We start from the raw sequence: 68239 nt of genomic DNA, 5'->3' as shown, positions 1-68239 counted from the left end.
ATAATCAATTGAGCACACAAAGAATGATAATTGGCATAATGTTATCAAGTAAAGAACAATGGTCAGTTTAAGTACTAGATGGCATGGTTAAGGATTAATTATCATATACTTCAAAAGAATAACTTTTGAAGAACATGTCCTTTAATAAAGAACAAGTATGATAATTAGGTTGGTGGAGTTCTATAATTTATTATGGTGCCAAGTAGTTTTTGGAGTAAGTGTTAGATGGATCCTAACAAGGTTGGGTTCATTAATAACTAGTGGTTTGTAAGATTAAGATAAGCCTAGGCATCCTAAGAAATTCATTATACATGGTTGTTGTCAAGATTGGTTTATCTTGCTAGTGATAGCTGGCTAGGGTTTATAGGTCCTTATAAGCAGGGTTGATGATGGTTCTCTGTTTACTTCAAAAGAATAACTTTTGAAGAACATACTTCTTAAATAATAAGAAGTATATCAATTAGGTTGAGGTTGTTTAGGTTTGCTATTTAATTCACTAAATAAGGAATGGTGGTTTCCTAAATAGGATGTTTAATAATTACCTCACACTAATAGGGTTTAGTGTGTATGGGATATGATGTCAATATTAGCATGGTTGCTAATGGAGTTCATCACAATGATGTGATGCCAAACATGGATAATTAAGGTTGTTGCCTCTAAGGATAGGAACTATGGTTGGTTCTATTTGATCATCTAGGTTTGATTAAGATGAATACATGGGATACTAATTTAGTAATGCTGGTTGCTACATTTTATGTGATCAAGGTAAACATTTAGAAGCTACTATGGTTCTATGAATGAAATCAAAATGTCATGATCACATGCTCTAACCTAGGGTTTAGGTTAGAAGCAAACTGGAATTCATATGAATTACTTGAGCTAGGATTTGGTGCATAATCGAATTAGGGTTTTAGTATCCCACATAAAATTATGGGTTTGTGTTCTTATTCAATATGGAACTTAGGGTTTCCTAATTGTCAATTAGTTCTTGGATTAATAACTTCATTTGAAAAGTTGAAGTTATTAAAAACTTTGAAATAAGAATAATATTGAATTTGGCATTTTTAATATTTTTAAATAATTAATAATTAAGATAATTATTAATTAGGGTTTAATTTTCCACTAATAAAGATTTAACAAAATAACAAATAAGGAAAATTAGCTTTAATGTTTTCTTTATTTTTCTTACTGGTTTTTATTTATTTTAGAAGGTTTTCCTAATTATTGAATTTTATTTCAATTAGGAATAAAAGAAAAGGTTTAATTATTAAGTATAAAACAATCAAATTTTTATTAAAAATAAAAATTCCATATTATATTTTTATTGGATAGGGTTTATCTTTATAAAAATTTTGATATCTTATTTACATTTTTCTGACTTAAATTGAATTTTCTAGATTTATTTGAAGTTGCAGTAATTTTCTGGTATTTGAAATGAAACGGAATTTACTAACTACACCGTGCCTGTGCTACTCACAGCCACAGACAGGTGGGCCAGAGCCACGCTGGCTGCCATGGTGGCAGTGATGTGGCCACCATGTGTGTCACCGGCGGCCAGTGACGGTGATCGCCGGCGCTACGGTATTCGCGCGGGCAAACTATCCATACAGCGAGGTTCAGCGCGCCGAGGTGAACACGCAGGTACTAGCGCCGCCCCTATTTGGTCGCCGGAGCAAGCTTGCCGGCGATGCCGAGCAGCAGAGCTCACGGACCAACGGTGCTGGGCATGTTACGGGATGCAATCGAGCGATTTAAGCAGGCTAGGGGAATCAGTGGCTCACCAGGGGCACGACGCGCTTGATGGCGTGGCCGGAGGTGACTTGAGTCGCCGAAATTCATGGCGACGGCTGCCAGGGGTTGAGCTTGGTGACGGCGCTATGGGCTGCTTCAGTTCAATTCCTTCTGTAGGAGGAGCAAGTCGACCACGGCGGTGCTAATGGCGGTTACGGCTTGGTCTGGGGAGGTTCCTACCGGCGGCGAGGAAGATGGCCGGGCGAGCTAGGGTTTGCTTAATTGGGGCAAATGGGGAAGAAAACGAGCCTGGGGTTCGCCGTGGGGTATTTATAGGGTTCCAGAGGCGAGCCTCGTCACAGAGTGGAGCAAGGAGAAGCTGCCAGCGAGAGGGGGAAGATCATCACGGCGTCGTGCTGCTCTCCAGCTCACGGAGAGGATGAGGACGAGCTCGTCCTCGATATTTTTTTAGACGAAGGGGTATTGGGCTGGCTTGGGCCATGGTTTGGAGATGGACCATGGGCTGCTCCTGGGCTGCCACGGCCAGGCTGCTGCTGGGCTCCTTCGGCTGGCCAGGTCCAGGTAAGCTTCTCTCTTTTCTCTTATTTATTTTCTGTTTTTCTTTTTCTTCTTATTTTCTGTTTTGTATTTGCCAATTTGAATTCGTATTTGAATTCTGTTATTTTTGCAGGTGTCTCAATTATGTTAATTCCATTTGGATGTTGTGAAGTGACTATTACACCCATAATCCATTTGAAACAAGTATTTTATAAAGCATTATATTACATACTTGTGTTTTATTCAAAATAGCAAATGAGCATGATTTTATATCCTCATTTTATTTTTATGTTTTTCTTGTGGATCAATCTATTTGAAGTATTAGAGTTGGTAAGTCCAGCTCAAGGTATTTTAGAGTTTATCATTAGGACTTGTTATTTTATTTAAGAAGTTGGTTGTATACATATGATTTTATGTGAGTATCAATCTGTTAGGGTTTTTATGATGTCTATTACAACCCCCTTATAAGGTTAACACTATCATTATCTTTGAAAGCATCTAAGGTAGGTGTTGTTTCATCATGGTTGATCTTGGTTACAAAGATAAATAGTTGATCACTACACATATGGGTTTAACCATATAATGTAACACAAGGTTTTTCTTATCTTCAAGAATTGAAACATAAGATTTATTTGATGTGCAAATCTAGGGTTCAAATGCTATTTACCTAATGTCACATGGGTTGAATCTTAATTGGGGTTTAGGTTTTATTTGTGATCACCCAAGTGATACACAAACTAGGGTTAAGATTTAATTCTAAGTTGTAGAGATGAGATAACACCATAATGCATGTGCTAGGGTTTAATCTCCCCTAACCATGATAATGTGGTTACTTGCTTAATATTTCATGTGCTTCTCTAATTACTAAGGATTTGGGAGTTGATTTTATCTTCTACCAATTAACTTCTATTATTATTCTCAATTGATCATTAAAGTAACCACAGTGGTTGTAGTTCTTTTTATAGTTAACTTTGGATTCCATGTGGAAATGGAATATACTTATCCTAGTAGGGTTTAACTTATCCTCACATACCTCAAGTTCTTAGGGTTTATGATCATTACTCAATTTATAATGTTCAAGGTTGGGCTTCCTAAAATATTTCTAATGGAATAGTTTTTACTTCCATGATCAAGCATTGTCTTGATCAGTTAAGGTATAGCTCTTCTAAATTTACCTTCTTGAATGGGTTTACTATGGTTGCCTCTAAAGTATATATCCCAGGAGAATGTCTGAGATATTATGTTAGGGTTCTACTTAATCAATGATGATATAGTCATCTAGTATATGGATAGTTCTCTCCCTCATATTCAACTGTTGCCTCAACTACTTAAGTGTAATACCATAGCTTGGGCTCTCTTATAAAGGAATGGTTTATTCTAGGGTTTATGGTGTACTCCTAATATTTATTTAGGTAGCTAAGCTAAGGATTCAATTGTCTAACTTAGTTGGATTAGTCCTATCCTTATTTCATTAATTCATGGATATAGTCTCATTCCATTTGGTATTTGGTTATCTCACCACTTCAAGATGAAATGGTTAATCTCTTAATACTTTAGTTCAAAGGTTGTCCTTTATTCTTAAATAGGTAAAGCTTGGATTGGTATGCATGGTCTCTCTCATTTGGGAAGGTCTTTAATACTAACTTAAGTTTGGGCTCCATAGAGAATGATGTGATCATCAATATCTATGTTTATCATAATTGGGTTCTCTCTCTAGGGATGGTCTGGATAATATCCTAGGGTTTCTCTTAGAGATGATGATTTGAATACTTGGATGTATATCCAAGGTTTAGCTCAAGGTTTGTTATTGCTTCTCTAATAATTATAATAGAACTCTCACCTCTCTAGGTTTGATGCTTAATAATTTGGAATAGAGAAGAATATATATTTCTAGAGTTGATCTCCATGTCATGTTTCTAAAAATGAAGTAAAATGAATACCATGAGGTTCATGGTAAGGTCAAGGATTAGTTTAAGGCATGGAAAAGATTAGTCAAGAATGGTTTCTCCAATTATTGTTGCTTGATTTCCAATTAAATGGATGTTCATATGTTATGGCAAGGATTACCATGTTGTGATCTTTTGTATGATCAAGCAATTGATCATTGATTAATTAGTTCTTGTGTTGATTTTAATTCCATTTGATCTAATCCCTTAGATCACTTTATCTCTACCCAAAACAAAGTTTTAGCAAAGTCACATTGAGGTTTATAGCGCTTGACTTGATGAGCTACTTCAATTCCACCAAGGTCAAGTGAAACTTCGCATTCGTGATTGTTTTACTTTAAAGCGCGAAAATTCCCCAGATTTTCTATGCATGAATGCAATGCACACAACTGTTTCCTCTATTTTTGTAACCCCATTACCTGGGATATTACATTTTCGTATCGAGGTTTTAGGTCCAGGGGCTTTATATAGGCGAAGAGGCGGCGTCAGAAGGTCGAAGGGGCGCCGACACTATAGGGGGGCGCGGCCCCCCCTTGGCCGTGCCGGCCTAGGGTTTGGTGGGCCTGTGCCCCCTCTCTGGCGGTTCTCGTGTGTTCTGGATGCTTCCGGGCAAAATAGGAACCTGGGCGTTGATTTCGTCCAATTCCGAGAATATTTCGTTACTAGGATTTCGAAACCAAAAACAGCGAGAAAACAAGAATCGGCACTTCGGCATCTTGTTAATAGGTTAGTTCCAGAAAATGCACGAATATGACATAAAATGTGCATATAACATGTAGATATCATCAATAATGTGGCATGGAACATAAGAAATTATCGATACGTCGGAGACGTATCGGCATCCCCAAGCTTAGTTCCTGCTCGTCCCGAGCGAGTAAACGATAACAAAGATAATTTCTGGAGTGACATGCCATCATAACCTTGATCATACTATTGTAAGCATATGTAATGAATGCAGCGATCAAAACAATGGTAATGACATGAGTAAACAAATGAATCATAAAGAAAAGACTTTTCATGAATGGTACTTAAAGACAAGCATCAATAAGTCTTGCATAAGAGTTAACTCATAAAGCAATAAATCAAAGTAAAGGTATTGAAGCAACACAAAGGAAGATTAAGTTTCAGCGGTTGCTTTCAACTTATAACATGTATATCTCATGGATAATTGTCAACATAGAGTAATATAACAAGTGCAATATGCAAGTATGTAGGAATCAATGCACAGTTCACACAAGTGTTTGCTTCTTGAGGTGGAGAGAGATAGGTGAACTGACTCAACATAAAAGTAAAAGAAAGGTCCTTCGCAGAGGAAAGCATCGATTGCTATATTTGTGCTAGAGCTTTGGTTTTGAAAACATAAAGAGAGCATAAAAGTAAAATTTTGGGAGGTGTTTGTTGTTGTCAACGAATGGTAGTGGGCACTCTAACTACCTTATCAACCAGACTTTCAAGAGCGGCTCCCATGAAGGACGTTATCTCTACCAGCAAGGTAGATCATCCCTCTTCTCTTTTGTTTACACATGTACTTTAGTTTCATTATTTATGGATGACACTCCTCCCAACCTTTTGCTTACACAAGCCATGGCTAACCGAATCCTCGGGTGCCTTCCAACAATCACATACCATGAAGGAGTGTCTATTTGCAAAATTAAGTTGCTTACTCGATGAATCAGAGCAAAACATGTGAAGAGAATTATTAATGCAAGTTAATTAATCGGGCTGGGAACCCCATTGCCAGCTCTTTTTGCAAAATTATTGGATAAGCGGATGAAGCCACTAGTCCATTGTGAAAGTCTGTCAGAAGTAAATGACAAGATCGAAAGATAAACACCACATACTTCCTCATGAGCTATAAAATATTGACACAAGCAAAATTATTGGATAAGCGGATGAAGCCACTAGTCCATTTTGAATTATTTAAAGGTAGCACTCAAGCAATTTTACTTTGGAATGGCGGAGAAATACCATGTAGTAGGTAGGTATGGTGGACACAAATGGCATAGTGGTTGGCTCAAGGATTTTGGATGCATGAGAAGTATTCCCTCTCGATACAAGTTTTAGGCTAGCAAGGTTATTTGAAACAAACACAAGGATGAACCGGTGCAGCAAAACTCACATAAAAGACATATTGTAAACATTATAAGACTCTACACCGTCTTCCTTGTTGTTCAAAACTCAATACTAGAAATTATCTAGACTTTAGAGAGACCAAATATGCAAACCAAATTTAGCAAGCTCTAGGTGTTTCTTCATTAATAGGTGCAAAGTATATGATGCAAGAGCTTAAACATGAGCACAACAATTGCCAAGTATCACATTATCCAAGACATTTTACCAATTACTACATGTAGCATTTCCCGTTTCCAACCATATAACAATTAACGAAGCAGTTCAACCTTCGCCATGAACATTATGTGCTAAGAACACACGTGTTCATATGAACCAGCGGAGCGTGTCTCTCTCCCACACAAGCATTTATTCAAACAAAAACAAAAATAAAAGCACACAGACGCTCCAAGTAAAGTACTTAAGATGTGACCGAATAAAAATATAGTTTCAAGAGAAGAAACCTGATAAGTTGTCGATGAAGAAGGGGATGCCTTGGGCATCCCCAAGCTTAGACGCTTGAGTCTTCTTAAAATATGCAGGGGTGAACCACCGGGGCATCCCCAAGCTTAGACTCTTCACTCTTCTTGATCATAGTATATCATCCTCCTCTCTTGACCCTTGAAAACTTCCTCCACACCAAACTCGAAACAACTCATTAGAGGGTTAGTGTACAATAAAAATTAACATGTTCAGAGGTGACACAATCATTCTTAACACTTCTGGACATTGAATAAAGCTACTTAACATTAATGGATCAAAGAAATTCATCCAACATAGCAAAAGAGGCAATGCGAAATAAAAGGCAGAATCTGTCAAAACAGAACAGTCCGTAAAGATGGATTTTATTGAGGCACCAGACTTTCTCAAATGAAAATGCCCAAATTGAATGAAAGTTGCGTACATATCTGAGGATCACGCACGTAAATTGGCATAATTTTCTGAGCTACCTACGAGAGAGGCAGATCGGAATTCGTGACAAGCAAAGAAATCTGTTACTGCGCAGCAATCCAAATCTAGTATTCACTTTACTATCAAAGACTTTACTTGGCACAACAAAACACAAAACTAAGATAAGGAGAGGTTGCTACAGTAGTAAACAACTTCCAAGACACAAATATAAAATAAAGGTACTGTAGCAAAATAAACACATGGGTTATCTCCCAAGAAGTTCTTTCTTTATAGCCATTAAGATGGGCTCAGCAGTTTTAATGATGCACTCGCAAGAGATAGTATTTGAAGCAAAAGAGAGCATCAAGAGGCAAATTCAAAACACATTTAAGTCTAACATGCTTCCTATGCATAGGAATCTTGTAAATAAACAAGTTCATGAAGAGCAAAGTGACAAGCATAGGAAGATAAAACAAGTGTAGCTTCAAAAATTTCAGCACATAGAGAGGCATTTTAGTAACATGAAAATTTCTACAACCATATTTTCCTCTCTCATAATAACTTTCAGTAGCAACATGAGCAAACTCAACAATATAACTATCACATAAAGCATTCTTATCATGAGTCTCATGCATAAAATTATTTCTCTCCACATAGGCATAATCAATTTTATTAGTTGTAGTGGGAGCAAATTCAACAAAGTAGCTATCATTATTATTCTCATCATCAAATATAGGAGGCATATTGTAATCATAATCAAATTTATCCTCCATAACAGAGCGGTAACAAAAGACTACTATCATTATAATCATCATATATGGGAGGCAAAGTATCATCAAAGTAAATTTTCTCCTCAATGCTTGGGGGACTAAAAATATCATGCTCATCAAAACCAGCTTCCCCAAGCTTAGAATTTTCCATATCATTAGCAACAATGGTATTCAAAGTATTCATGCTAATATGTTCCATGGGTTTTTTAATTTTCGCATCAAACCATCCATGTCTTAAATCGGGAAATAGAATAAGAAGCTCATTGTTGTCCATTATGCCAAACTAGTGTAAACAAGAAACAAAAAGATGCAATTGCAGGATCTAAAGGAAATAGATTTGAGTACTTACAACGGCGAAAATAGCTTAGTAGCCGAGATCCGGAGTGTGAGTACCTTTTACCTTTCCTCCCCGGCAACGGCGCCAGAAAATAGCTTGATGTCTACGGGTGCTTCTATTCTTGTAGACAGTGTTGGGCCTCCAAGAGCAGAGGTTTATAGAACAGCAGAGCAAGTTTCCCTTAAGTGGATCACCCAAGGTTTATCGAACTCGGGGAGGAAGAGGTCAAAGATATCCCTCTCATGCAACCCCGCAACCACAAAGCAAGAAGTCTCTTGTGTCCCCAACACACCTAATAGGTGCACTAGTTCGGCGAAGAGATAGTGAAATACAGGTGGTATGAATAAATATAAGCGTAGTAACGCAGCGAGTAGTAACGCAAGAAAACGATAAACAAGCAACGATAGCGATATTTAGGAACAAGGCCTAGGGATTAGACTTTCACTAGTGGACACTCTCAACTTTGATCACATAACAGAATAGATAAATGCATACTCTACACTCTTGTTGGATGATGAACACCATTGCGTAGGATTACACGAACCCTCAATGCCGGAGTTAACAAGCTCCACAATTCAATGTTCATATTTAAATAACCTTAGAGTGCATGAAAGATCAACACGACTAAACCAAGTACTAACATAGCATGCACACTGTCACCTTCACACTATGTAGGAGGAATAGATCACATCAATACCATCATAGCAATAGTTAACTTCATAATCTACAAGAGATCATAATCATAGCCTACGCCAAGTACTAACACGGATGCACACACTGTCACCATTACACCGTGCAGGAGGAATAAACTACTTTAATAACATCACTAGAGTAGAACATGGATAAATTGTGATACAAAACACATAGCAATCATAAAGAGATATAAATAAGCACTTCACTATGCCATTCATAACAGTGAATAAGTACCTCGTGAAATATAGCCTAAGAGACCCACACGGTGCACACACTGTCACCTTTACACACGTGGGACAAGGAGTCTCCGGAGATCACATAAGTAAAACCCACTTGACTAGCATAATGACATCTAGATTACAAGCATCATCATATGAATCTCAATCATGTAAGGCAACTCATGAGATTATTGTATTGAAGTACATAGGAGAGAGATGAACCACATAGCTACGGTACAGCCCCGAGCCTCGATGGAGAACTACTCCCTCCTCATGGGAGACAAGCAGCGTTGATGGAGATGGCGGTGGTGTCGATGGAGGAGCCTTCGGGGACACTTCCCCGTCCCGGCGGCGTGCCGGAACGGAGACTCCTGTCCCCCGGATCTTGGCTTCGCGATGGCGGCGGCTCCGGAAGGTTTCTCGTACCGTGGCTTTTTCGTATCGAGGTTTTAGGTCCAGGGGCTTTATATAGGTGAAGAGGCGGCGTCAGAAGGTCGAAGGGGCGCCGACACTATAGGGGGCGCGGGCCCCCCCTTGGCCGCGCCGGCCTAGGGTTTGGTGGGCATGTGCCCCCTCTCTGGCGGTTCTCGTGTGTTCTGGATGCTTCCGGGCAAAATAGGAACCTGGGCGTTGATTTCGTCCAATTCCGAGAATATTTCGTTACTAGGATTTCTGAAACCAAAACAGCGAAAACAGACAATCGGCACTTCGGCATCTTGTTAATAGGTTAGTTCCAGAAAATGCACGAATATGACATAAAATGTGCATATAACATGTAGATATCATCAATAATGTGGCATGGAACATAAGAAATTATCGATACGTCGGAGACGTATCAGCATGCCAATTTATTGGTAGGTCCTTGGTGTGTTGGTCTTCTAAGAAGAAAAAAAGTATATCTCTCTCCACCGCCGAAGCCGAATATGTTGCCGCCGGAAGTGGATGCACTCAATTGTTATGGATGAAGCAAACTTTAAAGGAATATGGTGTCACTTGTGACAAAGTGCTTCTTTTATGTGACAATGAAAGTGCCATCAAGATTGCCTATAATCCGGTGCAACATTCAAGAACGAAGCATATTGAGATCCAGAATCATTTCATAAGGGATCATGTTGCCTGTGGTGATATTGAGCTATGCTATGTTTCAACCAAAGACCAACTCGCCGATATATTCACGAAGCCTCTTGATGAAGCAAGGTTTTGCTATTTGAGGAATGAGCCAAATATCACTGATTCGAGGAGTATATCTTGACCATCTTACAAACACACATTCTTCTCAAAACTCTATTTGGTTTAGATGTGGGCATGAAGATAGGGGGAGTGCGGTTTAAATTATTGAGCTATACCTCCCCCATAATGCCAATGTAACAAATCATTCTATTTGTATCATGTGTTGATATATGAGCTTCAATGACGAGTATTGGTTTTGGACCCAAAATATATCTTCGCGGAGCCATACCATACCACCATACATGCTGGCCTAGGCCATCGCCCTCTCCTTTGGGAAGAGTTGGTGTAATTTGGATTTCATCGGGCTTTCTTTGCCATCTTTGTGTTCTTATGGAAAATCACTCATGTTTGACCTTTATTTGCTAAATCTTGCAAACTTGAGTGATCATGTACCATCTATAGTTTGAGCCCTCTAAACCCGAGCATATCCTCATCTATAACCATTTCCATATTGCACACAAGTCATTTTTGCTAAAACTTGGTTCGAAAGGCGTTGGATGGAAATTGTTGGCTTCCCCATCTAGTTAGTCAAGTTACCACTCATACATGACATGATACACATTGTATAATCTCATATATGGGTGCGTGCAATAACTAATCTGATGGGTCAGATATTTCGACTTTCTGAAATTCTTCAAAAACCGGAATATCCGGCCCTGCTGGAGGCCGGAATTTCCGGCCTGGGCGTGTTGCGTGGGATGACTTAAGGAACGCGGGGTGGGCAGTTTCCCAACAACCAGTTACCCACCCCCACGCCTCTATGTGCCTCTCATAGCCGCCGACACCATCCCAACCTCGCCGAAGCATCTCTGCCTGCCCCCTTCCGTGTTTGTTGGATGGGGCACCTTCTCTTCATCTCTAGGAACGTTTTCCTCCAAGCCATTTCGTCAATGGACTCCGGTAAAGATTGCAATCTCTCCTTTTAGGTGTTTCAATTTTTGGTGCCTTTTTGCTTGGAGAAATTGGTTCTCTAGTGGCTGTAAATTGTTGTCATAGATAGTAGCATCAATTTAGTGTGCCGATCTGTTGGTTAGACGTAGTTTTGCTAAACTCAGTGTTGTTCGTCAGGGCGGAATTTTCGTGCCCGACACAGACCGGAATTTTCGGGCCCGACACAGACCAGAATTTACGACTAGGGCAGAATTTTCGGCCTTGGATACTACCGGAATTTTCGGCCTGGGAACAATGTTTGTTGCACCACCTTTGACCAACTATGTCCACAATATTCTCGAAACTAGATTGGTATTACTGTATATTACATGTCTATGTTTTGACTTGTGTGCTTACTCTTCTTATGCTATCCATCTATCTCTTATCACATGTAGTTCGCGTCCGAGATGTCGTGCTTGCAAAGACCGTTCTAGTGAGGCCGTTAGCCAGTCTGCTCCAAGAAAGTCCACCACCATGCGGCGGAAAGGCAAGGATACTAGGATCAACTACAAGGATATGTATTCTATTGACTATGCTGCTCTCTGGCAGAAGAACTGGTACAAGGATGAGGAACGAGATTTGGTGTATGGAGCAGATGTTCATCTTCAAAGACATTTTAGAAAAGATGGAGAAAGTGAAACCCATTAATCCTATATATTTGTATACTCTTGCTAGGAAGGATCACTTCCAGGATGCTGTTTTGGTGACAAAACATATGGGGTTGCACAAGCTTATGCGGCTCAAGCACGACTACAGTATTCCGCTCATTCAACAGTTTTATTCCACACTTGCCTTCAAGAAGGATGAATCCCACACTATGATGTGGATGACTGGCTCTACTCATTGTGAAGCCAACTTCCACAGGTTTGCTGAGCTGCTTGGGTACCCTTTCAGTGGTGGTCACCTGTCCATCATCCAAACCGCTCCGATAAGGATTTTCTTTATGATCTCTACACACATGACAGAGTGGTTAGCACTACGCATCTCTCGCGCCTCTCCTCCAGCCGGAGAGGACAGTGCAGGTGACTATGAGTCTTAGTCAGGCTTGTAGTAATTCCCTTGGGGCGTGTAGCATCACTCTTTTCCCTTTTTGGCATTTCGATGCCAAAGAGGGAGACTTAGTTCTATGTAGGGATTCTCCGGGATTTGCATGGGCAGGCACAAGCATATGTGTTTACCACTCTTTGAGAGCTTGTGTCCTTTTATTTGTTGAACATTTGTGCTTTCATTATGTTGGTTATGTTGAACTATGTTATTTGGGCTTGTAGTATGGTCATGGGAGACATGAATTTCGGTATTCGATCTATATGATGAGACTATGCATTATTATATGGTGTGTGATTTATGGTATTCGGTATTCTATTCACCATATTGGTATGATCTCTATCTCAATGTCTCAACTATACGTGATATTATGTCAGGGGTTGTTGTTGTTTTCATGTTGCCTATTTTATGTTTCGAGGCCACTCAAACCTATGTGTGTTGCATTTGTATTGAAATGCAAATTACTTATATGCACACATCTAGGGGGAGTGCCTCTATCTCTTTGGCAGATGTTGTTTATGCTAGTGATTTATTGCAAATCTGTATGTTGTCATCAAACACCAAAAAGGGGGAGATTGAAAGAACATCTCTCCACCATTATGGTTTTGTGTGTTTGATGACAACATGTGTGATACTCTAATGCGTTTAAGTGGTGCAGATGCTATCTAGTTTGTTTACATGATGAGAAGAAAGAAAAAGGAAGGTTCAATTCTTGAAAAGGAAGAAACGGAAAAATGGCAGGCCAGAAATTCCGGGCCCCAAAAAACGGCTAAGGACTTAAGGGTCCGGAGCCACTGGATGGCCCCTGGAAATTTGGCCGAAAATTTCAGTCGAGGCCGGAAATTCCTGGGGAGAGGGGGAGGTGGGGGGGGGGGACATTCAGGCCCCAACCTACATCGAAATTTCCGCCCCCATTTCTTCTCCAACGGCTCGATTTCGAGGGGCGTATAAAACCACCATTCTTCCCCAAGCTGAGGTTCCTCGACCTATTCATGTTCTTCACCTCGAGCCGAGCCACCAAAATCAATTGATCTCCTCCCTCAACCACCCAAAGCTCTTGATCTTTGGAGCATTGAAGGAGAATACCCTTATCTACATCTTCACCGAAGCGATTTACATTTCCCCCTCATTTGCTTGAGGGCACCATTGCTAGTGTTTATTTTGGAAACCCTAGTTGTTGTGACTTGATTTGATCTTGTTGTTGTTCTGTTGTTACAGCTATTGGGAGCCTCCAATTCAAGTGTGGATGTGTGCCCCAAGAACCTTATAAAGGGCCGATTTCCGCCTCAAGGAAGTTCTTTGTAGACAAGTGAGCTAGGCTTTTGTGGCATTGCTCACCGGAGAATAGGGTGAGGCCTTTGTGGCGACCAAACCCCTCTAACGCAGACATACTTCCCCTCAAAAGGAAAGAACTACGAGAATCATCACTTGTGTCTCCGCGTGCTCCACACTCAGTTACCTCTATCTTTTATTGCATTACTATATCTTGCTTAGTTGTGTATATTGTCATCTAGGTAAATTCACATAGTTGCATATCTAGAGAATTTACCTTTGTGTCAAGCCTTAATTTAAAAAGAACTAAAAATTGGGTAGCGCCTATTTACCCCCCTCTTGGTACGGCATACGATCCTTTTATTTTCAGGCTCAAATTAGTTGTGTTTGGCCACGGCAAGATCATTGATAGTTATTTTAGATTTCTTATTTACCATTTTTTGTCAGGATTATTAACTTATTGAACACAGCTGAGGCTAGTGTCTTCCAATACATGAGGCAATTCTTCCCTGCACACAATAACAATTTTTGGGTGAACTTCCTATAGCTTGTTGGCATATATAGCAGTGGTAGGGAGCACAACATACTTGGGTAGGTTTGTGAAAATGGGAGGCTACACAATCAGTCAATCATGAAGTAGAACATTTACTCCTGACATATCGCATCGATTACTATGGGTGCCGGTGGAGGTGGGTATGTCATAGTGGTTCCGCTCAAAAGGGCAGAGAATTAGCTCAATGGCATGAGTTCGAAACCACTAAGTGATGGCAAAAGTGGGGAATGGACGATGGAAGCAAAAGATGAAGAGAAGATGATACTTCATACACTAGTACAGATCAGGCCGTCACGCACGGCTAAAATGGCATGTCACACATGATAAACCTAACCGCCACTATGCAAGGGTAGGTAATACGCCAAAAGAGTTTCGTACGGTCACAAACATTTTGTGTTTCTAGTCGTATCTGTTCATCTTATTTCGCACATCAACCAGTAGTACCCACACCAGATGTGTGTTTAGCTTAACACTCATGGAGGTATGGTACCCAATCTCAATTATATTTCAATACACGTCTAATACATCATGTCTATAGGTAGCATTACATATAGTAGAGATAGATAAAAAAAAAAGAGAATCTGTGGTTTTTCTTGGTTACGTCTTCGTCTCTGCGATGATGATGTACCTTGCAAGAATATCGGTAGCATCACCATCGACTTGGAGCATATTGAAGGACACAATCTAATCATGATACTGCTATTGCAGTAGTGTTCCTAATATTGCGAGTCCCTAATTACTTGGTTTGCTTTTTTGTTTTTGGTTGTGTGCATCGTTGTTGTCTCGACCTGTTCTCAACATTATATTGTTGCAGAACCTAAACGTAATTGGTTTCTTCTTGATATTAATATATGTCCTTTATTAAAAAATATTTGAAACCGTAGGTAGTAACTTTTTGGAGGCTAGTAAAAGCTATTCCACATACAGCTAAATGGCCCAGCTTAGGGCGAACATACCATTTAAAGAGAGCCAACAAATCTGGTATGATCATCCACCTAGAACATCTCTAGGAGATCCCGTATTTCGCAATCCGTAAAAAAAGGTAGTACAAGGTACCAAAAATTCTAATTCAGTCTTGTTTCGTGCTCGCGTAGATCAGATCCCGTAAAAGGGAACCATAAAACAATATCTTTGAAGATTAGAGCTGAGTTTGAAACAGATGGACAAATGCTTGTCATGTCGTTGAGTAGCAGGAAAGCAGACTTCTCAAAAGAGGCAGCGATCATTGAAGATCTAAAGATTAAGAGTAGAACGTGGTTTTCTTTGTGCTTAGTAAGGTATAGCAATCCCGTTACAAATAAAGCTGCCCATGATTTAGCTCAATATGGCCTACAATGCAATGTAAATTCCACTTTGTCGCGGGAATATGTGGTGCCTGAGTGTGCCAGTAGTGATGCGTTATGAGATCTGGCTAAGGTGGGAAAACATTCCGATGCTTTGTCGGCGAGATTGTAATTCCATGGTTTAATTAATATATATCTCTTTCACAAAAAAAGAGGTTCACATGTCAGTTTTTTTCCCACCTTCTTCTTCCCAGGACGCAACCACCCTTCGCCCCGCATGAGTCGCCAGCCGGCCTGCCACTTGTCGATTGAGAGTTATTTTAAAGCATCGCGAATTATAAACCATGACCATTTTAATTGGTCGTAATTAGTTAAAGATAAGAACATAGACCGTGTTATTTTCTTTAAGACCTTTTCGTGTAAGGAAATTACGAACTTTCTATTTAAAATGGTTGCAATGTTTTAGGGTTTGGACCCTCCCAAACGACTTAGGACCATTTTTTGCGAAACGGCCATACAATTATGACCAATTTATCCGTGGTCACCGTAAGAAGGTCACTACTTAACATATTTCTTGTAGTGGGGTGCGTGCTGCTCGTGCCTGGGCCCTCCTGGCCGTGCATGGCTGCTCCCCCTGCCGCCCGTCGCCCACTGATACATCTCAAATATATCTACTCTTTCTAAGCACTCCGCTCAATGATTTGCTTCGGAATCTCACCGAACTTGGGTAAAGCTGCTGAATCTGACACTGTTTTTAGCAAAAAAATAAATTCAGTCTGCTTTCGCAGGAAATAAAATCGAGGAAAATACCATGGAAGTTTCTCGCCAAAACAAGGGACCTAGAGCTTTGAAATCACACGAGAGGGGCCACGAGACCCAAAAGAGGATCAGTGGCGCACCCCACTGCATAGGGTGTACCACATGGGTAAGAGGATCAGTGGCCCAAAAGAGCAGGACCAATCTAACCCTCGAGTGTCGCCTCACCTCCTTCTTTCACGTACCCCCATATATACCCTACAAATCTACCTGGCCAAGAGCACGGAGCTTTTTGCAAAACAGAGCGCCGCCACATCCATGATCTTTGTTTCGTGGGTTAGATTGGTACTGCTCTCTACGCTGAAGAGGGGGATTTCGAGGTCTTCTTCACCATCACCTCCACCAACGTCATCACCAACAACCATGTACTCACTCTCCATCACCATGTGTGAGTAGTTCTCTGTAGGCATGTGAGGTGAATGGGGATTTGATGAGTATCAAGATTTGGCATATTTGTCTTGAGGATATTCATGTATGAGTGTTGGTATACCTTTGCTATATTTAATTCTTGTTGCTAGGGCTCCGGTGACAAGATTTTAGTACAAAACTTTTATTTCCCCATCATATGTATGAGTCTGGTATTATCTGCATAGTGTATTGCTTATTATTATGTTGAACCTGCGAACCCTAAAGTGTCAGTTAGGAAAATATAATGGAAATATGTGATAGTTTGAGGATATTGTGTGTTCATGAAGTGTTGGTGCTTTGTTCTAGGCTATTTGAAATGATAATACCTTAATTGCATGTAGTTCCAAATTGGCCCCGATGAAATGGGAAGACAGGACAATTGTTATGCAAATTCTCTTGGTTATTATGCATAACTATATTATATCACCACTTGCTTTGTGAGTTTATTGATATACAGGTGTGGTTGAGAATGGCATCTCAATTGCTAAAATCTTATTGATATTCTTGTGTTCCACTTGAGTCGAATTATTTGGGTAATGCTTTCCATCAAAGATTTCAACGATCCCCTATATATTCCCTATAATTATGGACATCACCCGCACATAGTGCCACGCCGCACGCACTAGGGGGGCATGCTGCCCGTGCTTGGGGCCCTCCTAGATGCGCCGCCCGCGCCTGGCCGGTGGCCTCGCCACACATGGTGGCTTGCCTCACCGGAGCTCACCTGAATGATCAGTATCGACGCAACTCGCCAGATATTGGCCAGGAATTTGCCGGAATTGGAATTTGATGGTGAAATCTTACACGGTAGATGATTTTGCCGAAGCCGCGAGGAATCGACGGTTGGAGGCGGTTGAACGTACGGCGGCGCGGGAGTATAGATGAAAATTCTGGCCAGTTTTGGGCCTATACACTACCCTTTGATCTGTATATATATAATGGTGGGAGGCTCGCATTTTCAGTGGTCTCTAAAACATTTACAGGTCCATGACTATTTTACAGGATCTGATCGATATTCAAAATCGAGCCAAAACTATACACTCACTGAAATTTTACAGTTTTAGCTGTTTTATGGGATCTGTTAGAGTTGCTCTTATAAACTATCTTATAAACTAGTAATTGTTATAACACCACTAGATTTATGCACCGATCGTCCCGGTGACATGAGCCTTGCGCCTTTCGTAAGTTATTATGTTGTCATGCTAGCACTTTATTATCTAAATAGGGGATCGTAATTGTTAGAGGGCCTACGCCGTATCCCAAAATCATCAATTTCATTAGTATAATATAAGTTTTACAATATAAAAATTATACCATTAGAAAGTACTCCCTCCGTCCCAAAATGTAAGGCGTCTAAGAATTAGTCAAAAGTCAATGTTTTTTAAGTTTGACCAAGTTTATACACAAAAATATAAATATTTACAATACTGTATCAACATGAATAGATTCACCATAAAGTATATTTTATTAATATGTTCATTCGATATTGTAGATGTAAATATATTTTTCTAAGTATTTGGTCAAAGTTAGCAGACTTTTGACCAATCCTTAGATGCCTTACATTTTGGGATGGAGGGAGTATAACATATAAATTTCATTATGCACTGATCGTCCGGTGACATGGTGTTTTGGTTCATAGGTCTAGATGCACCTATTATAAAAAATAAAAAATAAATTTATTTAAAAATATTTATATTTTTTGCAATAAACTTCCTCACATTCTATGTTAGCTCACAAAAGTATGGCAGGAAAAAACATTGTGTGTGCACTATGTAAAAAGGATAAAAAAAAGGTCTCGTTAAAAGCTATTTTGGAGTCCCGGAAATTGTTTTTTTACATTGGCCACAACAAATAATATTTTTCCGCCAAACATCGTGTGCGAACATAGAATGTGTGGATGTACACCCTGATATTTTTTTTCAGAAATTAGACATTTTGAAATATGATTTTGAATTGTAGGTGCATTTGCACCTATGAGCCAAAGTAGATTTCCTGTATATTTGGTAGTATATATATATCTTGTATTATGTTAGGTAAATTAGTGATCTAGGGATGTTGTTTGATTTCTAATTTCTATGACTAGATTAGATTTGTTATAGGTATAGCCAACTAGCCTTGGAAAAATAGATAGTGGTTGATTTCTATTTTGGGATGACCGAACTAGTTGTAGTATAGACAAGATCTCGAGGTGTGACAGTTAAAGTGATATGAGAGCTCTAGGTTTAGTTCTCGGAGCGTGACAGTTAAAATGGTATCAGAGCTCTAGGTTAGGATATACGGGAAAAATGGGTATATCCTAATTTTGTGAATAGTCATCGGTAGAAATATATTTTTGTAAGTATGCTTGTTGTTTGATTTCTAAATTTCTATGACTAGATTAGATTGTTATAGGTATAGCCAACTAGCCATGGAAAAATAGATAGTGGTTGGTTGATTTCTATTTTGACATGACCGAACTAGTTGTAGTATAGGCAAGGTCTCGGGACGTGACAGTTAAAGTTCGCAAGACCTATAAACATGGATTGAGGTAGTAGTTGATCACTAGGTAGAACATTGACGTTAACCGATTGAAATCTATACATTGACCCTTCTCCCGTTGGCTTGTCACAGAACCTTACCTGAAGCCCGTTGGCATAAAAGTGGGCGCAGGCGTGCAGCCTACCAATCACGTCGTCAATATTCGCCACCCGCTAGTTTCGAGAATGGACTATTCAATGGGCCTGCAGGGTCGCACGTGCACGTACGATCCAGGCACAAAGTTATGTGCAGCCCCTGTGCTCAACGTGCTGAACTGGTCCGGGAAATCCTAGGACGTGATCATCCTGTAGCGCGGCACATAACATGAGCACTTTTTAATTTTTTTTTCTAGCAACCTAACATGTGGTTGAGTGGTTAGAGGGCAGTGACACCAGAATTCAAACCTCAAGTTTGATACTTTAGTCGTCGTGCTAAGGTTTCAAAGGACTAGCGCACCAGACAAACGAGAAATCGCCGTGCTAAGGTTCCAAAGGACTAGCGCACCAGACAACAACCGTTGACAAAGATGAAAACTGTAGACTGGAAAAGATTGACCTGAAACCACACCAACAAACACGACAACCGATCGGATCCTAGGAGATCTACCAGGAACACAACTCTATGCGTACTCCGTCGATGCTAGACGCACCATTAAAGTGAGGATAGGGGGGAGAACCTTTTTCTAACTTCAAGATGTACCTCACCATTCCGAAAAAGACATTGAAAACAATCTAACAAAGGACAAAACCCTCCCACCGACGAGAGACCGTGGTTCTCCTACGATAAGAACACTTTAAGTCTCTTAAGTGCGGGAGAGCAACCGCCGCTCTCTTCGTCGAGAGACCTACATATACGATTTCCGACGGCCGACGCCATTCATCTATTCTCTCCTCTGTCAACCATGAGCGATCTCTCTTGGCCATCGGACACCGACAACGAGGGGAAGCCGCCTGGATGGCGCCATTGGTGGGATCAAGCTGCATCGTCCAGCAGCGACGATTTCCCCCCGCCGGCCAGCGAGGACGATGGGATGACGACGAGGAGGAGGACGAAGAGGCCGAGGAGCAGGCCGAGGAAGAGGCCGAGGAGGATGAGGAGTAGGAGGAGGAAGAGGCTGAGGACGCTGACGGCGAGGAGGACTCAACTTCCTCCGACGAGGAGGTAACGAGCCGGAAGCGTCGCCTCCACGACGATGAGGCGGGGCCATCTAGGAAGAAGAAGTAGTTTAAGTTATTTTTAGAGTTTTTATATGTAATTTTTATGTTTATTTGAATTATATATAATTTGTCTATGTTGCACCACTTGAGAGTTCAAAACTTTCGTTCGACGAGGGTATTGCTGTAGATCGGGAAGACAAGGGTATTGCTGTAGAAACCCAGGCCATTGTCGCCGACAGGTCGGGGCCACCAGACGGTTTCCGCGCTTTTCTCTCGTCCGGAGTCCCCGAGCGCTCCCCGGGGGGGGGGCGGGGATGACCTGGGCTCTCCGGACGCATGAAAGGCCTAATCCGGACGAAATCGAGGAGCCGGGGATGCGACTGGGCCGTTGTCGTCCATCCGGATGAAAAAAGGCGTCCTGGAGGCCTCGTCGGGGAGACGGCTGGAGATGCTCTAACATCTGGTTGTGGTTAGAAGGGCAGTGACACCCCCAGCCTACTAGAGCTCAAATCCCAAGTTTGACACTTTGATGTCTCATTAAAGGTGGAATATTTTCCAGTGGGAGGCGACGTTCCCATCGATAGCGAGACGCCTGTAGTGACTTCGTCAATCTCAAGACCCGTCGAATGAAGTTTCTTGGACGCAATCTTTCGGCGTGCGTTCATAGGGGTGAGTGTATGCGTGTATATGTGAGCGTCTAGGTATGTACCGTGTTTCACAATTTTTTTAATAATCATTAATAGTAGTATAAAAAACTACAAATAGATTTCTGGACAATGTAGCGACGACTACAGACCCTGAGTGAGCTGAAGGCGAGTCGCCGTCCTCGTCCCTCCATCATTGGAGCCAGACACATCTTATCATAGTAGAACTTGTTGTAATAGACAAACGAGAAAATCGCCGTGCTAAGGTTCCAAAGAACTAGCACACCAGACAAACGAGAAAATCGCCGTGCTAAGGTTTCAAAGGACTAACGCACCAGACAACAACCGTTGTTAAAGATGAAAACTGTAGACTGGAAAAGAACCACACCAACGAACACGACAACCGACCGGATCCTAGGAGATCTACCAGGAACACAACTCCATGCGCACTCCCTCGATGCTAGACGCACCATAAAAGTGAGGATAGGGCGGGAAGAACTTTTTCTAACTTCAAGATGTACCTCACCATCCCGAAAAAGACATTGAAAACAATTTAACAAAGGACAAAACCCTACCACCGACGAGAGACTGTGGTCCGTCACACCTCCAAAACCAAGATCATCGGAGACGAAGCAGACCCTACATGGGTTTTCCTGGCCGCCTCCGGCTTCTCCTATGATAAGAACACTTTAAGTCTCTTAACTGCGGAATTACTACAGATCAACTTCTAGACTGCCAGTAGACTCGTGTTGTTGACTTTTTTTTTCTTCCGATGAACGTGTTGTTGATTTGATTGACTTGTTGTTCGAGCCCCCGGGAGTAGTTCAGACTGCTCATAGTGGGAGTAACATAGCTAGTAACATCACACATCTCAAGGCATTTTGGTGACATGGCATGCAAATAAATGAAGAAAGAAAGTGTGGTGGTAACTAGCTATGTTACCATAACATCACACACCCCAAGGCAAAATGAGTCTACAACATAATAAATAACACAATGCATGACACCACATATAAGTTACTACCCACTATGAAAGTAGTAACCTAGACTAGTAACATGACATATGTTACTAGTCTAAGTTACTCCTCACTCAGGCTACTCATAGTGGGGAATAACTTAGACTAGTAACATATGACATGTTACTAGTCTAGGTTACTACCTTCATAGTGTGTAGTAACTTATATGTGGTGTCATGCATTGCGTCATTTATTATGTTGTAGATTCATTTTGTCTTGGGGTGTGTGATGTTATGGTAACATAGCTAGTTACCACCTCACTCTCTTTCTTCATTTATTCGCATGCCATGTCACCAAAATATCTTGAGATGTGCAGGCCAGGTCCTAAGGTTTTGAGGGCCCGGGGCGAAAGCAGAATTCTGGGCCCTTAAAAAAACATTATAATAATATGTTTCACGTATATACTCATTACCAGTAAATACTTAAAGTGTATTTAAACATATTATTTATATAAAATAATTTAGAGATATTAACTTAAATTATCGATAAATATCTATGTTTTTTATTGTCGTGCATAACTTTCAGATGAAACAACTATTTAAGACTATTGCTAGATGAATGTTAGTGAGATGAAGAAACTTTTGAAGGGAGACAAGTAGATGGCGTACACAATTGATGAGTTGTTGTTTTCAATTATTCTAGGAAGTGAAAAAATGAAATTAGCAACCTTATCCTTCTTCGTCTAGGTTGTTTAAAATAAGCATAAAGTATATATACATAGGGAATTTTACCATTAATTAAACACTTATATTGCATACAGATGCAACATTGATAAACTACACATTTTATATTAACTATTTCTAACCATGGCTTTGCAGTTGCACTTTGCCAACTATGCGAGAAAATCAGCGCACAGATAAATAAGAAAAGGATGCAGACTTTTTTAGCAGGAAAATGAGCTTCTACTAGCGTTGAATTTCTTTTTTTTTTTGAAACGAGCGTTGAATTTCTTGTTTTGTAGCCATGTGTGTTGAATAACTGGATCCGTATTCCCGGCCAGGTACAGCCCATGGGCCCTACCCGACTTAGTGCCTTCGTACATAGCTGAGTTAAGAGAAGACGTTGACCATGGAAAGACGGCCCAAGCTAATCAAAGGGATAAAAAAGCCCGTTTTTACCATAAAACGCTTCGTGCCTGCCTTCCTTGTCCGTATACGGGATAAACAGTCAGGAGTTCCGGAGGTGCTCTAATGGCGGATCGACAGGCGCTTAGTCGCTCAGATGGGTTCTTCCTCTGCCGCTGCTAGTTGGAAGTTGGGCCCCCTGGATTCAGGGGCCCGGGGCGGCCGCCCCTCCCGCCCCCCCTAGGGCCGGCCCTGGAGATGTGTGATGTTACTAACTATGTTACTCCCACTATGAGCAGTCTCAAGCTACAGCTAGCAGCCTCATCCTGTTTGTTGATTCGACAGATTTCTCTGAGTGAGTGACCAACCAGAGCCGCCGAACAGTCGACGACGCCATCACTCGATCCGGCGCACGTACGGTCAGGGTATGTAGGTCGGACTCGGTCAGGTTCAACGCTATAGCGGTTGCCTGTGACCGTGACGCGCCTTCAGGCTCAAGGAACGAAAAAGAACACCTGTGGTTACGTCGGCGCTTGCGTCACTCGGGTCCGTCGGCATCTTCCCTGGATGTGCCTGTTGAGGAGCCGTTGCTGACCTTAGCAGCCAGGTGCGATCGTGGTGGCCGCCGGCCCGCCGCCGACGACGATGAAAGCATCTCGCCGTCGGCCGGTCCCTGTTACTATCTATCGTCGTCATTGAGCGAGCTGGGCTCTGTTCATTCTCATAAAGCACTTTCAGGGAAAAGACCTTTGGATATATGGTGCTAATTCGAGAATGTAGGCGTAGGAAAAATCCTTTGGTTGGCAGAAATCCACGCAGACTTTTGTGTTACCCTAGTTTGCAATAAAATATTCAAAATATATTAAAATTCAAGACGGATAGTGTACGGGATTTTGAACTTTTGCCTTCTCCTTTTTTAAAAAAAATGGGTATCTCTTCAGGTAGCTTGCAAACGATCTTTCTAGTTCATCTGAATCTTTCTAGTTCTATTTTACTCAAAATTTAAACTAAAAATCTTCAACTAAACTACAAACATGATTTAAGTGGCTTCCCACTCTAAACGCGTCTCTAGGAGACACACGCAATCTCTTACTTTTTTTGCACACCACAATCTCTTACTCAAAAGGTGTTTCTGGAATACTCAAAAAAGTTTGTAGCGAGATGAGTCTGTGAGAGCATCTCCATCGGGAGCCATAATAGCTCTGCCAATAGGGTTGTTGGGACCAAAAAAAAAAACGCTCCCACCGGCATCCCAATAGCCAATCCACCCGCCACAAGTCTAATATAATATCCAACAACCCGAACACAGAACCGATACATAGGAGGCCGATTGGGGTCATCGGCACCAACTGCAACACAACTTCACATCAGATTTCTAGAGTCCGGCCTATGTGACAGTCAAACAAACCTCCAGACCCACTTCTTTCTCTCCCCTCTCTCCTCAATCACGGTGAAACCTTCCTCCCCAATTGAATCGGGGTGTTTCCTATACTTAAAAAAATTCACCCTAGTGCTGCAATTAGTAGCATGTGAGGAATTTTTTATTATACTCAAATAAAACTGAATACGGTAAAGGTTTTGAAATTCAGGTGCACGTGTTCACTCTACCAAAAAAACGTATTTCGAAGTTTCAAAATTTTTTGGCAAAAAATTCTACATCCACATCTCTAGAATATATGTGCGTTCGTCAAGTTTCGTGAAAAATCGATACTTTTTTGTGGACTACGTAAAAAGAAGAAAATTTATCTTGTACACAGCTTTTTTTTTGTAGCACCAAATTTTGTTTTTTTACACATGCCACAGGAAAAGTCGATTGTTCACGATACGACTTTGTCGGTGCGTAGCACGTGAACATGTACGTACAAATTTTTTGTTTCAATTTTTTGATATTTCAAAATACATATAAGATGCATTTTAAAATAAAGTGAGCATATACTTCCATGAGCCAAAACACCATACGTGTTTGGTATGTACTAGACCCTATGTTGTTTGCTCCGCACTTAAATACAACGTCAGCCGTTTTTGAGTTGGGCACCTTTTTGCATATGTCATAACTCATAAGAGATGCTCTAAACATTGTCAATGAAATGATGCCTAGAAAGGCAGCTAACGGTGTCAAGTGTTCCCCTGTCATATTACGTCTGTCAGGCTTTAACCATGCATGTTTAGCCCACCGGATGACAGCTGATGGTGCCAGTAAGGGCATGCCCAATGCATTGCCCTCCACTGCCTCACACCTTTAACTAGGTTCGGGTGGTCTAAAGTAGGTTCGGATGAGGAGGCAGCCTCCTCTTCAAGAAGTGGGATCTCAAGCCTAAAAAGCATGCTTTTTCGAGAGAGAAAGAGATACATAGTGTCATATTTGTGGGGTCCCTTCTCTCTTTTCTCTGACTAAAGTTGTAGCTTTCATTGGAGAGATAAAATTAATCATGTTGCTTATGACAACTTTTTTACATGGAGCAGCTAGTTGTGTATGCCACCATTGCTAATGCCCTAAGTGATACATCACCAGCTGTGGGTAGGAGTAGGACACCACCCGATATAAGTACAAAGCTCATACATAATAAATCTGTTAAATTAAGGAAAAATTTGCATCTACTCCCTCCGATCCATATTAATTGACTTCAATATGGATGCATCTAGAACTAAAATGTGTCTAGATACATCCATATAAAGTCAATTAATATGAACCGGAGGGAGTAGAAAAAATGAATGTTTTGCAGCAAGAGACTACTGCAGCACGTACGCGGGGTATACTTTCCGCCTATGTAAAACGAAAGCGCAATATAATCTACTGTGGTGTCCATCGCTTTCCCACCGGCATTTCTCTTTCCGCGGGATATGATCGAGCTGCCTGTCCGTCCTTTTCTGCCGCAATGTCGTAGCGTAGTCTAGTCCAGGAGGAATGAGAAAACATCGGCTGTCGACAAGGCGCTATCCAGCTATATGGCCGACCCCAACAACAACCACGGGAGGATTTGCTCGCCACCCCACCGTTGCGGCTCGATGCGCACCCAGCTAAGGTCCAGGTTCGGTGCACTTCGACGGCATCCACCCAGGATATATATGGCACGTGCAGATTGGAGCAAAGTTATTTCTCAGTAGGTTACAGATTGGAGGAGTTGGGAGGAGATACACCTGCTCTAGCTGTCTGTGACCGAGTAAAATAAATGGCGGTACTAGGTTAGCTCAGTATGAACGGTCCACGCTTGGAGATTGTCCCCTTGAATTGTTAAATGTCTTGTGATGCTCCAAGCATATCCTGTGTCGATCGTTCGGTATGGGATCGATATAAACTGCTTCGATGCATGTGGACACTACAGCAGCTCAATGCCACGCCGTGCATTCTAAGGAAGGGTAGTATACTGAAGATAAAATACAGCTTGTCGGCAGTTAAATTGTATATATACTCTCTCCGTTACAACAATTCTTGTCTTTGTTTTAGTAGGGATGGCACCCGCGAGATATGTGTATATAGTCATATCCGTCAATGTCTATAGTCTTGTTCCATCCCCGTCACCCAATATGATAAATGGGTATTCGTGGCCAACTTGTGTACCCATACCGTCCACTTTGATCTTACCCACGCTTACCGACCGTAAATTAAGCAAAAAAATTTGGTCGTAAACAACTCATGACCATAATTTAGAGACAACAACATATTATAAATATCAACACGAATTATACGAAGACTCCACTTGTTCAAATTTGGATTAGTACATGGGTATGGGTATGGGTTCTATGATCCTATACATGTATTCTGTCTACCCTATCGGTATAATATTTCGCAATTAATAGTATTTATTAGTATTTTTTTGTCCCATACCCATACTCTAATGGAGTTTTACCTGCCTATTACGCTGGTAATGAGCACACATTTCCATCCCTAGGCTTTAGCTTAAATTCAAAATAAAAACATACATATCGAAAATTTTGTAACAGAGGGAGTAGGTTGAAAGGGAATCAATGGTGGTATGTGTGAAGGTGTCTACTCCGCATTAGCATGACCTGCTTGTTACCGTTTTCCTTGATCCGGTCGTTGAAGGATCTGCCGGAGATCTTTTGGACGCATGACAACCCTAGATTGCCGGATCAGATGCGATTCTGTTGTGCACGCCCTTCTTATCAGCACGTTCGGCTTCGGGAGGGTGTGGCGCGAAGCCCCGTTGCATGTTGATATTACGGGACATGTCGGTGTTTCGATATCCAGGGGATTTACAATGGCGGAGAATGTCATGGCAGCTGAGATTGGAGGACTAGTAATGGCAGACCGGGTCTTCGAGGCGATGAGGATTTTTCCTGATGATTCGTGATTTGTAGTAGTGGCCTCGGCATCGGAGGAGTAAGGATTCTTATCTTCCAGGGGTGAAAACCCAATGTCTGGTCTTAATTGGTCATATCCGCCAATGGCTTCGTTGAAGGCTGCACAAATGCACAAACTTTTGCTAGCCTGAAAATGTAAGATACTTGATCGACGACGCCGCTGGTGGTCCCATGTTTTTTTTTGGAGACGACGTTTTGGAGAATCTGTACTCCGGTTGTTGTCTTTTCAAGGAATTGCTCACTATGTTGGGACCATTTCATTTCTTTTATTCTTCTTTCTAGAATTTGGTTGCGTACATATGTGATGTCTTTTGACAGTTTGGGGGTTGTGTCCGCGATATTAATGTACTCTTTTTTGTCAGGAAAAGCATTAGCATTAGCGTGGCTTGTAGTGTGAAACGCTGGTCCTTACTTTCTTTCCATGAGTAGACTCATGCCCCTTGCTGAAGGTTTCTCCACGAGAAAAAAAAAACCCATAAGCACGGCCGAGAAACTTACATGTGTCCTCCTTTTCCATTTGCACACGTGACGCAAATGAGCGGACGAGAAACGAGGGCACAGCATGCATAGACGATCAGGCCGGCCCTGTAGAGTGTAGACGATCAGGATCACATGGGAGGGTACGTTGCCACGGCCGACGACCAGGGCAGGGCTCACGCACGCACGCAGGCGCCACGCCATTCGCCGCCCCGCCGAGGTTCGATGTGCTGCTAAAAAAAATCTGCCCTTTTGACCCTTCCGTCCCTTTCGTGGGAGCCGTCGCGGGGGTCAAAGCCTTGTCCACGAGCCGAACCTTCGAGGCAGGCGCGGCCGTCCTGATCCGGAGCCCATGAGCGGGTTCGGGGAGACACGCGCGGGCCCACGGTCGGCCCACGTGCCTCGGGCCCGGTATATAGCCGCCTTGGTGGCCAAGGAAGCAATCACACGCACGCCGATTAGATAGCACAGGGGGGAAAGCCTAGAAGGCGGGATTCTCTCTCTGCTGGAAGGTGGTGGACACGAGGCGCTCGTTAGGATGATGATGGCAACGGTGAAGGCCGAGCCGGCGATGGTGGCGGCGGCGGCGGAGGGCAGCGGGCGGAGGGACGCGGAGGCGGACCTCAACCTGCCCCCGGGGTTCCGGTTCCACCCCACCGACGAGGAGCTCGTCGTGCACTACCTCTGCCGGAAGGTGGCCGGGCAGCCGCAGCCCGTCTCCATCATCGCCGAGGTCGACCTCTACAAGTTCGATCCATGGGATCTGCCTGGTGCGCCTGCTTCTCGCTCCCAATTCTGATCAATTCGCCTGCTTTTTTCCTTTCCTGTTTGCGCGTGGTCTCGGCCCCAGCCCACTCCGCGTTTCAGACTTCAGAGCGAATGCGCTAACTTTTCTTCTTCGTGTTCGCGCAGAGAGGGCGCTGTTCGGGAGCAGGGAGTGGTACTTCTTCACGCCGCGGGACCGCAAGTACCCCAACGGCTCGCGCCCCAACCGCTCCGCCGGGACCGGCTACTGGAAGGCCACGGGCGCCGACAAGCCGGTCCCCTCCAGGGACAGCGGCGGGAGGACGGTCGGCATCAAGAAGGCGCTCGTCTTCTACGCCGGGAGGGCGCCCAGGGGCGTCAAGACGGACTGGATCATGCACGAGTACCGCCTCGCCGAAGCCGACCGCGCGCCAGGCAACAAAAAATCCCTCAAGGTAGCCCTCCCTTCAATAATTCCCTGCACCATCTACAAATTTCTCTGCATTGATCGATGCTGACACTCTCTTCCACCTCTTCTACTCAGCTGGACGAATGGGTGCTCTGCCGCCTCTACAACAAGAAGAACAACTGGGACAAGGTGAAGGTGGAGCAGGACATGGCCGCCGTGGCGGCGCCGCCGCACCACCACAGACAGAACGGGGAGGTCATGAACCCACTGGTGGACACCCAGGCCTTGTCAGACAGCTTCCAGACGCACGATTCCTCAGACATCGACAACGGCCCCGCCCTACATCAGCAGCAGCAACAGCACCAGGGCTTCAGCAGGGACATGGCGTCGCAGGGGCAGGCCATGGTGACGGTGAAGGAGGACAACGAGTGGTTCACGGGCCTCAGCATGGACGACATGCACTCCTGCTACATGAGCCAGATGGGGCAGATGGCGAACCCGGCGGCCGCGCCTTGGCAGGACGTCGGCAGCAGCGGCTACCTGCAGTCGATGACCTCGCCGCAGATGAGGATGTGGCAGACGGTCATGCCACCCTTCTGATGAGATGGAACAAGAGGAAGAACAGAGACATCCTGTAAATAAGAGAGTGGGTGGGGGGGGGGGGGGGGGATAGATAATGCTTGAACGTTGAACTATAAGGAGAGAGTAAATTAAGGATTAGAAATTTGGCAAAGCATGATTCTGCAGCATGTGGTGGTAGGTCTGTAGTATGTATTCTTTGGTTTTGATCTTAGGCATTCGATATCCTGCGAAAACATCTCCATTTTTGTCCTCATAATCAAACTAAGTTATTCAGCCCTCGACCAGTCGTAAGTGCATACTCGGTTATTGGGAATTGTTTCTCACTTCATATTTCAGTTTTTTACCCCATTCATCATCTTTTCAATCAAAAAGATATTTGGTGTTTAGCCGAATTTTGTGGCACAGTGATTTCAGATATTGACAGAACTGTAAAACGTTCAGTGCATACATGAGCAGACTACGACTGGACTACCACGCAGCTGTCAGCTAAAGCTGAGATGTGGCCGTGCACTATGTTAGTCTGTGTCATGAGTCATACGAGTTAGCGACGCTTGCAGCCCTACAGCTATAAGATGCCATGAAAATGACAGTGAGCACTAGCATGACAAGCATGGCTCGGATGGCTGTAGGTTGCACAGAGAAAGCAAGTTGTTTTCCCCATAACTGTGTGCACTATCTGTCATCGTCTTAACAACAAAACTTTAAAGCAACTTGCGTCTACTACTCGATATTAATCGAGACTAGGCTACATAGTACCAGCGTTTAGGATATATCAAGTGACAGCTGACAAAACAAGGCACTTGATATTAGCAGGAATATCCTGTAGGATATTGCAGAAAGGTCTTAATAAAGATCACATGCAACGATAAGTTCATGACCATATTATCATTGGTTTGAATGAAGCCACTGGCTGCGCGGCTTTATTGAAGCCACAGGGTAGTAGAGAAAAGAACAGCTAACTGAATAGATACAACTGAAATTCAGGTAAACTCTCACCTCAGAATGAACAGATGCATTGATTACTAACAAGCTGGTGGCAAACCGCCTCATCTTCGATCCAATGTGCTCTTGTATCTGGATTATTAGTATGCACATGCACTAAATTAATGCTATCAGAAAGGTTGTGATTTCAGTACTATAAGAAAAGGTTGCAATGGCTCAATGGCTGAAAGACAACAAGTTATGATGGTGCTTTTTCAAGAAGAAAATTATGACATATTACTTCACACAGCTGCAGATCTTCCACGGTCATATAGAGGTTATATATATGAGAATATGCCAGAAGACACTGTACAAACGGAATTTCTGGAAGCCTGAAACATATGAAATCAAGTATTAAAATGGTGGACACCGATTATACATTGTGAACCAATAATTAAAACATGTAGTCAATATTACCCGCTTTATCAAAAAAGTCAATATAAACACAGTACAAGCTACAAAAGATGGAACGCAGCAAGTGATGCCTAACCAAGTTTAAACAGGTTAAACAAATGTTACAGTTTCTAATTCCAGTCAACAGCCAAGAAATATATTGAAGGTTGCACTTTCAAACACCAAGTTTAAACAGAGGTTGCATTTTCTATTCCAGTTGACACCCTAATGATCTATGGAGAATGTAAATAAACTGGGGAAACATATTACTATGGTGAACAGCAAGAATCTTATTTGTGACTAAATAATTTCTCGCCAACTTATCTAGGCTGGCTGCAAACCGCCCCATCTTCGATCCAGTGTGCTCTTGTAGCTGGATTATTAGTATGCACATGCACTAAATCAATGCTATCAGAAAGATTGCAAGGTTTCAGTGGCAGAAAGAGAATAATATATGATGGTGGTTTGTCAAGAAGAAAATATAACTTCACACAGCTGCAGATCTTGAACAATATATATATGATGGTGGTTTGTCAAGAAAAAAATATAACTTCAGTCACACAGCTGCAGATCTTGAATGCTATAGAGGTTATTATATATATGAGAACATGCCAGTAGGCACTGCACAAATGGAATTGCTGCAAGCCTGAAGTACAAGTATTGGAAATATTTTTTATATTGAGATCTGAAACATTTTAAATCAAGTATTAATATGGTGGACATTGATTAATTATACATTGTCAACGAATAATTTAACTTGTAGTCAATAAATAAAGAATACAACAAGTGATTATGCCTATCCAGGTTTAACAGGTTAAATAAAGGTTGCACTTTCTAATTCCAGTCAACAGCCAAGCGATCTATTGAGAATATAAACAAAGGTTGCACTTTCTACTTCCAGTTGACAGCCAAGAAATATATTAAAGGTTGCACTTTCAAACACCAAGATTAAACAGAGGTTGCACTTTCTAATTCCAGTCGACGCCCAAATGATCTTATTGAGAATGTAAATAAACTGGGGAAAGATAGTACTATGGTGAGTAGTCAGAATCTTATTTCTGAGTAATAATTTCTCTCCAACTTATCTAGCAGTTACTCCACAACAACCTCTTCTGTGTTTCTTGTCGTTGATCAATTTCAAACGATTTTCATCTTTACCACTCTCTGCGAGTTACTTTGAGAGACACAGAACCACCTCTTGAGCCAACAGCAGCTGACGCCTTGGCAAGCTCTCGGCCTGCAAGCCACGCCTGTATCATTGATTCAGTCTTCTCCTCGGGTGGAAAGCCCTTGGCTTTCATTTCCTCGTAATACTTTGCTGCCTCCTCTAGCTTCCCGTTCAAGAACAACCCATGTATCAACACAATGTATGCACTCCGATCAGGGCTCAGCCCGTTCGCAGGCATTGCGTTCCACAGTTTTTCCACGCTGTCATGCTGCTTCCACCGACAGAACTTCCTGATCAACATAATGTAAGTGTCAATCTCCGGCTCGCAGTGCATAGTCTTCATCTTATCCAGCAGCTCAAACACCTCATCGGGGCTCGCAGCCACATCAAACAATGCATGGAACGTCCTCACCGACGCCAGTAGCCCCCTTCCGACCATCTCATCGAACATTTCCCTTGCCTCCTTGACCCGGCGAGCCTTGCAGAGAGGCTTGATCAGGGAGTTGTAAGTGGCCGTGTCCGGCGCAACCCCTTTCTCCTCCATGCTCCGGACAAGCGCCCTCGCCTCGTCCACGCACTGCCCCTTGGTGAGCTTGTGCACGACCGCGTTGTAAACTCTCCGGTCCGGCACAACGCCAGCGTCCTTCATGCGGTTAAACAGCTTCAACACCGTGTCCAGGCTCCCGGCCCTCGAGAAGCAGGAGATCATGCTGCCGTACGACACCACGTCCCTCTCGATGCCCCGGACCTCCATGGCGGTCCAGAACCGCTTGGCCTCCCGCGCGCTGCAGACCGCGCCGCACCACCCGTTGAGCACGATGTTGAAGCTCTTGGTCTCGAACGGGAACTCCTCCTCGCTGGACAGGAGCAGGTGCTCCGCGTCCCTGACGTTCTTGTGCCGGCAGAGGGCGCTCAGGAGGCCCTGGAACTGCGCGAGGCCCGGCTCGAAGCCGAACCCCCGGAGCGAGCGGAAGGCCGCGATGGCGCTAGCCACGTCGCGCGCGGCGCAGTAGCGGCGGATGAGCAGGAGCACCGCCCGCGGGGACGCGAGGGACCTGCGCCGCATTTCGTCGAGCAGCGCCCGCGCGTCGTCGAAGCGGCGGTGCCGGGCCAGGATGGCGAGCATGGAGTGGCACGCGTGGCGGCCGGGGGTGTAGTCGGGACGCGCGGACGCCCAGCGGAAGGCCGCGTGCGCGGCCGCCCAGCTGTTGCGGAGGCGGGAGAGCGCGGCTACCACGAGCGTCTCGGAGGGCGCGGCGCCGCACTGCTGCAGGAGGTCCCTGGCGCGCGTGGCGTCCGTGTGGGAGCACTCGGTTGCCGCGACGACGGCGTCCACGCCGCGGGACACGTCCGGCGGGAGGTTCTGCTGGTCCGGGAAGGAGAAGGGGTCGTCCTCCCCCTCGCTGTCGCCGGCGCCGCCGTCGGCACCGGGTTCTCTCCATGTGGAGAGGCGCGAGGGTCTGAGCGGGCGGAGCGGGCTGGAGAAACCGGGGGATGAGAGGCGCGTGATTGCTCCGGCGAGAGCTCTGCGCAACATGGAGGAGGAGCGAGGACGCCGAGGAGTGATTTGTGTCAGCACAACAATGTTCACTCGGAAAAGGCAAGCAGAGCACAAGCGCAAAGTAAACTGTTCGTTTCGTCTTGAGGCCAAGGCGATTTCCAGTGAAGCCGCTGCGAGCGACCTTCTCTCTAGACAAGGTATGCAGAGATGGCCTCTCTCGATTGCACTATCATTCATTCAGGTGACATCGTCTAGGTAGACACCATAGCCGCTGGGTAGGGTTTAAGCAAGACTAGCTAGCCACCTCCGGCCATGGCACGGTTCTCCCCTCACATCTCGCGGCAGGGAAGCCCACCCCTCCACTCCCCCGCCGCCGCCGCCGCCGCCGCTGCGCACGTCCACAGCCTAGTCGCCCTCCTCCTGAAGCACCAATCCGCTCGTCGCCCGCTCCTCCAGATCCACGCCCAGCTCATCGCCCACCAGGTGTTCGACCGGCGTCCCACGCCGTGGCACACCCTCCTCAAGGCCTACTCCCGCGGCCCCTTCCCGCAGGAGGCGCTGCACCTCTTCCGAGCCTCCCGCCGGCACGCGGCCGACGACACCTACGCCTTCACCTTCGCCCTCGGAGCCTGCGCCAGGCTGGCGTGCCCCCAAGCCGGCGCGCAGCTGCACGGGCTCGCGGTCCGGAACGGGTTCGCGTTCCACGCCCACGTGCACACCGCCCTCACCAGCGCGTACCTCGCGTGCGGGCGCCTGGCGGACGCCCGGGCGGCGTTCGACGAGATGCCGGCGAAGAACGCGGTCTCCTGGAACGTGATGATCACCGGGCTTGCTGCTCGGGGCAAAGCCGAGCACGCCAGGCTGCTCTTCGAGCGGATGCCGTGTAGGAACGTTGTCTCGTGGACCGGGATGATAGATGGCTACACGCGGTCTTCTCGCCATGCGGAGGCCGCCGATCTTTTCCGCCGCATGATGGCGGAAGGCGTTAGCCCGAGCGAGATAACCGTTTTGGCGGTTGTGCCTGCAGTGACCAGTATTGGAAGGGTTCTTTTGGGCGAGGCCCTGCATTGCTTTTGTGAGAAGACGGGTCTTCTCGTGCTGGATGTCCGAGTCGGGAATTCGCTCATAGATTTGTATGCCAAGATCGGGTCGATACAGAACTCGCTGAAGGTTTTCAACGAGATGATGGACAGGAGAAACTTGGTGTCGTGGACGTCGATAATTTCGGGTTTCGCGATGCACGGGTTGTCAGCTGAGGCAGTTGAGCTGTTTGCAGAGATGAGACGAGCAGGCATCGCACCGAACAGGATCACTTTCTTGAGCGTTCTCAATGCTTGCAGCCATGGAGGGCTAGTGGAGCAAGGGGTCGCGTTTTTCAAAAGCATGGTTTACGAATACAATATAAATCCAGAGATCAAGCATTTTGGGTGTATCATAGACATGCTAGGTAGGGCTGGACGGTTATGTGAGGCTGAGCAAGTAATAAGTGGGTTGCCTATGGAGGTTAATTCGGTCGTGTGGAGGACACTGCTGGGTTGCTGCAGTAAGTATGGAGAAGTGGAGATGGGGGAGAGGGCGATGAAGAAGATACTAGAAATCGAGACAGAATCTGGAGGTGATTTTGTGGTGGTATCCAATATGCTTACTGAGCATGGTAGGTTTAGTGACGCCGAAAGGGCACGGAAGCTAGTAGATGAGAGGAATGCTGTTAAGGTTCCTGGGCTTGCTTTGGTTGGTGCGAGTCAATAAGTTAGAACCAAATCGTGGGAAGAAGCTCTCACAGTTGAAGAATATTTGTTCCATCACTAGAATTGTATCTCCCTATATACTACCAAATGTGATCTCCCTACTTTATGGTGGGTACATTTTGTTCTTTTACCCTTTATATTTCATGCAGAGTTAACATAGTAACTAATAATTCAGTTTATTTCTTCTTCCCTGATGAATGATTGTTGAATGATAAGTATAACCTTTGTTTTAAACACAACCATCTCCTTATCCACTCTTTGCTTTTTTTTATGTATGTTAATAAGCATCAACATCATATGCTCGTATGTTCCACCTTCAAAATGACCAGCTCACAGTATTATCTTTTGTCGCTTTTATACTAATTTGCAGTATTATGTTCTGTTGCTGTTTCACTTATCTTGTTAATCCCTTGCAGGAAGCACATGTGTTGAATGGGAAGTGCAGTACTGCTTTTCCCCTCACTGGCTCACAGTTCATGGGAAATTCCAGTTTTCTTTCAGCATTGTAATCATAAAAGCAATGAAAAAGCTTCATGGCCATCTCATTGTTTCTGGGCTGCACAACTGCCAATATGCAATGTCCAAGATTCTCAGATTTTATGCTGTTCTGCAACCAGATTTGGTTTCTGCTCATAAAGTATATGGGCAGATTGAAGCACCAACAACTTATCTTTGTAATATCATACTCAGAGGACTTACTCAAAGTAATGCGCCAGAAGATGCAATTGCTTTCTACAAGAAGGCTCGAGGAGAAGGTATGGTGCCAGACAACCTGACATTTCCATTTGTAGTGAAGGCTTGTGGAAGATTTAATGCTCTTAAGGAAGGGAAACAGTTGCACAACCATGTACTGAAATATGGGCTTCTTTCCGATATCTTCGTTTCCAATTCGCTGATTCATCTGTATGCTGCTTGTGGTGATTTGTGCTGTGCGAGATCTGTCTTTGATGAGATGCTAGTTGTGGATGTAGTATCCTGGAATTCTTTGATATGTGGATATAGCCAGTACAATCAACCGAAAGAGGTTTTAACGTTATTCAAGTTGATGCATGATGGAGGAGTAAAAGCTGATAAGATTACTATGGTCAAGGTTGTTTCTGCATGCACTCGTCTAGCAGATTGGAGCATGGCAGATTGCTTGGTTAGGTACATAGAGGATTACTGCATAGAGGTGGATGTTTACTTGGGTAATACTTTGATTGATTACTATGGCAGGCGTGGGCAGCTGCAATCAGCAGAAAAGGTTTTCTTTAACATGAAGGACAGGAACGCCGTGACACTGAACACAATGATCACCGCGTATTCAAAAGGAGGAAATCTGGTTTCGGCAAGAAAGTTATTCGAGGAAATTCCCAACAAAGATCTGATCGCATGGAGCTCGATGATATCTGGATATTCACAAGCTAGCCAGTTCTCCGATGCTCTGGAACTCTTCAGGCAGATGCAGAGAGCCCAGGTGAAACCAGATGCAATTGTGATCACAAGTGTACTTTCCGCCTGCGGGCACTTGGGCACGCTTGATCTTGGTAGGTGGATTCATGAATATGTGAGGAGAAACAAGATCGAAGCTGACACCATTATGCACAATTCCCTGATTGACATGTATGCAAAATGTGGAAGTACCAAGGAAGCATTGCAAATCTTCAAAGAAATGAAAGAGAAGGACACCTTGTCATGGAACTCGATCATACTAGGCCTGGCGAATAATGGCGGCGAAGAGGATGCTCTGAATGTGTTTCGGGCTATGCTCGCTAAAGGATTCAGGCCGAACGGAGTCACATTCCTCGGAGTGCTTATCGCATGCGCCAACGCCGAGCTTGTCGAGGAAGGGCTTGACTACTTCGATAGCATGAAGTCGGTTCACAACATGGAACCACAGATGAGGCACTACGGTTGCGTCGTCGATCTCCTCGGCCGTGCTGGTCAGTTGGAGAAGGCACTGAGATTCATCGCTGAGATGCATGTGGTTCCTGACCCTGTCGTTTACAGGATACTGCTGGGAGCATGCAAGACACATGGTGATTTAGCCACTGCTGAGGTGGTCACCAAGAAGCTCAATGAGTTGGATGCTGGTAACAGCGGGAACTACATGTTGCTGAGCAACACATATGCCAGCGCTGATAGATGGAGTGATGCCATGGAGGTCAGGCAGTGGATGGAAGATACTCGTGTGAGGAAATCACCCGCTTGTAGTGTCATCGACTGCTGACCCAGTTAGCATGAGTTGTACTTAGGTAGTTTCTCGGACCGGTAACAATACTGCTACATTGTTATTTTGGCATATGAATGCAATTAATTGTTTCGATGTGAATAATATAAAAGTCCATTTTTTCTATGTTACCAAAAGGATTTGTGATAATTATATTCCAAGGAATGTAATCAATTCCTTCTGATTTTGCCCTTACAAATTTCTCCTCCAACACAGGATGCAGTGTAGCGACCTGACGTCTGCCAACATTTCCTCATAGAATTGTTCCACGGCAACATCAGTGAGCAATGTTGCTATTTCTTGTCACAGGATGAAGACCAGTACGGGAGGCTGGTGAGTTCCCGTAAACAGCAGAGCTGCTTATGCTTAATGGGAAATCCATCTCTTTGGGGCTGACGGCAATAAGAAAACTTGCAAACTGATAACACCTAACATAAGTTCCAATTACCATACCCAGTGCTTGTTTTTATCTGTATGTTGTTAATAAGCATCAAGAGCATGCCCATATTTTTCACCTTCAAAAAGACTAGTTCGGGGTATTGCTTTTTGTCGCTTGTGTACTAGTTAACAGAATTATTTTGTTGATGTTTTACTTATCTTGTTAATCCCTTGGAGGAAGCAGATTTGTTAAAATACATGTGCTGTACCACCTTCCCCTCACTGGCCCACAGTTCATGAAAAAATCCAGTTTTCTTTCACCATTGTGATCATGGAAGCCATTAAATGGCTTCATGGCTGTCTCATTGTTTCTGGGCACTACCAATCTGTAATGTCTAAGATTCTCAGATTTTATGCTGTTCTGCAACCAGATTTGGTTTTTTGATCATAAAGTATATGGGCAGATTGAAGCACCAACAACTTATCTTTGGAATATCATACTCAGGGGGCTTGCTCAAAGTAATGCACCAGAAGATGCAATTGCTTTCTACAGGAAGGCTCGAGGAAAAGGTATGAAGCCAGACAACCTGACATTTCCATTTGTAGTGAAGGTTTGTGCAAGGATTAATGCTCTTAAGGAAGGGGCAGAGATGCATAACCATGTGCTGAAATATGGCCTTCTTTCCGATATCTTCGTTTCCAGTTCGCTGATTCATCTGTATGCTGCTTGTGGTGATTTGTGCTGTGCAAGATCTGTCTTTGATGAGATGCTAGTGAAGGATGTGGTATCCTGGTGTGTTAACGTTATTCAAGTTGATGTAGGATGGGGGAGTGAAAGCAGATAAGGTTACCATGGCCAAGGTTGTCTCTGCATGCACTCGTCTAGGAGATTGGAGCATGGCAGATTGCTTGGTAGGTACATAGAGGTTTACTGCTTAGAGGTGGATATTTACTTGGGTAATACTTTGATAGTAGTACATTACTATGACAGGCAAGATTACTGCATAGAGGTGGATATTTACTTGGGTAATACTTTGATACATTACTATGACAGGCATGGACAATCAGCGGAAAGAATTTTCCATAATATCAAGGACAGGAATGTTGTGACACTGAACGTGATTATCACAGCATATGCAAAAGGAGGGGACATGGTCTCGGAAAGAAAACTATTTGAGGAAATTCCTAACAAAGATCTGATCTCATGGAGCTCTATGATGTCTAGATGTTCACAAGCTAGTCAGTTCTCTGATGCTCTGGAACTCTTCAGGCAGATGCAGAGAGCCCAGGTGAAACCATATTTGAGGGAATTCCTAACAAAGATCTGATCTCATGGAGCTATATGATCCCTTGCTAAATTTTCTTGGAGGGTCTTCCATCTAACTTTGCTCAATTCTTCGCTTAGTTCGCTATCCTTTTGAATATTTAGGGGCAGCTCCGTAGGCTAATCTGGATACTTTTTGTATTGCGCAGTCTTGGGATCTTTGGAATGTCCGAAATAAGCTTCCCCCAATCGCCCCCAGACTCCCCAAGGAAATAGAATAGCAAACCCCAGCTAGCGCGGAATCTAATCAAGATGCCGCCGCCGCCGCCGCCGCCGGTCACCGATGGCAGCTGCACTCTCTTCCGATGCTTCTGCTGCTGGCGTCGTCGGTGTTCTCCACGGATCCCGCGCGTCGCCCCTGGCAGGGACTACGTGTGCATACCGGCTGGCGCGGATGACCGCCCCGCGTGGTCGCTGCTCGTAGGCTTCCGGGCAGACTCCGGCCTCCGCCTACACCGGTTCCGCGTCGCACCGTCTGGTCGCATCCTCGGCCGGAGCAACGACGCCCTCGAGATCTTCCACCACTTCGACAACGATTGCGCCGCCCCCACCTGGGGCGCAAACGCCACGCTAAGTCCCGACGGCCGCTCCCTGTGCATCTTCTGTTCGAAACGGCTTGTCGATGCTGAGTCGAAAGTCGTATCCGCCCCAGTTCTCGAGCTGCAGCTGCAGGACGACAAGAAAACCATCACCCAGCTCCCTACCGTGCTGCTAGGACGCCTCATGGATTGCAGCCCAGTCACGGCCGGCGGTGACATCTGGGCACCCTACTTCCACCTGATTCCTCACTCGCCATGCCGCCTCGTCATGCAACGCCTCGACAGGGGCGATGGCAGGTGGGTGGTGGCCGGCACCATCGAATTCCCTTACGAGATGGAAAACCCCATGAAGTGGGGTGGCAGCATCTTCCAGGGACACGCCGTTATACATGACACCATCTTGGTGTCGCTGCGACCAGCTCACCTGCTCTTCAGCTTCAGTTGCTCCACCTGCACCTGGACGGCCATCACCACGATCACCAACAGAACTACTACAAGCAAGAATCCCTCCTTTGGTACCAGAAGCGAGAACACCTCCACTAGCAAAGATACTACTCGCTTGGATACAGCGGTTTCGTCCTCTGCCCCTATAAATCCAAGCCCAGGGAGTAGCAGCAAGAACATCTCCCGTGACAACACTACCAGCAGCATAAACACGTCCAGTGGCAGCACTACCCTATCCGGTGGCACCACCAGGGTTGGCAAGTATGTTCCTATCCGTGACCGCGGTGTATATGTCGAAGAAGATGATGCCATTTACTTCCTCCAGAAATCCACCATCTATGCCTACAAGCTGCATGGCCGTGGTCAGGGTCAGCAACCGCTGGTAGAGCTGAAGCCGCCTACCAAGATCGATTCTGTTTGTCCTTTCTATCCTGATGGCTTTGGCTTACTCACACATCTGGGTGGCAGAGTCATGTGCTCCGTCTGGATCAGCGTGGCGCGTGACTGCTCATGTGACAAGTATCATGTAATCATCTCCACCTTTCAAGTAAAATATGGCAGCGCTGGCATCGCCAATGGCATTGAGATCTTGCATTCCACCTGTCGCCAGTTAGACATGTTCCCGTGCAAGCCTACTGTACTACCCGTCCATGAATTCTGCTTTCTTCAGTAAGTGTATTATTTTCATTGGTTGTTGCTGTTAGTTACTAGTCAAATGTTGTCACTTAAAAGAATATAATCATGGCAATATCTCAACTAGGGAGTATGAGTACAACCACGAGAATGCCATGGCACCTCCGAGGCTACTTGAGGGCATTGAAGATTCAACCAGCTACGATGCCGAAGATTCCTCTGAGATGCTTGCTTGTTGCAGGTTAACAAACCTTCGATCAATCTTGCATATGTCCAGTTAGTTTGTATACATATTCCATGCATGACACGTGTGATCTTTGTGTTATAAATTGTTGCAGGAAGTTTTTATATAAACCGTCGTTCCCAAGATGCTATGTGCTTCGCGAGCCTGCTTGTCGGATTAACAGAGATCTATATATTGTGTGCCAAGCTGGCTCTCGTTTGATTGCGTATCGGACTGAGATCGTAGACGGAAGGTTACTGCCCAGTTGCAACTACATTCCTCTCAGGCTGCATCTTGGTATGAACATAATTATGCGTGATAGTCACACATCTCGGTGGCAGAGTCAAGTGATGCAACAGCCTTCTCTGAGGTATTTCATGGTCAGGAGTTTAACAAACATCTATGCTGTGTCGTACAAACCAGATGACATCTGTGAGTTTGAACTTAGTAGGCCATCTTCCAATTTGCTTAAAACTTCAAGGCCTGCTGGTGTTTGTTTTGCGGTGGTTCTTCATGTAGGTCATCGCATTGTTGCTGTCACTCATTCTCTCGAAGTTTACCTATTTGTGCCTCCGACATCCAGGTTTTGTGCTCTTACAGACTGTTGGAAGCATCGCAAGACAAGTCGTCCTGATCATTTTTTGAACAGGACATTTGATCTGTCAGGATATGTTGTCTTGGGTGCTGATACCTTCATAGTTTCTGACAACAAAACATGCAGGTGTTTTCTGCTTAACCTGAATGTCAGAGAATGGGAAGATGTTTTACCTGATGTTGAAAGTAGGACCTTGCTATTTCATGATCCGCTTATCTATGGAAGGCAACGTTTAAATGGGAGATCCATATATTTTGCTGGTTATATCTACTCATGCACAAATTGGGGCCTTGTTGCTTATGACTTTCATGATGGCCTCCTCCACGATGAAATCAGTTTGCCATTTTCATGGCGTAAGACTACTTGGGAGGGTGAAAGCATGTGCTTGGATTTTGTTGGTGCGGAGCAAGGTGCAGTTGTATTTTGTGTAGTGCAAGGTGATAATTTATTTCTCACTTGCCCTATCTCTAATTATGGTTTTATTAAGATCCTGAAAGATGTGTTTAACCTTTAATGTGATTGTTGTGCTAGGTGAATGTTTCTCTGGTCCTCACGGCCAGGATGTGTATGTCACCATTGTCCAAGTTAAAACGACAAAAACGCCTGTTGGTAAATTTAGACCAGAGAGTATCGATCACGTGGATATTGCTACATGTTTAATTCCGCTTGAAGACGGGGTGGTCAGTACTAGGAGCTGTTTTTCAGTCGAGCATTGATTCGTGGTGCTTCATTATTTCTATATCACACGTGTTCTCAATGCACTGTAATATTTATAACACGCTGTATCTATTCTGAAGCCCCTTGACGATGCTAGCTGACTGTATCTGAACATGTGCATCATGTATTCACATTTTGGAAGATGTGAGACGGCTTGGCCTTTGAACTGACGTTTATATTGAGACGCAGGCTGTAATTTTGCTCTCTCTTGTGCAATTCCTTTTTGGCTATGCTCTACATTGAGACGTTTACATAGAGACACAGGCTTTTTTTTTGTAGTGCCATTGATGCCTACATGTATGTGTAGATGCAGAACGCACCTTCCCCTTGCTCTGGCACTTGACAACCTCTGTGGTCTCTAATCTCATTGCCATGGTGCTTGAGAACCCCTCACTAGTAAGAATTAGCCACGTGTGAATTTTACCTGATGATCATGGACCCCCACACGCGACTGCTAGCAGGCCAATTGTAACAATGTGTAGTCTAGTGCGGTGTGAGGATGTTACTACTATGTTTACTGGTTGCGTGCTCGGCCCGCATGCACCAGTGTAATGTGCATGCTACCGGGTTTTTTTCCTAGATTTATTTCTTTGTGTCGCGTATTTCAGCAGGTGTGACAACATATTTAGACATGAATATATACATTTGGAATTTCAGCAAATATTCAATATTAGCAACCTTAAAACCTATCAAATTTGATAGTTTTAATGACAACACCAGTTAAATATTATCAACAACATCCAACAAACAACAGTATCATTCGAAAAAATCATAGATGACCTCGAAGACAACAACAATGTCCAAGTTCCGTTCGCATCTGTCCACAAGGAAAGTGATATGTCACACATCCCAAGTCCAAAATTCACGGTCCAGATACCAGGAGCAAATGAGATTGGGTGCCAAAACGCTTCCCCCGATCTATTAACCTTGCCTTCTAGGTAATAGTTACCAACTTTGTACTTGTGGAGTAACCCAACTATTTCATGGTATAGTTATCACCACGACATAATATAGTTACCATTCTCTCTATGCAAAAGTGTCGCTGCAAAAATATTGGTGTCATCAACCGATTGTGTTATTATGCAACGAATGACTTGTCTTTGTTGAAAGGATGAGTGATTCATTGATCTCAATATAACTGAGCACAACAGCAAAATCGATTAAGGGTAATGAATGTGAGCGTCTTCCAATTTTTATGGGGCAAAACTAAACCAAAAGATACAACTTTCTTTTAATTCAATATGTTTCTAGAAATACGATAAGGAAGTTTTTTTACACCTACGACAAGGAAGAAAATATGATGAAAGTAGCGTAAGTTCTAGAGTTTTAATCCAATTTGAAAAAAAAATAGGTAAATATCTAAAGCAAAGTTGCCAAAAAAATATCCCGTATCTATGGGTATTGTTTTTAAAAATCCGCTAGAGTTGCTCGCCACGAGGTCTTATTTCTTGGCTCCTAATCCGGTAGAGTTTATTTTAAGATGTACATTTTGCTTTGCTTAAGGTTGAAGTCCCTTAAATTTGCCCTCAAGAGGCACTTAGGAGCACCAACAAGAGGTGACACCGCACCTCCCTTTGAAACCACCGGACATCCTTACACCGCACCTCTCCAAAAGAGTTTCGAGATAGGATCCAAACTTGCCATCAAATGGGAGGAAATAGGGGAGAACTTGCAACGTGAGAGGGAAAATCGCAACAGTTCTCCCCTATTTCAGAACGTACAAGCATAAGGCTTGATTCAGAACGTTCGTGAGATAGGAATTTAGAAAATTAAAAGACAATGTCCTATCGTATGAACATGGAAGCATTACAGAAAGAAGATTATAATACAAAGTTAGAATTAATTAGCAACCATCAGGTCCAACAACGCGTCCATGGAGCAGAAAATAACTACACAGCCAGCTCTATCTATCTCGATCGATCTGGATATCTGCAACACTAATCTTCCTGCCTCGGCCGAAATACCTTAGTACCGACAATAGCAGTTGCGAAGGCTGCTAACATCGTCCCAATTCCAGTGATCACATTTCCTTTATATACGTTAGCTAAATACCTGTTATTATTGACCTGAAGTACTTGTTGCAGCTCCTTATGCTCAGCTGTCATGGAAGATTCTGCTTCCATCTGTCCTAGCAAGTTGAGCACCTGGTGTTTCTTCGACTCTATTTGTTTCGCGAGGCCCTTGGGTGGCGTGTTGTGAAGAAGGCTCGCTGATTCTGATGACGTAAACCGGCGAAGCGAGCTCGCGCCATGGTTGATCCTTGGCAGCAGCCGCTGCCGTCCCTCCTTGATGGCCGCTTCAGCCCAGCGACCGCAGATCTTCCTCGCTGCACACCGAAGAGCTGCCGCCATCGATGCACCAGTAGATTAGTGACTTCTCCGCTGTCCCCCAAGCTAGTTCGATTTCACGCCGCCTGTTCGAGTTCCTTCAGTCGTCCTCTTGCTCCGGCAGTCCGGTCTAGTGTGATACCCTATCCCGAGCCTCTAATATATATACCACAGATACGTTATAGGGTCGTCAATATCCGACTCGACTACGGCCCGCTAGTACAAAACCGTCACATTTCCATCGTCGTATCCGACTCCATATGCAGTCCCGTTTCAATCCTCTCTGGGCTACGTCCTAGTCGGAATAGTGGGGAACCCTAGCCTATTCGTTGGTATATATTCTGTGACTCGGGAGTCGGGAGACGGTATCGCACCAGACCGGAGCAAGAAGATTGAAGCAACTCGAAGAGACCCGGCGGAGAGAATAGAAACTTGTGGGAGATATCTGCCAAGTAAAATAATCTTCTCTATCGATGGCGGCAGCTCTTCGGTTCGCGGCGAGCAGGATCTGCGGTCGCGCCCTTCAGGGATCGCGGGCGTATTTAACGACGGCCGCTGAAGCCGCCATCAAGGAGGGACGGCAGCGGCTGCTGCCAAGGATTAGCCATGGCGCGAGCTCGGTTCGCCGGTTTGCCTCATCCGAATCAGCAAGCCTTGCTAATAATACTAATACGGTATGCACTCTCTTTTCAGGGCTATGCTCGTATCCAATCCAGTTCGTATTTTGTTATTTTCTTTCAATTTTACCTCGTTCATGGATTGGTCCATGTGTGTATCGTCCAACCAAACTAATAGATGTCATTTTTTCTCATATCATCAAAGTTTTTTTGCGCTTCAGTTTGTAATTACTAGTTGCGAGCCTTGTCGTTTAATTTCGTTTTGTGTACGCTGTAGGTTCCGCTCACCGGCGGCCTTGCCAAACAAGTAGATCTCGCGAAACACGAGCTGTTCAGCCTCCTACGACAGAAGGAAGGCGTCAAGGCTGCGAAATCTGCATCCGTGGCTGTTGATAATAAGGAGCTGATCCGGATGGTTCGGGGATCCAATGCAGATTTCTTTTCCAGTTTGTACAAATCAATGGCGGGAACGGTTGCAGCGATTGTTGCCACCGTATATTTAGAGGCAAAGGTTATTAAGGCCTGGCATAAGAAGAAGTATAGTGCCTAATCCTATGGTTGTTGAGCACTGGTGGTTATGATGACTCTTTCTTTTTTTGAGATTATTATGGTTGTCTCTTCTCTACTTATTTAGGGCTCCTCCAATACTTAAATCTTAAGTCACCCTTAAATATATGGCTCACTAGGCACGCTATAACAAAACAGAAACCCTCCACGCGAAATTTAGGCGGGAAGTTTGCATGATGAATTCCATTTGAATTCGACACACTTAAAATTACATTTATACCTTGGCATCCTTCGGGTCAGGCCAAGAAAAGCCTGGTGCTAAAACAACTAGGCCCAGGAAGCCCGAAAGCTCGGCTGGTTGTTGGACCGAGGTCGACCCTTTTCGTTAAGCCGCCCATTTGCACTAGCCAAGCCCGACCGGCCAACATGTATTAGGCCTAGACCTAGTTTCTTTTTGAGCAATGGTTATGATGACTGTTTCTTTTTTTTGAGATTATTATGGTTGTGTCTCTTCTCTACTTATTTAGGGCTCCTCCATCTCGGTACGAGCACTACTTCGTATAGAAGCTTTGTCGGATCATGTCTTTAATTTATCGACTACCGGGAACCATCTCCACAACATAGACGTTCGTTCAAATTTGAACTTGGATGGCTACAATAGGAGGGTTTCGTGGATATGATTAAATTTAGTAATTTATATGGGACAAATCAGTTGCCGGAAACACCCCAATTCAAAGGTGAAATAACAAACTACGCTATACGCGTAGATACCTTGGAGGGTGGTCTAGTCACATGACTAGGCAACTCAAATTAGAGAAACTCAGACTATCATCAAAAATTGATGAGCTCGAGGAACTCGCTAAGGTACGACATTTGACAACGCATGAGATTGAACTTAAAAGTTAATATAATGCTACGTTAGCTGGTCTATTTCGGGAGGAGAAACTCAACTGGTACCAAAGATCTAAAGCTTAATTCTTGCTGGAAGGGGATTCGAATACGGGATACTTTCACAGTGTGGCCAATGGTCAGTGATACGTCCCAAACGTATCTATAATTTCTTATGTTCCATACTACTTTTATGATGATACTCACATGTTTTATACACACTTTATGTCATTATTATGCATTTTCCGGCACTAACCTATTGACGAGATGCCGAAGAGCCGATTGTCTGTTTTCTGCTGTTTTTGGTTTCAGAAATCCTACAAAGGAAATATTCTCGGAATTGGACGAAATCAACGCCCAGGGTATTATTTTTCCATGAAGCTTCCAGAAGACCGAAAGGGATACGAAGTGGGGCGACGAGGCGCCGCCACCATAGGGCCGCGCGGCCAGAGGGGGGCCCGCGCCGCCCTATGGTGTGGGCCCCTCGCCAGCCCTCCAACCCTACCCTTCCGCCTACTTAACGCCTTTGTCGCGAAAACCCCAGTACCGAGAGCCACGATACGGAAAACCTTCCAGAGATGCCGCCGCCGCCAATCCCATCTCGGGGGATTCAGGAGATCGTCTCCGGCACCCTGCCGGAGAGGGGAATCATCTCCCGGAGGACTCTTCATCACCATGATCGCCTCCGGATTGATGTGTGAGTAGTTCACCCCTGGACTATGGGTCCATAGCAGTAGCTAGATGGTTGTCTTCTCCTCATTGTGCTATCATGTTAGATCTTGTGAGCTGCCTATCATGATCAAGATCGTCTATTTGTAATGCTACATGTTGTGTTTGTTGGGATCCGATGAATATGGAATACTATGTCAAGTTGATTATCAATCTATCATATATGTTGTTTATGTTCTTGCATGCTCTCCGTTGCTAGTAGAGGCTCTGGCCAAGTTGATACTTGTGACTCCAAGAGGGAGTATTTATGCTCGATAGTGGGTTCATGCCTCCATTGAATGCGGGACGAGTGACGAGAAAGTTCTAAGGTTGTGGATATGATGTTGCCACTAGGGATAAAACATCGATGCTTTGTCTAAGGATATTTGTGTTGATTACATTACGCACCATACTTAATGCAATTGTACTGTTGTTTGCAACTTAATACTGGAAGGGGTTCGGATGATAACCTGAAGGTGGACTTTTTAGGCATAGATGCATGCTTGGATAGCGGTCTATGTACTTTGTCGTAATGCCCTGATTAAATCTCATAGTAGTCATCGTGATATGTATGTGCATTGTTTTGCCCTCTCTATTTGTCAATTTCCCAACTGTAATTTGTTCACCCAACATGCTATTTACCTTATGGGAGAGACACCACTAGTGAACTGTGGACCCCGGTCCATTCTTTACATCTGAAATACAATCTCATCGCAAACTTTGTTCTTAAGCTGTTCTTCGCAAACAAACATCATCTTCCACACTATACATTTAATCCTTTGTTTACAGCAAGCCGGTGAGATTGACAATCTCACTGTTACGTTGGGGCAAAGTACTTTGATTGTGTTGTGCAGGTTTCACGTTGGCGCCGGAATCCCTGGTGTTGCGCCGCACTACACTCCGCCAACAACAACCTTCACGTGTTCCTTGACTCCTACTGGTTCGATAACCTTGGTTTCTTACTGAGGGAAAACTTGCTACTGTACGCATCACACCTTCCTCTTGGGGTTCCCAACGGACGTGTGTCTTGCACGCTATCAAGCAACTTTTTCTGACGCCATTGCCGGGGAGATCAAGACACGCTGCAAGGGGAGTCTCCCACATCCAATCTCTTTACTTTGTTTTTGTCTTGCTTTACTTTATTTTATTTACTACTTTGTTTGCTCTTTATATCAAAAACACACAAAAAATTAGTTACTAGTTTTACTTTATTTACTGTCTTGTTTGCGTTCTCTATATTAAAAACACAAAAAAATTAGTTACTTGCATTTTCTTTATTGGATAAAGAACATGTTGCTCAAGCATGGGAGAGAATGAAATCTTTGGTGAAGAATTGCCCTACCCATGGACTAACTACTTGGATGACCATCCAAACCTTTTATGCAGGATTGAATTTTTCTTCGCGGAACCTATTGGATTCAGCTGCTGGAGGTACTTTTATGTCCATTACTTTGGGGGCGGCAACAAAGCTTCTTGATAATATGATGATCAATTACTCTGAATGGCACACTGAAAGAGCTCCACAAGGTAAGAAGGTAAATTCTGTTGAAGAAACCTCCTCCTTGAGTGATAAGATTGATGCTATTATATCTATGCTTGTGAATGGTAGATCTAATGTTGATCCTAATAATGTTCCTTTAGCTTAATTGGTTGCCCAAGAAGAACATATTGATGTGAACTTCATTAAAAATAATAATTTCAACAACAATGCTTACAGGAATAATTCTGGTAACAACTATAGGCCATATCCTTCTAATGGTAATGGTTATGGTAATTCTTATGGTAGACCTATTTCGCCTAATGAGGAAAAGATGTTAGAAATTGAAAGAGCCACTAAGAGCTTTATGCAATCACAATATGAGCAAAATCAATTGTTTACTAAAACTATGAATGAATAATCTGCCTTGTTGAAAAATATAGGAAATCAACTGGAAAATTTAAATATGGAGATTTCTGGTTTGCAAACTAAGCTTTCAAATGCTGAAGACCGAATCTCATACATGTTTGCATCACAATCTTCTTTAATTAATAAAATGGCTACTAAACCCGAGGATAATGATAATAAAATTGTAACTACAGCAAATGCCATACAGGTTCGAATTAATGAAAATATTAGATTGATGGCTGAATTGCATGCTAGGTGGGAAAAAGAAGAAAAAGAAAAACTTGCTAAAGAGAATAATGTAGCTAAAGTTTGGACTATTACCACCACTAGTAATGATGATGTTTCACATGTTGCTAAACCTCCTACTATCAATGGTAAAATAATTGGTGTTGGCAATGTTTCTACTCCTAGTGCAAAGCGTGCAAAACTGCCTGAAACTGCTGAAATTGCTAAAACTGCTGAAACTGCTTGTGATAAAACTGCTGAAATTTTTCAAAATATTGGGGATAATGATCCCATTGCTGTAGATCATAATGGTTTAGATTTTGATGATTGTCACATCTCTGAAGTTATAAAGTTCTTACAAAAACTTGCTAAAAGTCCCAATGCTAGTGCTATAAATTTGGCCTTTACAAAACATATTACAAATGCTCTCATAAAAGCTAGAGAAGAGAAACTAAAACTTGAAACTTCTATTCCTAGGAAGTTAGAAGATGGTTGGGAGCCCATCATTAAGATGAAGGTCAATGATTTTGATTGTAATGCTTTATGTGATCTTGGTGCAAGTATTTCTGTTATGCCTAAGAAAATCTATGATATGCTTGACTTGCCACCATTGAAAAATTGTTATTTGGATGCTAATCTTGCTGATAATGCTATAAAGAAACCTTTGGAGAGGATTGATAATGTTCGCATTATGGTTAACAATAACCTTGTCCCTGTTGATTTTGTTGTCTTGGATATTGAATGCAATGCATCTTGTCCCATTATATTGGGAAGACCTTTTCTTCGAACTGTTGGTGCTATCATTGATATGAAGGAAGGTAATATTAAATATCAATTTCCTCTCAAGAAAGGTATGGAACACTTCCCTAGAAAGAGGATGAAGTTACATTATGATTCTATTATTAGAACAAATTATGATGTTGATGCTTCATCTCTTGATAATACTTGATTCACACTTTCTGCGCCTAGCTGAAAGGCGTTAAAGAAAAGCGCTTATGGGAGACAACCCATTATTTTACTTCGCACTTTTGTTTTATATTTGAGTCTTGGAAGTTGTTACTACCGTAGCAACCTCTCCTTATCTTTATTTTATTGCATTGTTGTGCCAAGTAAAGTCTTTGATAGTAAAGTCAATACTAGATTTGGATTACTGCGCAGAAACAGATTTCTTGCTGTCACGGAATTTAGCAGCCCCTTCTGTAGGTAACTCAGAAAAATCTTCCAATTTACGTGCGTGTGATGGCGTGTAACTCACACGTTCGTTGGGAACCCCAAGAGGAAGGTATGATGCGCACAGCAGCAAGTTTTCCCTCAGAAAGAAACCAAGGTTTATCGAACCAGGAGGAGCCAAGAAGCACGTTGAAGGTTGATGGCGGCGGGATGTAGTGCGGCGCAACACCGGAGATTCCGACGCCAACGTGGAACCCGCACAACACAACCAAAGTACTTTGCCCCAACGAAACGAGTGAGGTTGTCAATCTCACCGGCTTGCTGTAACAAAGGATTAACCGTATTGTGTGGAAGATGATTGTTTGCAAGAAAACAAGTAAAGAACAAGTATTGCAGCAGATTTGTATTTCGGTATAAAAGAATGGACCGGGGTCCACAGTTCACTAGAGGTGTCTCTCCCATAAGATAAAAGCATGTTGGGTGAACAAATTATAGTCGGGCAATTGACAAATAGAGAGGGCATAACAATGCACATACACGTCATGATAAGTATAGTGAGATTTAATTGGGCATTACGACAAAGTACATAGACCGCCATCCAACTGCATCTATGCCTAAAAAGTCCACCTTCAGAGTTATCATCCGAACCCCTTCCAGTATTAAGTTGTAAAACAACGAGACAATTGCATTAAGTATGGTGCGTAATGTAATCAACAACTACATCCTTAGACATAGCATCAATGTTTTATCCCTAGTGGCAACAACACAACACAACCTTAGAACTTTCCATCCATTGTCCCAGGTATCAATGGAGGCATGAACCCACTATCGAGCATAAATACTCCCTCTTGGAGTTAAGAGCAAAAACTTGGCCATAGCCTCTACTAATAACGGAGAGCATGCAAGATCATAAACAACACATAGGTAATAACTTGAAAATTAACATAACATAGTATTCTATATCCATCGGATCCCGACAAACACAACATATAGCATTACAGATAGATGATCTTGATCATGTTAGGCAGCTCACAAGATCCAACAATGAAGCACAATGAGGAGAAGACAACCATCTAGCTACTGCTATGGACCCATAGTCCAGGGGTGAACTACTCACTCATCACTCCGGAGGCGACTGATGGCGTGTATTTCACACGTTCGTTGGGCAACCCCAAGAGGAAGGTATGATGCGCACAGCAGCAAGTTTTCACTCAGAAAGAAACCAAGGTTTATCGAACCAGGAGGAGCCAAGAAGCACGTTGAAGGTTGATGGCGGCGGGATGTAGTGCGGCGCAACACCGGAGATTCCGGCGCCAACGTGGAACCTGCACAACACAACCAAAGTACTTTGCCCCAACGAAACAGTGAGGTTGTCAATCTCACCGGCTTGCTGTAACAAAGGATTAACCGTATTGTGTGGAAGATGATTGTTTGCGAGAGAAAATAGTAAAAACAAGTATTGCAGCAGATTTGTATTTCGAGTATTAAAGAATGGACCGGGGTCCACAGTTCACTAGAGGTGTCTCTCCCATAAGATAAAAGCATGTTGGGTGAACAAATTACGATCGGGCAATTGACAAATAGAGAGGGCATAACAATGCACATACATGACATGATAAGTATAGTGAGATTTAATTGGGCATTACGACAAAGTACATAGACCGCCATCCAACTGCATCTATGCCTAAAAAGTCCACCTTCGAGGTTATCATCCGAACCCCCTCCAGTATTAAGTTGCTAAACAACGAGACAATTGCATTAAGTATGGTGCGTAATGTAATCAACAACTACATCCTCGGACATAGCGCCAATGTTTTATCCCTAGTGGCAACGAGCACAACACAACCTTAGAACTTTCCGTCACTTGTCCCGAGTGTCAATGCGGGCATGAACCCACTATCGAGCATAAGTACTCCCTCTTGGAGTTAAAAGTAAAAACTTGGCCAGAGCCTCTACTAGAAACGGAGAGCATGCAAGATCATAAACAACACATGTATAATAACTTGATAATTAACATGACATGGTATTCTCTATCCATCGGATCCCGACAAACACAACATATAGAATTACGAGATAGATGATCTTGATCATGTTAGGCAGCTCACAAGATCCAACAATGAAGCACAATGAGGAGAAGACAACCATCTAGCTACTGCTATGGACCCATAGTCCAGGGGTGAACTACTCACTCATCACTCCGGAGGCGACCATGGCGGTGTAGAGTCCTCCGGGAGATGAATCCCCTCTCCGGCGGGGTGCCGGAGGAGATCTCCGAGAATCCCCCGAGATGGGATCGGCGGCGACGGCGTCTCGGTAAGGTTTTCCGTATCGTGGTTTTTCGCCTCGGGGGTTTCGCGACGGAGGCTTTAAGTAGGCGGAAGGGCAGGTCAAGGGGCGTCACGAGGGGCCCACACTATAGGTCGGCGCGGCCGGGGCTTGGGCCGCGCCGCCCTATAGCCTGGCCACCTCGTGGCCCCACTTCGTTTGTTCTTCGGTCTTCGGAAGCTCCGTGGAAAAATAGGGCCCCGGGTCTTCGTTTCGTCCAATTCCGAGAATATTTCGTTACTAGGATTTACGAAACCAAAAACGACGAGAAAACGAGAGCGGCACTTCGGCATCTTGTTAATAGGTTAGTTCCGGAAAATGCACGAATATGACATAAAGTGTGCATAAAACATGTAGGTATCATCAATAATATGGCATAGAACATAAGAAATTATCGATACGTCGGAGACGTATCAAGCATCCCCAAGCTTAGTTCTGCTCGTCCCGAGCGAGTAAAACGATAACAAAGATAATTTCTGAAGTGATATGCCATCATAACCTTGATCATACTATTTGTAAACATATGTAGTGAATGCGGCGATCATAACAATGGTGATGACATGAGTAAACGAGTGAATCATAAAGCAAAGACTTTTCATGAATAGTACTTCAAGACAAGTATTAATAAGTCTTGCATAAGAGTTAACTCATAAAGCAATAAATCAAAGTAAAGGTATTGAAGCAACACAAAGGAAGATTAAGTTTCAGCGGTTGCTTTCAACTTGTAACATGTATATCTCATGGATAATAGTCAACATAGAGTAATATAACAAGTACAATATGCAAGTATGTAGGAATCAATGCACGGTTCACACAAGTGTTTGCTTCTTGAGGTGGAGAGAAATAGGTGAACTGACTCAACATAAAAGTAAAGAGAATGGTCCTTCAAAGAGGAAAGCATCGATTGCTATATTTGTGCTAGAGCTTTTATTTTGAAAACATGAAACAATTTTGTCAACGGTAGTAATAAAGCATATGAGTTATGTACATTATATCTTACAAGTTGCAAGTCTCATGCATAGTATACTAATAGTGCCCGCACCTTGTCCTAATTAACTTGGACTACCGGATCTTTGCAATGCAAATGTTTTGACCAAGTGTCACAATGGGGTACCTCCATGCCGCCTGTACAAAGGTCTAAGGAGAAAGCTCGCATTTTGGATTTCTCGCTTTTGATTATTCTCAACTTAGACATCCATACCGGGACAACATGGACAACGAGATAATGGACTCCTCTTTAATGCATAAGCATGTGGCAACAATTATTATTCTCATATGAGATTGAGGATATATGTCCAAACTAAAACTTCCACCATGAATCATGGCTTTAGTTAGCGGCCCAAAGTTCTTCTCTAACAACATGCATGCTCCAACCATGAAGGTGGTAGATCTCTCTTGCTTCGGACAAGACGGACATGCATAGCAACTCACATGATATTCAACAAAGAATAGTTGATGGCGTCCCCGGAAACATGGTTATCGCTCAACAAGCAACTTAATAAGAGATAAAGTGCATAAGTACATATTCAATACTACAATAGTTTTTAAGCTATTTGTCCCATGAGCTATATATTGCAAAGGTGAATGATGGAATTTTAAAGGTAGCACTCAAGCAATTTACTTTGGAATGGCGGGTAAATACCATGTAGTAGGTAGGTATGGTGGACACAAATGGCATAGTGGTTGGCTCAAGGATTTTGGATGCATGAGAAGTATTCCCTCTCGATACAAGGTTTAGGCTAGCAAGGTCATTTGAAACAAACACAAGGATGAACGGTACAGACAAAACTCACATAAAAGACATATGGTAAACATTATAAGACTCCATACCGTCTTCCTTGTTGTTCAAAACTCAATACTAGATATTATCTAGACTCTAGAGAAACCAAATATGCAAACCAAATTAGCAAGCTCTAAGTATTTCTTCATTAATGGGTGCAAAGTATATGATGCAAGAGCTTAAACATGAGCACAACAATTGCCAAGTATCACATTATCCAAGACATTTTAGCAATTTACTACATGTATCATTTTCCAATTCCAACCATATAACAATTTAACGAAGAAGAACTTCGCCATGAATACTATGAGTAGAGCCTAAGGACATATTTGTCCATATGCAACAGCGGAGCGTGTCTCTCTCCCATAAAGTGAATGCTAGGATCCATTTTATTCAAACAAAACAAAAAACAAAAACAAACCGACGCTCCAAGCAAAGTACATAAGATGTGGCCGAATAAAAATATAGTTTCGGGGGAGGAACCCGATAATGTTGTCGATGAAGAAGGGGATGCCTTGGGCATCCCCAAGTTTAGACGCTTGAGTCTTCTTATAATATGCAGGGGTGAACCACCGGGGCATCCCCAAGCTTAGAGCTTTCACTCTCCTTAATCATATTGCATCATACTCCTCTCTTGATCCTTGAAAACTTCCTCCACACCAAACTCGAAACAACTCATTAGAGGGTTAGTGCATAATAAAAATTCACATGTTCAGAGGTGACACAATCATTCTTAACACTTCTGGACATTGCATAAAGCTACTGGACATTAGTGGATCAAAGAAATTCATCCAACATAGCAAAAGAGGCAATGCGAAATAAAAGGCAGAATCTGTCAAAACAGAACAATCCGTAAAGATGGATTTTATTAGGCCACCAGACTTGCTCAAACGAAAATGCTCAAATTGAATGAAAGTTGCGTACATATCTGAGGATCATGCTCGTAAATTGGCGTAATTTTCTGAGCTACCTACAGGGAGATAGACCCAGATTCGTGACAGCAAAGAATTCTGAAACTGCGCAGTAATCCAAATCTAGTACTTACTTTTCTATCAAAGACTTTACTTGGCACAACAAAACTCAAAACTAAGATAAGGAGAGTTTGCTACAGTAGTAAACAACTTCCAAGACTCAAAATAAAAACCAAGTACTGTAGCAAAATAACACATGGGTTATCTCCCAAGAAGTTCTTTCTTTATAGCCATTAAGATGGGCTCAGCAGTTTTAATGACGTACTCGCAAGAAATAGTATTTGAAGCAAAAGAGAGCATCAAAAGGCAAATTCAAAACAAATTTAAGTCTAAAATGCTTCCTATGCATAGGAATCTTGTAAATAAACAAGTTCATGAAGAGCAAAGTAACAAGCATAGGAAGATAAAACAAGTGTAGCTTCAAAAATTTCAGCACATAGAGAGGTGTTTTAGTAACATGAAAATTTCTACAACCATATTTTCCTCTCTCATAATAATTTTCAGTAGCATCATGAGCAAACTCAACAATGTAACTATCACATAAAGCATCCTTATCATGAGCCTCATGCATAAAATTATTACTCTCCACGTAAGCATAATCAATTTTATTAGTTGTAGTGGGAGCAAATTCAACAAAGTGGCTATCATCATATATAGGAGGCATATTGTAATCATAAAAGAAAATTTTCTCCTCAATGCTTGGGGTACTAAAAAGATCCTGCTCATCGAGCCGGCTTCCCCAAGCTTAGAATTTTCCATAGCATTAGCAACAATGGTGTTCAAAGCATCCATAGTAATAACATTCCCATTATCATGCATATAAAGTTCCATGGGTTTTTTAATTCTCTCTTCAAACACATCATGTCCTAATTCAAGATAAAGTTCATAAAGATCTCTCATATTTTTTTTGTTTTCCATTATGCTTAACTAGTGAAATAAAAACATGCATGATATTAAGTAAAGTAAAACAAGTAACTAATTTTTTTGTGTTTTTGATATAGAGTGCAAGACAGTAAATAAAGTAAAGCTAGCAACTAATTTTTTTGTGTTTTGATATAATGCAGCAAACAAAGTAGTAAATAAAATAAAGCAAGAAAAAAACAAAGTAAATAGATTGGGAAGTGGAGACTCCCCTTGCAGCGTGTCTTGATCTCCCCGGCAACGGCGCCAGAAAAAGATTTGCTGGCGTGCAGTTGACGTGGGAGTTATAAATCTTTGTGGAGTAACTTTTCTTCAGGTCCCCGGCAATGGCGCCAGAAAAAGAGCTTGATGGCGTGTATTTCACACGTTCGTTGGGCAACCCCAAGAGGAAGGTATGATGCGCACGAGCAGCAAGTTTTCCCTCGAGAAAGAAACCAAGGTTTATCGAACCGGGAGGAGCCAAGAAGCACGTTGAAGGTTGATGGCGGCGGGATGTAGTGCGGCGCAACACCGGAGATTCCGGCGCCAACGTGGAACCTGCACAACACAACCAAAGTACTTTGCCCCAACGAAACGGTGAGGTTGTCAATCTCACCGGCTTGCTGTAACAAAGGATTAACCGTATTGTGTGGAAGATGATTGTTTGCAGAGAAAATAGTAAAAACAAGTATTGCGAGCAGATTTGTATTTCGAGTATTAAAGAATGGACCGGGGTCCACAGTTCACTAGAGGTGTCTCTCCCATAAGATAAAAGCATGTTGGGTGAACAAATTACGGTCGGGCAATTGACAAATAGAGAGGGCATAACAATGCACATACATGACATGATAAGTATAGTGAGATTTAATTGGGCATTACGACAAAGTACATAGACCGCCATCCAACTGCATCTATGCCTAAAAAGTCCACCTTCGAGGTTATCATCCGAACCCCCTCCGGTATTAAGTTGCTAAACAACGAGACAATTGCATTAAGTATGGTGCGTAATGTAATCAACAACTACATCCTCGGACATAGCGCCAATGTTTTATCCCTAGTGGCAACAAGCACAACACAACCTTAGAACTTTCTCGTCATCGTCCCGGTGTCAATGCGGGCATGAACCCACTATCGAGCATAAGTACTCCCTCTTGGAGTTAAAAGTAAAAAAACTTGGCCGAGCCTCTACTAGAAACGGAGAGCATGCAAGATCATAAACAACACATGTATAATAACTTGATAATTAACATGACATGGTATTCTCTATCCATCGGATCCCGACAAACACAACATATAGAATTACGGATAGATGATCTTGATCATGTTAGGCAGCTCACAAGATCCAACAATGAAGCACAATGAGGAGAAGACAACCATCTAGCTACTGCTATGGACCCATAGTCCAGGGGTGAACTACTCACTCATCACTCCGGAGGCGACCATGGCGGTGTAGAGTCCTCCGGGAGATGAATCCCCTCTCCGGCAGGGTGCCGGAGGAGATCTCCGAGAATCCCCCGAGATGGGATCGGCGGCGACGGCGTCTCGGTAAGGTTTTCCGTATCGTGGTTTTTCGCTTCAGGGGTTTCGCGACGGAGGCTTTAAGTAGGCGGAAGGGCAGGTCAAGGGGCGTCACGAGGGGCCCACACTATAGGTCGGCGCGGCCAGGGCTTGGGCCGCGCCACCCTATAGCCTGGCCACCTCGTGGCCCCACTTCGTGTGTTCTTCGGTCTTCTGGAAGCTCCGTGGAAAAATAGGGCCCTGGGTCTTCGTTTCGTCCAATTCCGAGAATATTTCGTTACTAGGATTTCTGAAACCAAAAACAGCGAGAAAACGAGAAGCGGCACTTCGGCATCTTGTTAATAGGTTAGTTCCAGAAAATGCACGAATATGACATAAAGTGTGCATAAAACATGTAGGTATCATCAATAATATGGCATAGAACATAAGAAATTATCGATACGTCGGAGACGTATCAGCGACCATGGCGGTGAAGAGTCCTCCGGGAGATGAATCCCCTCTCCGGCAGGGTGCCGGAGGAGATCTCCAGAATCCCCCGAGATTGGATTGGCGGCGGCGGCGTCTCTCGAAGGTTTTCCGTATCGTGGCTCTCGGTACTGGGGTTTTCGCGACGGAGGCTTTAAGTAGGCGGAAGGGCAACGTGGGGGGCCACACGAGGGCCGCACACCACAGGTCGGCGCGGCCGGGGCACGGGCCGCGCCGCCCTATGGTGGCGGCGCCTCGTGGCCCCACTTCGACTCCTCTTCGGTGTTCCGGAAGCTTCGTGGTAAAATAGGACCCTGGGCGTTGATTTCGTCCAATTCCGAGAATATTTCGTTACTAGGATTTCTGAAACCAAAAACAGCAGAAAACAAGACAGCGGCTCTTCGGCATCTTGTTAATAGGTTAGTTCCAGAAAATGCACGAATATGACATAAAGTGTGCATAAAACATGTAGATATCATCAATAATGTGGCATGGAACATAAGAAATTATCGATACGTCGGAGACGTATCAGCGTGATCCTCAGATATGTACGCAACTTTCATTCAATTTGAGCATTTTCATCTGAGCAAGTTAAGTGCCCCAGAAAAAATTTGTCTTTATGGACTGTTCTGTTTTGACAGATTCTGCCTTTTATTTCGCATTGCCTGTTTTGCTATGTTTGATGGATTTCTTTCTTCCATTTACTTTCAGTAGATTTTTGCAATGTCCACAAGTGTTAAGAATGATTATGTCACCTCTGAATATGTGAATTATGCACTAACCCTCTAATGAGTTTGTTTTGAGTTTGGTGTGGAGGAAGTTTTCAAGGGTCAAGAGAGGAGGATGACACAATATGATCAAGAAGAGTGAAAAGTCTAAGCTTGGGGATGCCCCGTGGTTCATCCCTGCATATTTTAAGAAGACTCAAGCATCTAAGCTTGAGGATGCCCAAGGCATCCCTTCTTCATCGACAACTTATCAGGTCACCTCTAGTGAAACTATATTTTTATTCCGTCACATCTTATGTGCTTTACTTGGAGCGTCTATTTGTTTTTGTTTTTGTTTTTGTTTGAATAAAATCAGATCCTAGCATTCCTTGTTTGGGAGAGAGACACGCTCCGCTGTTTCGTATGAACACATGTGTTCTTAGCTTTACTGTTAATGTTCATGGCGAAGGTTGAAACTGCTTCGTTCATTGTTATATGGTTGGAAACAGAAAATGCTTCATGTGGTAATTGGTATAATGTGTTGAACAATTTGATACTTGGCAATTGTTGTGCTCATATAGATCATGTTTAAGCTCTTGCATCATGTGCTTTGCACCTATTAATGAATAACTACATAGAGCTTGTTAAAATTTAGTTTGCATGATTGGTCTCTCTAGAGTCTAGATATTTTCTGGTTAAGGTGTTTGAACAACAAGGAGACAACGTAGATTCTTATAATACTTGCAATATGTTCTTATGTAAGTTTTGTTGTACCATTTTATACTTGAGTTTTCTTCAAACAACCTTGCTAGCCTAAGCCTTGTATTGAGAGGGATTACTTCTCGTGCATCCAAATCCTTGAGCCAAAAACTATGCCATTTGTGTCCACCATACCTACCTACTACATGGTATTTCTCTGCCATTCCAAAGTAAATTACTTGAGTGCTACCTTTAAAATTCTATTCTTTGTCTTTGCAATATATAGCTCATGGGAAAAAAGCCTTAAAAACTATTGTGGTGAAGAATATGTAGCTATGTATCTTATTTCTTATAAGTTGCTTGTTGAGCGGTAACCATGTTTCTGGGGACGCCATCAACTTTACACCCTGTTGAATATCATGTGAGTTGCTATGCATGTTCGTCTTGTCTGAAGTAAGGGCGATTTTCATGATCAAATGGTTTGAGTATGCATATTGTTAGAGAAGAACATTGGGCCGCTAACTAAAGCCATGAATCATGGTGAAAGTTTCAGTTTGGACAATTAATCCTCAATCTCTTATGAGAATATTATACTGTTGTTGAATGCTTATGCATTAAAGAGGAGTCCATTATCTGTTGTCTATGTTGTCCCGGTATGGATGTCTAAGTTGAGAATAATCAAAAGCGAGAAATCCAATGCGAACTTTCTCCTTAGACCTCTGTACAGGTGCTACGTCTCAAACGTATCTATAATTTCTTATGTTCCATGCTACTTTATTGATGATACTCACATGTTTTATACACATTATATGTCATATTTATGCGTTTTCCGGAACTAACCTATTGACGAGATGCCGAAGGGCCAGTTGCTGTTTTCTGCTGTTTTTGGTTCTAGAAATCGTAAGGAAATATTCTTGGAATCGGACGAAATCAATGCCCAGCATCCTATTTTTCCACGAAGCTTCCAGAACACCCGAGAGCCACCAGAGGGGAGCCCTGGTGGGCCCAGATGATAGGGCGGCGCGGCCAGGGCCTGGGCCGCGCCCCCCTACTGTGTCGTCGCCTCGTTAGCCCTCCGACTCCGCCTCTTCACCTATTTAAGGGTCCCTGACCTAAAACTTCGATACGGAAAAGCCACGGTACGAGAAACCTTCCAGAGCCGCCGCCATCGCGAAGCCAAGATCTGGGGGCCGGACAGGAGTCTCTGTTCCGGCACGTCGCCGGGACGGGGAAGTGCCCCCGGAAGGCTCCTCCATCGACACCACCGCCATCTTCATCACCGCTGCTGTCTCCCATGAGGAGGGAGTAGTTCTCCATCGAGGCTAAGGGCTGTACCGGTAGCTATGTGGTTAATCTCTCTCCTATGTACCTCAATACAATGATCTCATGAGCTGCCTTACATGATTGAGATTCATATGAGTTTTGTATCACTATTCATCTATGTGCTACTCTTGTGATGTTATTAAAGTAGTCTATTCCTCCTTCACGGTGTAATGGTGACAGTGTGTGCATCGTGTAGTACTTGGCGTAGGCTATGATCATAATCTCTTGTAGGTTATGGAGTTAATTATTACTATGATAGTATTGATGTGATTTATTCCCCCTTCATAGTGTGATGGTGTTATCACCAGAATTTGACCGAGTCAGAGGTGGGCCGCGATCAAGATGGACTTGAAGATATATATATATATAGAAGAAATACGTGAATCGGCCTTACATGCAAAGTTTGGGCTAGTTTGCCCTTGTATCTGTAACATATTAGGTTACGAGTCGATTAGGAGTTAGAGTTTTACCCGTGCACGGTTAGGTGCACGCTTGAGTTAGAAAGTCCCCTGGACTATAAATATGTATCTAGGGTTTATGGAAAAACAACAACCAACGTTCAACACAAACAAATCTCGGCGCATCGCCAACTCCTTTGTCTCGAGGGTTTCTCCGGTAAGCACCATGCTGCCTAGATCGCATCTTGCGATCTAGGCAGCACAAGCTTGCCCACGTTGTTCATGCGTTGCTCGTGCTTGAAGCCTTTTTGATGGCGAGCAACGTAGTTATCTTAGATGTGTTAGGGTTAGCATTGTTCTTCGAATTACATGCTTTCGTTATGCAACCCTTGCACATCTAGCCGCCCTTACACCTATCTCGGGTGTAGGGGCGGCACCCGCTTGATCATAGTTTAGTAGATCTGATCCGTTACGGTTGCTCCTTGTTCATCAAGGATTAGTTTAACATCCGCAATAGTTAGGCCCTACAAAGGGTTGGAGGATCCGGCGGCGTGTAGGGTGACGTTTGCTAGCCCTAGAAAGGATGTTCCGGGGATCAACCTCGTGTTGGTTTTTAGGCCCTGTCTAGGATCGGCTTACGGTCACCGTGCGCGAGCGCGAGGCCCAATCGTGAGTAGGATGATCCGATTATGCGGTGAAAACCCTAAATCGTCGTAGATCTCATTAGCTTTATCTTGATCAAGCGGGACCACCATATATTCGGACACCTTGTACGAATCATGGGTGGATCGGCTCTTTGAGCCGATTCACGGGATAACCTCGAGAGCCGATCGAGGCTCGTATTTAATGTTTACGTGTATGCCATGCGAGGAAACTAAGCGAGGCATCATCCACACCTTCCCGACCGGGTATAGGTCAGGTGGCACGCCCTTGCGATAGCATCGGACGTGTGACCGGGGAGGCTTTGCGGGCCGTCGCTCCGAGGGGCCGGGGCCGGCCCGCAGCCCTAGTTGTTCCCGGCTCTACTGTGTTGCCCGTCTCTGCCCGCCAGGGGATTTCTGACGTCAACACATTCTGGCACGCCCGGTGGGACAACCTTCGACATCCACCACATCGCCATCTGCATCCGAGATGGCGGAAGGTACTCCGGTCAAGTACGAGGATGCGCTCGATGAGCTCAAGAAGAAACATGACGAGATCAAGGCAACCCTCGAAGCCGAACTCATCGGCTCATTCCACCGAACCCGCTCCCATGGTGTCGGGTGGAAGGGGTTCACACACGAAGGCGCACTCGATGGAGTGGACCTGTCCGCCCGTCGGAAGAACGCACCATGTCGCTGCGGCGAGGAAATCGACTACATGGTGGCTCATTCGCTGCACCGCCACTGCGAGAGCCCGGTGAACACTTTGGAGCGTGTCGCTCGCGCGTGGTCCAGGAAAGCATGAGCCACCGGTATTCTCCGTCGGGACCAGCTCTGGGGACTTTCAAAGGAGAGATGCCACTCCAGCCCCATCCGTTCGCATGGGCAGCACCGGAGCTGCCGAACTCATCGGCATACGTCGTCTACAAGATTGGTGGTGATCCTAGTGACTACCAATTCCTACCCGAGGCACCCAAGGAGATCCCGCACGGATACGCGTGCGCATACGTACCGGCATCGCAACACACGGGCACTCTCGAACCGGGCTGCAACGGCAGGGGCCTGCGGGACGGCGGGAGGAACGTCGGGAGCCGATCACGAGAAGCAAACGTGGCTAGCTAAGTACGCCACTCCGACAAACCTCCGAGCCCAGCTCCTGCGGTTGGCTTAGAACCGGAAAAGCAAGCATGGCTGGTTAAGTATGCCACCCCGGCGAATCTTCGGGGTTCGACACCTTCGACCATCACCGCGGATCAGATTTGTGCAATCCTGAAAGATCGGTTCGGCATGATGCCGAAAAGGAAGACGTTCGGCTACACCAAGCCGTACCCCAACGACTACGAACTGATCCCGCTACCACCCAAATATCGGCTCCCGGACTTCACGAAGTTTAGTGGATCGGATGGTTCCAGCTCCATCGATCATGTGAGCCGATATTTGGCACACAGTGAGCACGATCTCAGCATCGGACGAGTTGCGTGTGAGGTTCTTCGCACGATCCCTCACGGGATCGGCTTTCGGGTGGTACACATCGCTGCCACCGAACTCCATCCGGACTTGGAAGCGGTTGGAAGAGCAGTTCCATGAGCGGTATCACTCGAGAGGCTTCCGATGTTGGTATTGCCGATCTAGCACAAGTACGACGAAGCGCGGGGAGACGAGTGTCGGAATACGTCCAGCGCTTCGGGACCATTAGGAACCGATGCTTTTCGGCTCATGTAAGTGAAAAGAAGCGGTCGAGTTGGCGGTGGTGGGTCTCTCATCATCGATTAAGGACGTGGCCTCCCAAGCGAGACTACCCTTCATTGGCGCACATGGTGCGAAGGCTGTCGGCATATGAGCGGCGCCACCCGGATGTTTACCGGGACAAATTCAAGCGTGCGGTGACCCTGGTTGAGGCGGACGAGGATGAAGGTGCTTGCGGGAGATCGGGAGGTAGCGGTGGCTGAATGGACTCGAGCGACGAGCCCCGTGTCCTGCAAATGGGTGAAGCCACGGGGCCCTCCAAAAGGGTTCGACTTCGACGTGACCAAGACTGAGCAGATTTTTGATCTCTTACTCACGGAGAAGCATATAAAAGTACCCGAAGGCCACAAGATCCCCACGGTGCAAGAGCTGAACGGAAAGCCATACTGCAAGTGGCATAACACGTTCACCCACACCACCAACGACTGCAGGGTGTGGCGGCGACGGATCCAAATGGCGATAGAAAACGGACGGTTGATTTTCAACCAATACGCCATGAAGGTCGACACACACCCCTTCCCCGCCGTAAACATGGTGGAGTATACTTACCATGGAGGGTGCCAGCCGGATTTCTCGTACAATATCAACATGGTAGGACCGGGACACCACTCTGGTAAGGACGGAGATGAGGGCAGTTGCTCTCATAGCAAAGATACGAGAGGAAGCCGCTCCACGCGATCGGCTCCGCCAAGACGGCAAGCGCTACGTCACGAGAGGAGAGGTGAAAAACATAAGGTATCAACGACCTCTCTGCGATCACCTCCTCAACAAGTATGTGAGTCGGTATGACCAACGCCGGCGATTCAACGACGATGATGAAGAAGATCGTCGGCTAGGGACGACGGGAGACGTCGTCGGCATGATCGTGATGAGGAGGAGCACGTGCGCCGTGCCAAGGAAAAGTTGGGGGAGCGAGTCGACGAGGATAGGCAACGGGGCTGTCCCTTCTTCAGACACTGCTGGGATTCAGGAATGAGCCGATTGCCCACAATCGGCAACTACCCAGAATGCAACCAGAAGAAGAAGGAGACAGCCAACGTGTCCGTGTTCAAACGCCTAGGGCCTCTCCCGCCACAAAGTAAACGCGCTGAGTCCCCTCGGTTGAAAGATCTCGAAGATTCGGAAGACGAGGAGAAGAAGAAGACGGTACCACCGGCCAAGGTGGTGCCACGATGGACTCGGCCGTTCCCGGAAACGCGGGGTTCAGCGATTGCGCGGCACTGGAGGAAGCCGAGAGGTTATACTTGCATACATTGAGGAAGGCAAGGCCTGATGCGGCTGCGAAGGTTCAGCGAACCCTGGATGAAGAGGGTCGTCCACGGAAAATGGAGTGGCGCCCCAAGCAAAGGAAAGGCTGATGATGAAACATCGAGTGGCACAAACATGGTGCTCGTTCTTCCGACGAAGCTTAGTGCTCCACGATTACACGATGCACTCAAGGTGGACGACGGCAAGCGCACCAACATGATAAAGTCGAGAGATTGGGCTGGTTTTATCTACCGGCCTGAACGAGTAGCAAGAGCACGTCAATGAGCAAACGTGGCGAGGCTGATCCTTGTGATCGGCCCCAAAAAATTTATGAAGGGACATTACAAAACCTTCACCGAGCAAGCAACATGGAGGCCGATTCCAGCAATCGGCCAAAATTATCCTCACCATCCATTCTGCCTGGGTTCAACATGTAATCCAACAGAGCCGATACCATCAATTCTCTTGACAGAATCGGCTCGGGGGGCACCCAGGTGGATAAAACACAAGGATATGCAGTAGAAGTGTCTCATCCTTTGGTGATGAGTATTAAAGTATGGGGGCCGATGCATAAATCGGCCGTAAAAATTCAAAAATTCGAAAAAATTTGAGCACAGCCGATGCAGCAGACATCGACTTAAGGATATAAAAGCCGATGCATGGCCATCGACTCAAGAGAGTGTAGCTCGTAAGCTGTCGAGAGGATCAATGGAGCAGGAAGTGGACCACGAAGAGAGGCTGTGATGGGAGAACTCCTCAATGGAGTGGTTCAATGGTTCAATGGCTCAGGTTCTCTCTTCAAGAACAATGCCAAGAACAGCATTGATGTGCAGATCGGGCTAAGGCGGTCTGAAGAAGCTCGGGGGGCAGCTCACCCTAAAGGTTCTCTGCTCTGAAGAGCCGAGTTTGCTGGGAATCGGCTGGCTCTACATGAATGTTCTCTCAGACATTCATCTGGCCTAGGCCCCTTTGTACGAATGGCATGCCCTCGTCTCTGTTTCGCCTTGGCGCGAGACTCGGGGGAAGGCTGGCTCTGATAGATGCTCTGTTTTTGAAAGCCGATTGGGTAGCCATCGGCTAGTTACTGTGCCGCGATTTGCGTCAAGGGTGATGACACAGCGGAACTCAAATTCATTGTTTGAAAGGGTGAAGGATAGTTCATGAAGATTTGATGCGGCGGCGTCGGCTTTTGAGTTTTAACCAAGATTGCAGGTCACCATCTGTGGTCGAAAGAAAGGGAGAGCGGATTATGAGAGACCGATGCGTGGCCATCGGCTCATTGAGAATCGGTTTAAAAAGAAATCAGCAAAGTCAAATTGGGGAAACTTCTTCATTCATAAACAGGAGTTTCTTACAGAGAAAGAGCCGATTGCTCAAAGAAGGAAGAACAAAAGAAGGGTCTATTGACCAATCTACTACTGCTAGGCCTACACTAGTGGATCCTAATCTATGGGCCATCACGCCCTCGTCGGCATCCTCGGAACTCTTATCGGCGCTCGCTGCCAGATGGGCTCCTCGTCGCTACTCCCGTAGCCCTCTACGGGAGCTTCATCCCCGTCTTCATCGTCGCTCGCCGTCGTCGTCCCACCACATGCGGATGCGTTTTGCCGGCGGGTAGCCCTCGAGGGAGTCGTCGTCGTCGTCGTCTTCCTCTTCCTCTTCTTCGAGAGGTGAGGCGGCCGTCCCGGGGAACCGGTCGTCCTCGCTTTCGACTCCGAGTTCCCGTCGGCGAGGAGCGAAGATCTTCATCCCCGCTGGTCAAGGACTTGTCGTCCTCGGACCAAATGGAGGAGGCGTGGCTCTCCTCGTCCCATTCTTACGGGGCACGGATTTCCGGCGGCGTCTCGCGGGAGGAGGAGGACCGTAGGGAAAGCTCGGAGGAGGAGGAGGAAGAGGACATGGTGGCACAGAGGGTTTTTTGGTGCTAATGCGAGGAGGACGAAGGAGACGCAAGCTGTTTAGAACGGTTAAATAAAGGGGATATGAGAGAGATTCAATGCCACAACAGTTTCCGAGGAGATGTTGCCCAACAGGAAAGTTTTGCGGCCACGTGGAGAAGTGGAAGGGGCAAGGCATCATGATGAGGATTCTGCGGCAGTTTACGCTACGCCACGACATGACCCGACGAAAGAAAAGCGTAATGATTTTGGAAATGTCATTTCCAAAACCGAGGAGGGCATGTGTTATCACGAGAATTTGACCGAGTCAGAGGTGGGCCGCGATCAAGATGGACTTGAAGATATATATATAGAAGAAATACGTGAATTGGCCTTACATGCAAAGTTTGGGCTAGTTTGCCCTTGTATCTGTAACATATTAGGTTACGAGTCGATTAGGAGTTAGAGTTTTACCCGTGCACGGTTAGGTGCACACTTGAGTTAGAAAGTCCCCTGGACTATAAATATGTATCTAGGGTTTATGGAAAAACAACAACCAACGTTCAACACAAACAAATCTCGGCGCATCGCCAACTCCTTCGTCTCGAGGGTTTCCCCGTGAGCACCATGCTGCCTAGATCGCATCTTGCGATCTAGGCGGCCTAGCTTACCCACGTTGTTCATGCGTTGCTCGTGCTTTGAAGCCTTTTTGATGGCGAGCAACGTAGTTATCTTAGAT

The 68239-nt window shown here is 44.4% G+C and overlaps 5 protein-coding genes across 5 annotated transcripts; 4 read left to right on the top strand and 1 right to left on the bottom strand.

Annotated features, from left to right (window-relative positions):
* The first annotated feature begins 28525 nt into the window (after window positions 1-28525).
* Window positions 28526-29873, top strand: LOC124665544 (NAC domain-containing protein 68-like). The gene is made up of 3 exons (XM_047202944.1): window positions 28526-28757; window positions 28900-29186; window positions 29276-29873. Exons 1-3 carry the CDS (start codon window positions 28526-28528, stop codon window positions 29738-29740), a joined length of 984 nt encoding a protein of 327 aa, XP_047058900.1. The 3' UTR covers window positions 29741-29873.
* A 2134-nt stretch (window positions 29874-32007) lies between these two features.
* Window positions 32008-33801, bottom strand: LOC124662935 (pentatricopeptide repeat-containing protein At5g15010, mitochondrial-like). Its single transcript, XM_047200714.1, has one exon. It carries the CDS (start codon window positions 33799-33801, stop codon window positions 32251-32253), a length of 1551 nt encoding a protein of 516 aa, XP_047056670.1. The 3' UTR covers window positions 32008-32250.
* On the top strand, window positions 33800-37826 carry LOC124662934 (pentatricopeptide repeat-containing protein At1g31430-like). The gene is made up of 2 exons (XM_047200713.1): window positions 33800-33962; window positions 35930-37826. Exons 1-2 carry the CDS (start codon window positions 33800-33802, stop codon window positions 37720-37722), a joined length of 1956 nt encoding a protein of 651 aa, XP_047056669.1. The 3' UTR covers window positions 37723-37826.
* Window positions 34078-35514, top strand: LOC124659870 (pentatricopeptide repeat-containing protein At1g09220, mitochondrial-like). The gene has a single exon (XM_047197690.1). It carries the CDS (start codon window positions 34078-34080, stop codon window positions 35512-35514), a length of 1437 nt encoding a protein of 478 aa, XP_047053646.1.
* Window positions 37827-39676: 1850 nt separating the features above from the next.
* Window positions 39677-42647, top strand: LOC124662933. The gene is made up of 5 exons (XM_047200712.1): window positions 39677-41076; window positions 41168-41281; window positions 41379-41846; window positions 41985-42295; window positions 42390-42647. The coding sequence occupies exons 1-5, from the start codon at window positions 39677-39679 to the stop codon at window positions 42572-42574; spliced, it is 2478 nt and encodes an 825-aa protein (XP_047056668.1). The 3' UTR covers window positions 42575-42647.
* Window positions 42648-68239: the final 25592 nt, after the last annotated feature.

The sequence above is a fragment of the Lolium rigidum genome, chromosome 6 (assembly GCF_022539505.1).
Source record: "Lolium rigidum isolate FL_2022 chromosome 6, APGP_CSIRO_Lrig_0.1, whole genome shotgun sequence".
Taxonomy (NCBI): Eukaryota; Viridiplantae; Streptophyta; class Magnoliopsida; order Poales; family Poaceae; genus Lolium; species Lolium rigidum.
The sequence above is the reverse complement of the archived record's forward strand: the minus strand, read 5'-3'. Positions and strand labels throughout refer to the sequence as shown.

Bases quoted from the DNA above. Each gene is read 5' to 3' on its own strand.
- LOC124665544 (XM_047202944.1), top strand. From the start codon at position 28,526: ATGATGATGGCAACGGTGAAGGCCGAGCCGGCGATGGTGGCGGCGGCG. The intron at 28,758-28,899 runs GTGCGCCTGCTT...GTGTTCGCGCAG, and splicing joins CGATCCATGGGATCTGCCTG to AGAGGGCGCTGTTCGGGAGC. The intron at 29,187-29,275 runs GTAGCCCTCCCT...TCTTCTACTCAG, and splicing joins GCAACAAAAAATCCCTCAAG to CTGGACGAATGGGTGCTCTG.
- LOC124662934 (XM_047200713.1), top strand. From the start codon at position 33,800: ATGGAGGAGGAGCGAGGACGCCGAGGAGTGATTTGTGTCAGCACAACA. The intron at 33,963-35,929 runs GTATGCAGAGAT...AATCCCTTGCAG, and splicing joins CGACCTTCTCTCTAGACAAG to GAAGCACATGTGTTGAATGG.
- LOC124662935 (XM_047200714.1), bottom strand. From the start codon at position 33,801: ATGTTGCGCAGAGCTCTCGCCGGAGCAATCACGCGCCTCTCATCCCCC.
- LOC124659870 (XM_047197690.1), top strand. From the start codon at position 34,078: ATGGCACGGTTCTCCCCTCACATCTCGCGGCAGGGAAGCCCACCCCTC.
- LOC124662933 (XM_047200712.1), top strand. From the start codon at position 39,677: ATGCCGCCGCCGCCGCCGCCGCCGGTCACCGATGGCAGCTGCACTCTC. The intron at 41,077-41,167 runs GTAAGTGTATTA...TATCTCAACTAG, and splicing joins CATGAATTCTGCTTTCTTCA to GGAGTATGAGTACAACCACG. The intron at 41,847-41,984 runs GTTTTGTGCTCT...CAAAACATGCAG, and splicing joins TTTGTGCCTCCGACATCCAG to GTGTTTTCTGCTTAACCTGA.